Source organism: Poecilia mexicana, unplaced genomic scaffold (assembly GCF_051168715.1).
Source record: "Poecilia mexicana isolate PSO_F unplaced genomic scaffold, ASM5116871v1 scaffold_8, whole genome shotgun sequence".
In the NCBI taxonomy this organism is placed as follows: domain Eukaryota; kingdom Metazoa; phylum Chordata; class Actinopteri; order Cyprinodontiformes; family Poeciliidae; genus Poecilia; species Poecilia mexicana.
In genome coordinates, this window is record NW_028263377.1 from 17,133,058 (window position 1) to 17,195,847 (window position 62,790).

Consider the following 62,790-nt stretch of genomic DNA (forward strand, 5'->3'; position numbering starts at 1 on the left):
CATAACAAAGACATTTTTGGCGAAGTTAATGACAAGTTGTCATAACGAAGACATTTTGAGTAATGTAAACTTTGTATTAAGAGTGTCATTATTTACTAAATGACGCTTTATGACAACAGTCATAAATATTCATGAAGACTTATTGATGTTTATGACAGGTGTTATGTCATGTTTATGACAGTGTCATGACAGTCTTATTCAACCCCCTTCAAATAAAGTGTTACTGATGATTCGCCCACCACCATTATCCTTAAAGTTGAAGTAGGAGTAGTACGAATTGGTGAAAAATAATTTAAAAAATACCTGAAGTATGTGTTTTTCAGGGTGATGTGAATGTGTAATGTTAGTTTTCCTGCACATCGTGTGCTTTGCATGTGGGGCATAAATATTTAATTTTAGTCTTTCCTCATGAGAGCATTTTCCACATCTGTTTCCATGTGTTCCCTACGCAGCCTGTGGTGAACTTCAAACAGGACTTGCTTTTGTCAATGCTCCATACAGGCAGATTTATGGAGTCTATGACTGATAGGTTTCCTGTTAACATTTCCAGAATCTGAGATAGGAATCGCTGCAGCTCCTCCAGAGTCGACTTACGTAAGCCTCTTGGTCTCTTCTCTGTTTAGTACTATTCAAGCTTTGAATGAACAACTCTGCAGTACAATTCTGACCTCTGACCTGTGTGTTGTGCTCCATGATCTTGATGATGCTGTTTCCTAAAAACGTTCTCTAACAAACATCTGAAGGCTTCACAGAACAGCCGTGTCAAACTAACACTAAATCAAACATGCATGGACTGTATTTAATAATATGATGACTTATGAATAGGTATACAGATCTTTACAAGGACTAGAGCAAAGATACTAAATACAGATGCACGCACTATTTTGGAGTTATATTTATTAAAAAGTGTAGTTCACAAGATTTTTTAATGGGCTTAATTGATTATCAAACTTTAATTTTTACAAGTGCATTCATTGGTTTAGTAAATAAGGGGTTTAGAAATAGATTGGTCTGAACATTAGGCTAATGCAGCATCAAACTCGGGTCTCAAAGAAGAACCTTTTTAAACGCAATCTTCGTAATGTTTTACCAATTTATTACTAACAAATGTACTCCTCAAACTAGGTTAAAAAATTCAGTTGCAAAAAAAGAAAAAGCCAAAGAAGTGAGGTAAATTGTGGTTACATGCAAAGATCGCTCATTTGCTCACCATTCCAATTCAAAATGATAATGAGCAACTTCTGGGAAATTTGCACTACTGAACAATAAAGCGATGGGAGTTATTTGCATAAACTGTTTCATTATCATCAGGAAGCTGTGCTTTTCTAAGACATCATCCCTGTCACTAGTTCCTTTGGCATATTTGCTTAAGCTTACAATGTAATGACGCTGCTACTAAGTGTAAGGTAGGACATTAGAATAGCTGTAAATTGTATTATAACTGAAATACAGTCGCTGTCACAAGCTGACAGTGTTCAGTTTAAGTGAAATGAAGTTGTTAAAAGTTAAATATGAGTCTGCTTTCTTTTACTCATGAGCCACAAGAGATTAAACTGCCGAAGTGGATGATCCTCGACCTGGAAACACAAGCCTACACCTGTCAGATCAAAAATGATCAAACAACTATGAGGATACAAGCAAGGAGGAAAAGGTTTTTTTTTTTTTTGGAAAACCCCTACATTACGAAAGTAACAAGGAAAATGTTGGATGAAAGCAAGAGAAAGCTGAAAGAAAATAAGCTGAGCAGGCCAAGCCCCAAGCAGTCCTTTATTAGTGGGAATTTCTTTTACAGGAAAAGAATTACTCTACCATTACTGCAGCAGCATGCCATGTCAAAACCAGGTGATGTGGCATGCTGCTTTTCAAGTGAACAAAAGGTTCATTGATCATAATCACAGTACATAAACGGCAGGATTCCGGCTTCTGAACTCACCCAAAACAGATAAGCAACAACTAAACAAAGCTGAGCATTTGACTCAGGCACTTCCAGTCTAGTGAACAAGAATTCAGTCATGCACATGCATGTGTTTGCAGCTAAACAAACTAATATCAGCACTTGGATGCACAGAAAGAACTGAGAGAGGCAGAGTTGAACTTAAAATTTAAACAAAAAAGCTCAGAACACAAATTTTTCCATGTATAAAGTCAATCACATTTAATTTTCTACTTCTATAAGTGAATTATTGCAATAGATCTCTGTGCCATTTGGTCATCAATAAAGGTTTATTATTATTTTTCTTTTTTTACATAGATTTTATAGATATATTCCAGAATAAATCTCAGGAAAGCACTATAAGAATCAAGGGGCCTTCAAACTCATTTGTCGTTTGGGACATCCCATGAAGGCCTAATGCAGATTTGGACATGTGGACGTCTAATCATCCATTTCCTATAGCTGCTTAAACCATCCAGTACTGCATGGAGACTGGTACCTATCTCCATCAGTCATAGGGTGAGAAAAAAGGGGTAGAAGAATGATCTGAAGAATGAATGGTCCACAATCCTTCTGTTGTACGCTCTAAAGCAGCCTTAGCTCCTCTGCTGTGAGGTAATGCTGTGCCGTGTGTCTGTGTGCAGACAGACTGCAGAACTGGATCAGATGACAGAACGGAGATCAAGGAGAAGCACTTTCATTTTTTATCAGCTCACACACACAAACACACAAACACAACACACACGCACTTCCTCCCTCCATCCCTCTCTTTCTGTGTTTGATGTTGCATGTTTTTTTTTTTTCTTTTTTTACCCTCCCAGACCTTAAAATAGACAATAAAGTCCCATAAAAACCACTTCCTGGATTTTATATCAAACACCTTTTTGTGTTAGTGTGGAAGTGAAATGTCACAGAGAAATAAAAAAAACTAAACATAGATTCATTAAACATGTAGCTGAAGTGCTTTGGAAAAGTATTCAAATCGTACTTTTCTTTTTTTGTACACTCAGCTACTTTGCAATTGCAAACACCAAAGTGTTTTATATGGGTTGCATGTGGGAGACCTTCAAAAAGTAGTTGAAGGAACATTTTTATGTGATTTTCAATTTCTTTTGGCCATTAAAAATTCTGGCCTGGGCCATACTTTCCAGATGGCACCAGGTGTAGCCCATCTTTTTTATATCTGCCTTGAGGTTTTTATTGATTTACCTCAAATTAAAATTCAATCTAATCTAATTGTGCTCAGAAGTCAGAACTCTATGGCTAGTTAATAGAGTCCATTTGTGTCTAATAAATACAGTTGTTCTGTTCTGTAAATGCCCAAGAGGTTTATTATTGAATAAAACTAATAAAACTGAAGACAGTACTAGATAAAAACACACTGGACAAAAACCAGTAAACAAGAATAAATGCTACAGAAAACAAATGCATGAAAAGTTTATTTTTATGTTAAATTACACACAGTCAGAATACTAACTGGGCTCATTTTAAATTTTTATAGCTTTACTTAATATACTGTTGTAAAATGTCACAATGTCACAATATGAAGTAAGACGTAGGCGGAATGGATATCATAATGACGACAACGCTTAAAATGGAAAATGTCTCATTTTTCCTGAGTATGTGGAAAGGAAGAAAAGGTGAAATGAGAGTTCAAGTGGGAGAAAATGTGCTATGTATCAGTCATAAACTATTCTCTATTTCACTATCCACTATTTCAATGCAGTTTTACAGTCACAAAGGCTGATATCAGAATTTTGGCTTACATTTCGTGATTTGACGGAAATGAGAAATAACTAATGCATGACCATTTGTTCTCAGGAAACGTTAGGGAAACTTTCTCCGAACATCGCTTTCAAAACCACACATTTCACAATTTTTATGAAATTTAAATTTATTAATAGGCAAGGATTATATCCCCAACTACAACATTTCTCTATGCAGATATGTAACCAGGAAGAGGGGAGACAAAAGCAAATGGTTAGCGATAGGATTGCGTCTCGGCTTTTTCCAGACGATGTGGCTTCATCAAGTCATGGTCTGCAGCTTTTGCTGGAACAGTTTGCAGCCGACAGTGAAATGGTCAGAAAGAGTCCCTCAAATCCAAGCCACATGATCATGCTCCAAGTGTGAGAGTTTAAGTACATTGTTGGGATCTTGTTGATGAATGAGGGAAAAATAGAGCGGAAGATCAACAGAAGGACTGGTGCAGCGTCTCCAGGGAAGCAGGAACTGTACCGGTCCGTCGTGGGAAAGAGAGGGCCGAGTCAAATAGCTCTCGATTTACTGTCTCATCTATGTTCCTACCCTCATCTATGGTCATGACTTTTGTTTCATTATCGAAAGAACATCAATGAAACAAGCGCCCAAAATTATTATATTTTTTTTTTTCGTAGGGTGCCTGGGGTCTCCCTAAGAGATAGGGTGCAAATCTCAGTCATCTGAGGTGGAGTAAGAGTAGAGTCATGGGAATAAAGAGATAATCCAAAGTAAAATCAAACTTTTCAACACAATTTTAGCTTTGGGATTTTGGTTGGGTCTTCAACAGAAGACAGTTGAGATGCCTTGAGCATCTAGTTTCCACTTGGATGCCTGCCTGGTGACGTGTTCCGGGAATGTCCCGCCAGGAGGAGATCCAGAGGAAAATCCAGGACAATCTGGAAGAACTATGTTTCTTGGCTGGCCTGGGAACACCTTGGGATTCTCCAGCAGGGGCTGCGGAGAGGGAAGTCTGGCGTTCCCCACTTAGGCTTCTACCCCCGCAACCTGAGCCCGGATAAGTGGAAGAAAATGGATGGATAGACGGAATTTCCCTTTAGGATAAATTAAGTTTTTTTAAGTTTATTCTCAGGTTTGAGGCGTTACACGTGTTGAAATTAGCTTAATGTTTGTCTTGTCTGATCAGATTGCAGTTGGCTTTTCCATGTCTGCAGCTTTCAAACAAGCTCAGTCTCCGCTAGTGAAAAACTTCCCACTTTGTGGAAGTTGACACTTTTCTTCCATCAATTTACGATTCATTGCAGTTTTGTGTCCCACTCGATTTGCTGTTATTCCTGAACTTCTTAAGCAGTTTCCTACTGTCAGGTGGTTTGGACTTTGGACACAGTGTTCTAACAGTGTGATACACACAGTAAATTAATTTTGGTCTGGTTAAAGCAGGCTAATGTTAAACATCTGGAAGGGCCTTCCCAAAGCGCTGACTCATTTTAAAAATGTACTATTCTTAAAACCTCCGTCTGTGTCAGGAAATCTTTGCACAATTGTTCCTCCAGAATCGTACCTGAAACATGTTGATGGTTACAAAACCATTTATTGGTACTTTCAAACAACTGCTAGTGGGGTTGTATGTATTTATTTGAGCTTGTTTATATAATTTTGTCTGTGTGGGACTAAAGAAATAATCCAAAGTAAAATTAAACTTCTCAACACAATTTTTCCTTCGGGATTATAGTCCTTCCATTGAATAAGATAAATTGTCAATATTCCTAAAACAAATATGACAGTAATACTGGTGATGAGTGAAGGCAAACCTCTGGTGTATATTTAGATGGTATCATTCCACGAAATGTAAATGAGGAACACGAACAACAACAAAGTAGTTTCTGTAATTCTGGTATTTAAAACCAAACAACAGTAATGAACGTTTCATTAAGGGAGAATTTCATTTTCCTGACAGAAAACCCCGAAGAAGGTCATCTGACATGTATCTAAAGAAGGAGCTGAAAGCTGACATGCAACTTAATGAACAAGAGGAGATGTGAATGCCCAAGAACAGAGATAATTAAAGTTTAACAAAGAGGAGACACTCTGAGCCACAATGAAATAGCGTGACAGGGTCTGAAAAGAGCTTTTAATAAGTAAAAAAATAAAAATAAAAATCTGCTATGTCTTTTTAGTAAAATACCTAAAGACTTAAGAAAGTCAAAAATCCATTACCTTAAAGATAGATGGTGATTCTCAGATTTGAGAATATATTTTTTTTTTATTCAAAGTGGCGTTGTTGCTGCTGGCATGACATGAGTTTGGACACTTATAAGTTTTTTACCTGTGGTGTTTTAGTTACTGATGCGCTATTTTAGAGTGCCTTATAGTTTCTATTATATATATATATATATATATATATATATATATATATATATATATATATATATATATATATATATATATATATATATATATATATATATATATATATATGTATATATAAACTGTTTAAACTTTACCTTTAATAACATAAAGTTACCTAATTTTTAAAGTGAAATCAGGAATACTTTTATAACAAATTTATATCAGTAATGATTTCTTGGTTAATGTCAAGTTGTCATAACAAAGACATTTTGAATAACGTCAACTGTGTATTAAAAGTGTCATAATTTACCGAATGACGCTTTATGACAACAGTGATAAATATTCATGATGAAGGATTATTCATGTTCATGACAGGTGTTATGTCATGTTTATGACAGTGTCATGACAGTCTTATTCAACCCCCTTCAAATAAAGTGTTACCTATATATATATATATATATATATATATATATATATATATATATATTTTTTTTTTTTTTTTTTTTTTTTTTTCTTCAGGCTGTCTTTCATAATGTATAAAATGACAGTGTTTGCTAACTCACAATTCTTCAATTACTTTGTAGTGCTGCAGTTTGAAAATCCATCCATCCATCCATCCATTTTCTTTACACCCTTGTCCCTCAGTGGGGTCGGGAGTGGTGCTGGTGCCTATCTCCAGCCAATGTTCCGGGCGAGGGGCGGGGTCACCCTGGACAGGTCGCCAGTCTGTCGCAGGGCAACACAGAGACAAACAACCATGCATACACACATGACAAGCAAAAAACAAGTTAAAAAGAAAAACAGATAAGATAAGCTGATTTGTTGATAGAAGCTGACTTTACTTTACTTTAAGGGTTATGAGGAAAATGTAAGCCTTAGCATTTCTGAAGTTCGTAGCTTTAAGAATGTCAGTTACTTATATAAAACTAATCAATAATTGTGATATGACTATTGTAACAACATGGAGTCATGGACAAATACTCTGAAAAAGCTTCCATTGACAAATCCCTAACATCTTATGCTGTTTAAGGATTTCCAATTCTGACTGTATGCTAGAAATGGTAGAAATGATCAAATCAGTTGTTTACATTTTTATTTTTTAAGTAGAAGAAACACATACTATTTAAAAAAAGAAAAAACAATTGCTTTTTTGTACTTAAATGATATGGTTAATATTACTTCTTTCAAAACTTCTTCATGCAATCGGTCTTATGCCCTGAGGCTTGGCATATATGTCAGTCATTACTCAAAAACGAATGCAAATCTATTCTATCTGGTATGTGTCAAAAATAGGAATGGCTGCGTTTTCATACAATTAATTCTTTTGAACGTTATTCAAGTGGCAGCTCATTCTCAACGGCATCTCTCTTCAAATCGAGACCAACTTGCTCGTTCCAGATCTCCCTGTGCTTTTCATAACCTGTTTGCAGTTTCTTGTGAATCATCCATGTTCGTTGTGGTGAAATTTAACCTGGAATTTCTTCTGTAACACAACAAGTATGATTGGCTTAACTGTTTCCTCTTTCTCAGTAAAAAGCTCCTCTGGTGTTTCATAGCAATGTGCGTGTTCGCACTCTACAACACCAACAGATGGTGAAGTTGCTAATCATTAACTTTTATCTAATACGACACGGCCTCTGTGGTAATGTGTGCTTAGTGTAATTAGTGAGAAAAATGAAATATGAGTCAGAAGAGGGTGGCTCTGCACTGTGTGAAAATCCTGTGATCATTTAAAACTTTTTAATGGTAATGTCAAAATTTTCTCCTGTAAATTTGAATTGTGGGTGGACTGATTGTGCTCCAATTAGAGCTTTTTCCCCCCCAGTAATCTCTTGTGCTGCTGACAGAGAAAATGTTAATGAAGGTGAGAGTGTGTTAAAGTGCAGGAGTGCACTGGATTTGAGAAGAAAAAGCTGAGAGGAAATGTTGGCTGGATGAGTGGAAAAAAGGCAATAAAAAAAGGAAAAAAATCTGTATTTTCAAGGCACCTGGCTTCAGCATGACTCTCAGTGGAGTTACATTTGTGGCTACCTCATCAAACCCACTCCAAGCTGCAGGATGTTTTCATTGAAATATTGCAAATAGAGTGAGACTGAAGAGAGAAGGCGAGTGTAGCAGAAAGGTCCGGTGTGTGGCGGCAGGGGAGTTGGCAGAGCTCCGTCACTGACCTAATGTTGGTTCTTCCCCATCTTGGCTTGACTTTAGCTTCATCTCTGGAGCGGAAGCAGTATGCTTGGATTTATGACTTTGTTGAACCATGCAGAGATGACCTTACGCACTTCGCTTGACACCACAGGTAAACCAGACTAGAACGCTAAAGGAAGTATGGCGACTGTCCAGCAGCACATCTTGTTCTGGTACAAGTGCCAGTGAATACCTTCTGCACATAGCCTTTGAGACAACGTGACAGTGGTAGATCTGATTTGGAACTCACCACAGACAGGAGTGAATAATTAATGTCAGAGTAGATAGTAATAATGCATCTGTCTTTGTTTGCTCACTCTAGCTGACTTGGAGCAGCTTTACAAGGGAGAAATCTGTCCAGCCTGTCCATAACAAAGGCACCACTGGGTTTCTTTTCGCTCTGCCATGAAATGATGAGATCAAAATCTAATCCAAGTTTCTAAACATAGGAACATCCCAAATTGGCGTCTCACCAATTTGAGACACCAATTTGGGACCAGAGTCGAAGCTTAACTGGTTCATTATTTATTCTGTTTATTAAAATAACAAATAAATCACTAAATCCTAATGTTTCTTTATCAGGACTGGAATCATTTACTATAGCATTAGGAGATAATTAACTATAAAGTGCACCTGTATGTATGCGGTACCCACAAATTTTGAAAAGGTAAAAAAATAAAAATTATATGTATCGCAACACGGCTGCTAACAAAATGCAGTAGCCTACCAGAAAAAGTAATTGATCACTATCTTCATCTTCCTCCTTTGCTCTAAAACCACTAAAATCAAGACGTTGCAAGGCCAGCCAAAAAACATCGTCCCTCCAGTCTCCTTCAGTGTCAGAATTGAACAACCTCACAGCCTCAGTCTCTCTTTCATTCTCACTCTCCTCGTCACTTTTGTCGCTCTTGGACTCCAGCGTCATGTCCTTTTCATGGCGCTGCAGTCCATCCTTTCAAAACCTGTTGGTAGAAAAATCATATATTTGCCACGTTGCAGTTTTTAAAGTGTGTGAGAAAAGTAACAGCTTATTGGTCCAGAAATTACGGTACACAAAGCCACTTATCAGAATACTTTTTTGTTGTTTTGAAACCTACTCTGGTTGTCTTTCTTCGATCATCAACACTGGTTAAAAGTGTGATATGGAAACTGGGATTAGTTTGTATTCTTACACTGAAGTTGTGACTTTAGCTGATGCTAGCTTTAAAACTGAGCCACTACTTTTAATGTTAGCATTTATTTTTGCACCAGTCATGCATAGACACAGATAAATTGAGTAGAATGGTGTGTTTCAATGGAACCCAAGTTTGGTTATGCAGTTAATACATCCCGAAATCCCTTTTAAAATTTGCAGTGTGAATTATGACTCAATAAGTGTATGAAAAGGCTCTACCTGGCCCACATCGTAAGCCTTGATATTCTGATTCTCATCTGCACAAAGACTGGGGAGAGTTTAGAGAACGCTTTCCTTGCACCAACACTTTGGTGCAAGCTGCAATGTGTGAAAGCCTAAAAGTGTGCAAAAGTACAGAGATTTCAGATCAAATACATAAATGGCAAATTTTTTTCTTGACTTGCTTCCAAATGAAAGGGGAAAATGCAAAAAAGTACTTGCCACTATTTGCACAAGGATTTCTGGTAAAACAGCAAGAAGTGTTTGCATAACTTTAAAAGAAAGAGACTTTCTCCCCAGCTGTGGCATGTGACCATGTGTAAGGGAACATAATAGCAGGAAACTATTCCAAAACACATGCCCCGCTGAGCCTTACTGGAAGGGCTGTGCTGTTTGAGTTTCCTCACATGACATGAGAGACGCCACCTCATACCAGCCAGATTAGAGTGATAATTCATTCCTTCACAACATTGTGCTGTATGCATGACTGCATCCAAATATTTTTGATGATTGTTTGTTTCTGTTTTTTTTTTATTTTTATTTTATTTTTTAATCTTCAACTCTTCAGTGGAATCTATTTTTTTAATCAGCTGAGTATGCAAAATGCAAAAAAATAAAAAATAAAATAGTTTATGATTTAGATATTTACCATAAAGGGATCACCTTTTGCAAAGTAATGCAAAGGCTGTTTTTTTTAAAACATCTGCAGCCAGAAAAAACAATGGACCTAGATTGTAAATGGTAAAATGCTGACACCTAGTGGTCACTGAGATTGAACAATTAATAAATTCTGAGGTATAGGCTGGGAAAGGTGGTCTGTTTGGAGACGTTCTGACCTGGTGTATGATTAATGCTCTCCTAGTTACTAGAATCATTGAATCTGATAAAGACAAAGCTGTGCCTTATTCATAACAAGGGAGTCACTCAGGAAACATTCGAGATAATTGTTTTAATATTTCAGTATGAAACTACCACATTCTCTTGGCGAGTCTAAAAGGAAAATCTTTTTTTTTTTAATCCTGTTAATTCTTTTTGAGTCTTTTATTTTTTATTATTATGTTATTATTTTATTTGGGATTCATTATGGATCAGATATAATGCTTAGTGACACAATAAACACATTCAGAAAGATTAGTCCGAATGTGATAGGAAGCTTAGCAAAGACTAACAATGAAATCAGTATAAAGCTTCCATAAAGGACTGGAGAAATTAATGTGTTCAAGCTGTCACATCAACAGAAATGTGTTGTTCAAGTTGGCATGGCTCTTAAACTCTGTAATAATTTAGCCTGTCTCAGCGCATTGTTGCTGTGGTGCTAACACCTGTGAGTTTATTGTTCCAATTCACATTTTCCACCAGTTCTCACTTTTCTACAAACACCTTGTTTTTCAAAGGGTTTTTGTCTCTTTGTTTAAAAAAAGAAAAGACAAAAAAAAAAAAAAAAAAAAAATCCTGCTGTATATATCATTGCATGATCAAGCAGCAAAGAAGCTAATGGTATGCTAGAAAATGTATTCACCAAAATATCGGATTCATGCCTCTGAAAGCAAGTGTGGGGAAAACAAGTGAGCAACCGCAGGACAGAATGTGTCTGGGTGCGAGAGAAACTGCAAAATCAATGACTGTGTAGCTTGTTTTGAATGGATATGTTCTCAGTCAATTGCCTGCCACGAGCATTTACTCTCGCAGGTCACTTCATTAGGTACATATTTCAATTGCTTGTTAACACAAGCAGCCAATCACTTGGCAGCTCTTGTGCATGTAAACATCGAGACGTGGCGAAGACAACACGCTGAAATTCAGATGCGGCGTCAGAACAAAGATTCGTGTGACTTTGAACTTGACATGGTTGTTGCTGGAAAATAGGCTGCTCTGAGAATTTTACAAACTGCTGACCTTACGCAACCGTCTCAGTCTTACAGATAATGGCCCGACAGAGAGAAACTATCCAGTGAGCAGCGGTTGGCTGGAGGAAAATAAATTGCTGATGTCAGAGGAGAATGGGCAGACTGGTGTGAGACGAAAGAAAGGACACAGTTTCTGAAATAACCAGTTGCTTCGACCAGTATATGCGGAATGTTCTTTCTGTATGTTGTCAAAAGTTAAAGATCAACTAAAGCAACAGAAGATCACACTTCTTGTCAAACAAGATCATTAAAATGGGCCAAATACAGATTGGGGGAAAAAAAAAAAAAACATTACCTGGTCTGTTGATCTTCTCAGTTTTGAGAAGATCAACAGACCAGGTAATGTTTTTTTGAGTCTGAGTCATTTAGGCTCAGAATCTGGGCAACCAAATACTAATGTAATAAAGCAAATATTTAATAAAGTGTATATGCAGCATTACTGCAGAGTAATTGCAGTTATGTAGAACTTCTGAGGGTTTTATTTTGTTTTACTGTCGAGTTTAAAGAGGGATTCTTCTACTTTTGGTAAGAATAAATATAGAAGATGAATAGAGTGATTCATCTGAGATTCATCTGAAACGTATCTATAGTTGCAGTGTTTTAATCTCCTGTTGCAATGCGATGCACAAATATTTCCTTATCTACAAAAATATGAAAGAATTAGACAGTCATTTTCAGAACTCTTCTTTTCTTCAGCTGATAAAAGGAATGTATTTAACAAAAATTGTTTTTTTCTTTTGGCTTTGTTTGAACAAATATGTAATATCTGTTTTGTGAATAAAGACGTCTGAAAGGACATTTAAAGTACGATAGCAATAAACTAAAAACTCATCTTTCTAACTTCAAAATGACATTTATTTGTCTGAGAACAAATGTGGGGGAAATAAAAAACCCCTGAAAGAAAATACTTACATCTCAAAGAAAAAGTATCTAACATTTTAAAAAGACCAGCATCTTGCTTATTGATATCTGAATTGACTTTTACAGGTTGTTGTTGCTTTTATCAAAGAAAACGTTTACACTTGAAAGAAATGTGCATATTGTTAAACTCACAACGCTTCATTCTTACTGACATTCCCTGATAAAGGAGCACAAAAACCTTAAATCATTTTTTGTTTTGTTACAGAAAGTTGGTTTTTACCACTATTCTTTTTTTACAGTGTCCTGAATTCATGCATTGGGAAGGACTTGTTGTTATGAAGACCACAAGGGAAAGATGCAAACCATGATATATATATATTTTTTTACATTTTGCCAGCTTTATTTTCACTCCTCCAGAAAGTGCCCTCTGTTAGCAACTCTGGACTGGGGTACATTCAATGTCAAATTAATTGTCTGTGGTCTTGAGCAGCGTAATAATAGTCTTTGAGAAAACCACTAAACAATAATTAATTTTAAATATACTTTAAATGTTTACGTAGCTGTGATGAACAGCGGCATTAATTGCTTTGACAGCATTTTATTCTTGGAGCTGCCAGGAATAATTCCGCCCACCGCAGGCTGTCCAGAATGAAATGATCTTGCTTCGATATCTTTACGTACATGAAGGCAGAAAATTGCAAGAAAGAAAAATAAAAGAGAAAAGATTCAGGTGATGTTAAATCCATTTAGATGTTATGCATGTCATGGTTTATTAGGTTAGCCTGTGCCTGGAAGGAATAACTGCAACCACAGCTGCTGCAGCCACACTGCATGATATTTCCAGCAATCACTAAAAAAAAAGGCTCTTTTTTCTCACACATAATTTACCTCATGCCCTCTACATAATTTGTTGCCTTCGTTTGCCCTTATTAACCTCATGTGGATTGTGTTCACTGGCTGTTCGATCGTATGAAGGAAGGACTGCACCGATAAGATAAGAATATGTTTTACTTCCATAGAAACAATATGTCTTTGTTGACCTGAAGCAGAAAAAAAAAAAAAGTCAGCAAGGCAAGATTTATTACAGCAAATAAAGGATGGGAGAGCTGTGAAGAAAAGAAAAAAAAACCTATTTCTCTCTGCATCTGTGTCCTTTTTCTTATTTCATCCTTATTTAAGGTCAGAATGTGAAAGACTGCTTTCCTCCTTTTTCATGAATAGACATCGTATGTCTTAACGATGAGAAAGTTGGACAAATTGGGTGTTGTTATTCATAATGTTGTATAATAAATCTCTGAATGCAAAGAATAACAGCCTGAATATGGAAATGTAGTCTTCCATATATTCACACTTCCATTCCAATCATTCGCGTATGTTAACAGATATGCTGACAATCATGTCCAGCAAATTAGAAAATGTGTCTGATGATGCTTGCTAATTTGAATAAAAGCACCTTTTAAAATAACAGTAAAACAAGTATTAAATATGCTTTTTACAACGTACATAGAATTTAAAGTTCTTGTCAATAGTCTGATGTAGTATTTTCAATCTTAAATTCTTGGGGGCTTCCATCAGCTGCAAGTAGAAAATAATAAATAACAGGAGTAAAAGCTTGAAAAGATCATTCTGAGTGAAATCAATCTATGCAATGTTTCACTTATAGTGGATTGAGTTAACTTTATTATGCTAATTTACTAATTGGGTATTATATGCTGACAAAACAACTCTTGTATTCAGGTTTTCTCTTTTTAGATTTATTATTCTATATGTATATATATATACATATATATATATATATATATATATGTATATATATATATATATATATATATATATATATATATATATATATATATATATATATATATATATATATATGATACAGCATGACATACAGTATTTTGACTCAAACATATAGTCTCCAGCAGGGGTCCTCAAATCCAGACCTTGAGAGCCAATGTCCTGCAACTTCTATATGTATCCCTGGTCCAACACACCTGAATCAAATGACTGAATTACTTCTTCAGTATGCAGTCTAGTTCTCCAGAGTCCTTTATTTGATTCACTGTCTGATTCAGGTGTGTTGAACCACAGGTGCATCTTAAAGTTACAGGCCCTCAAAAGGACTGGATTGGACAACCGGCAGTCTACAAAAACAACAGTTCTCCATAGACAGCTGCAAAAACAGCAATCAATATTGAAAACATTTACAGCATAATCATAATACACTTATGACTAGTTTTAAGGTATATCCATCAGTGATACAGAACATGCTACCTTTTTGTCATTCTGTTATTTACAGACTAACACAAGTGTAAAATGCTGATGTGAGCTGGGTAATTAGTCAGGCTATCAGCTAAGATAGCCAGCCTGGACTTGAGCGCTCAACAGATATCGTGTCTTGTCAGGTAAAGTTTTGAAACACCATTTCCTCAATGAAAGTGAAGAATGGTACTTTTTAGGTTTCGATGCTCTGATTGCTAGTTATCACTGAACTTCTCTTACTTGAAAACCTTGGAATACTTGCAAGTATTTCGCTGTACTGGTCTTCTTTCAGCCAACTGGCCAGCAGTGCACAGCACTGAGTGAGGGACTGGCCTCACTCAGCTACACAATGCTCCATACAGGTAAAGGGAATTTGAATCACCCCCAGCATTGTCTCAGGCATCTCATTTATATCATAGAAACTCTGATTTACAATTTAAGGGTTGATATATCACTCAATAAAAGATTCAGTGTAACATTTTCATTTCAGACATAATAAAAATTAGCATATTATTACTTGTTATTCCCAGAGTTTGAAGATACAAGATTATTTCTGGCAGTACAAAAGAACACGAGTGACAAAAGAACAGACTGTTAGAGAAAACAATCATTCACAACATAAGTTCATTAATATCACAACAGAGAAGCACTACACCTTTGAAGCTCCTCTGTCTCCCAACCCAATGACAAATAGCTGCACTGATCGACAGCACAAAACATTCACAAGACTCAAACACGCTGCAATGTAAAGCTTGCTTATCTTCTAACAGGCAACTCGTTTTTGGCTGCTTGTGTACGATGACGTCAATGTTTGACGTATTTTTACCTCAGCAGTCCATTTACTGTACAAGAGAAAATGGAGAGGCCAAAGAAACAGGATGTAAAAGGCAAGAATAAAGAAATGTTTTATACAAAAGGATTAAAAGATTAGAAGAATAAAAGTCTAATAAAATCTCACTTGGAAATAAAAAAGTATTTAAAAGACAAATGTTTATTTTTGTCTTCTTTCAGCTTGATGAATGTCCTTGGATAGAAATCCGCCTGCTCTCACTCATTCATTTCAGATCGATGTATTGAAAGACATTGAGGGTGCTGGGAACTCATCCAAACTGTACAGCACCGTATAAAAGTATTCACCTGCTTTTGATGACTGTAGTTCAATACCTCTGATCTAAACCTTAGATCAGAGGTTTATTAAGTATTAAGTGATATATCAACCCTTAAATATGACTCTGCAGATGAGTCATATTTCATCTATTTCGGATGATGGATTGAAGAGTCCACAGTAATGTCTGCGAATGTGATATGGATTATAACCTAACATGCTTTGAACATCTCTTTTTGTTGCCCTTCTTGGTCACCAGTTCATAAACTGATTTAAAAAAAACAGAGACTTTCAGAGAAACGTGTATTATTTGAGTAAATCAAACAGGTGTTGATTCACTTTTCCAGCTCTTTGACTTCTAAAGTTATTTGTTATCACAGATTTTGTTTTGGGTTGTGATATTAAAGGAGACTGAATAGACACTTCACTGTTTGAATTGAAAAAAGAAAAAAAAAAAGAAAAAACACTGTGAATCATTTTAATTTTATTTCAGTTAAGTGCTGTCTTTGTTTGCATTATTTACATAAAATCCCAGCAAAATACAATGAAATTTGTTGTTGTAAGATGGCAAAATTTGAGACGTTTCAAGGGGTAGGAACACTTTTGCGAGGCACTGAGTTACTGATAAATAAGATGGACAAATTCATTACAAATTCATCACAAGATGAGTTCAGCCATTTAACTGCTAATGTACACATTGAGGAAGTATATTATGCCAGACATGATTGCAGGCAATTGGGTCCTAATTATAAGGAAAATAAATAGCAGCCTTGTTAATTCAAGCTTCTGAGTACATTTAGTGAAACATTTAAATATTAACCGAAGGGATCTGTTTGAAAAGACTGTTATTTTTACCCGAGACTCAAGTTTAGATGGGGAAAAAAATGCATTCTTGTAAAGTCCCTAGATCATGTCCAGTGTTAACTTGTTGGTAATTTTCCTCCTGCTTCATAATTTACCCAGAGAAAGTGCATTTGTCATGGAGGGAAATAATGAAAATGAGATTCGGGGCATCTTAGTTTCCTGAGTGATGCAATTACCATTAGTGCTCAAGGATCGAGGCACAAGTCTAATTAACTTTTCAAGTGGTTCCTGGGAAAGAGAAACACAACTCATTCACTTCCCCCAGGGACCAAGTCCCTCCCTGGTTTATGAGACCACTCAATCCTGAGGTCTTCCAGCTCTGCACACTCCGCATTGGCAGCACCGGAACGGAGCACTGTAACATGGAGCAGGTGTCAATTTTTCTCTAAGTCAACCTAGAAGAAGGTTGTTCGAAATAAACAAGGAGACAAACCTGTGTGAAAGCATGATTTAAAAAAAAAAGAGCAGAATATGTAAGTGAAATGTATTTTAGATATTCAGCCCATTTTCTAATGAAATACAATTTAATTTGAGGGTTGAACTATGTAGGGTTATGTCAATATACGGCTGCAGCTCATATTAGAATATAATTGAAACGTTAAATTATTTCTGTCATTACGTTCATGGTGCGAAACTCATATTCTATTCACTAGACTTCTTACACTAAGGGGAATACATTTCAAGAGTTTAGCTCTGTTCACGCTGAAGAATATGGCCTATGGCTGAATTCAGTTTTACTGAAAATTGTAAATTATGAAATCAGCATTGTTAATTCAGAAAACTGTATTAAAATGTTACATGATATAGGACTATAATTTTAAAAGATATGTTATAGCCAACCCACACAGTCATGGGGAAAACTGTCTGACAGTTGTCAATGACAGTGAGTGTAGGCCACAGAAGGCCATTGTTAAAAACATGACTCTTAACATAATGCTGCATGTTGTTAGGAAAGTTTTGTGGAAGAAAAAAAGCGTGGGTAATAAAAGGGCGAACAGGCAGCAGGGACAACTGCAGCATAGAGAAGATTGTAAAGCTCAGCTCATTTCTGGGTTGCAAATTTTGCATTTCAGTTGTTAAGCCAATCCTAAACCAGAGACGTTACCATAGAAGTGTTACAGCAGTTATTGATAAATTAGGCCTGAGCAGGTATTAAATGCATATACTTTCAAACATGTCGATATGAATTTAAAAAGGCTGGCATTTATAAATTAAAAATAATTTTTAATCTCTCTTACGTAGAATTCTAATTATCTGAAAAAACTGATTTTTATGTTTATATCAGTTGAGAAACATAATCAACAACATTAACACAAACCAGTGCTAGATTTACGTCACTCTGTTTATAATCAATGTGGACGATCTATTAGTTTCACCCTTTTGAGTTGAGTTATTTAAATAAATTAAGCTTTCGATAACGAAGCATAACAACTCAGCTTTGTCTGCAGGAAGGTTTCTGTAGCCCATCTCACGGCAGCCTCTTCATAGTGTCTCCTTCCAAATCTTATTCTAATTTGAGAGCTTTGCTCTTTCCACTCGTAACATCTGTCTCAGCGTTGCGTCAATCTATTTTACATTAAGCGAGAGAGGGATTGTTGTCCTTTAGGGCAGCGTTGAGTTCACTTTCGAAAACCCCGGTGCCTTGTTCATTAAGATGATCGACAACAGAGAAAAAGCAACATCTGGTGGCTATGACTTGAGGTGCAGCACGTTCATTTTCTAGAGTACAGGAAATCTATTACATCTATTTGATTCATGTTTAATGGCTCATACGAGCATTTGAAGAACTCTTTTCTTGTCAGGCTGAAGGATTTTTGAGATACAGACTCCAAGAGTTCAATTAACTTTATGAGCTCTCTTACTGAGTGTAAGAATAAGTGATGATATTAGAGAATTTTGGGGTTTTGAACACAACAGCCACTTTACTTTCTTTTGTTGATTACAAGGGCAGCTGAAGGGTTTTGAACGTCACAAGTGAACTGATTTATAAATGCTCTTGTAGACGTTATATTTGACTTTTGTAGATTCTGATCAGGGAAATTGGTTTGAGAGGAACCAAAATAAATTCTTAAAATGAGGCTAGAGGTTGTCTGAGCCAAATTTATTGCGCTCCGTCAAAGAGAGGGGCATACACTGCAGACTGATGGTTCAGTGCCAACTTGTACCCGAGCGGATTGAATTACTGTGTTTCATAAAAGTTTAATGGGATTTCAGCAGGTCTAATTTATAAAGGTGGTCTGTGAGAGTAAGCTGCTATGCTGAGGTCCGTTTTTTATCACCCTCTTCTCTCGGTACAATCTGAGAAGTGATTACCAACCCAGAAGCTGGGCGACACAAACAGCTGAGTGGACACAACGTCTCACACAGTTTGGGCTTTGCTTAACTCACTGAGCTTCATTAATTTGTGCTGCACATCCGACTGAAGCAAAACGAATATTACGATTGCATCGCTTTTCTTTCTGCCATGTCTACTCAGCATATTTGGATTTTGAAAGTGTTGTTTCATTACATATTTGACATACCCCAGAGATTGTTTCACCAATTCAGTCATCTGCGATGGCGATTCCACATTTTGTTCTCACACTCGGCCTTCCATTTGCTCTCCTTCCCAGGTGAAACTCATCTCTTCATTTGTCATACGTGCTCCCTTCCAGGGCTCCATTCATTTGCCAATTAAGTGTTTTGTAATTCCCACTTCCTCCTGTGTGTGTTAACCTCCCCAGTGTCAGTATTCTCTACTGGCTCCTCCACTGAACCCGTTGTTTCCATGTCCTCATCAATGTTAAGCTAGTCTTTCCTCCTGGCTCTGATTGGTTGTTTCTAACCGGAAGCGGGGTATATCTGCAGATGGCAGTAGAACCACAGGGATGAGGTAAAGGAACTCAATTTTTTCCAGATATTATCTGTCTTATACTACACTGTCAGAACATAGTGACAGCTTTAGCAAATATACACAGTAAAAACTGCTGGGTTAAAAATAACCCAATACGTAACCCAGCGCTGGGTCAAATATGGACCGACCCAACGCTGGGTTGTTTTAACCCAACTGGGTTGGGTTGAGGGTTTGACCCAGCACATTGGGTCATGGCAACTAACCAAACGTTGGGTTAAATTGACTTGTTTAAATTGGTTAAACTGACCCAAAATTGGGTTGAAATTCATAACCCAACACAAGGGTTATTATACCACTATAGTTGGATTAAAAAAAAATTATTTTAAATTTCACTATATAAAAACAGGATTAAAAGACATATGAATTTAAAGCTTCTTTTATTTCCACATGATACATATATAGAGCCAGCAATTTCATTTACAAAAGTTACAAAACATAAGTAGTTAAATCACTTCAATTCATTTGGCTACAACTCCAGAAGTATCTGTTACTCCATATTAGAAAACATTTAATGAAAAAAAGTCTGTTTTAAAGCAAACTACAAGTAAACCTTTCAGCCATTAAACAAGGAGCATTTTTAACGACACTTTAGCATTTTGCCTGTCTCCCTGCATGAGGACATACAGGTTGTCACATTTTGTAGATGCACCACCAGGTTTGTCCCAACCTGATGGAGAGAGAAGACAGAAAAAACAGGCCATTAGTGATGAACTTATATAAACAGCAAACAATTTGAGCATAATTCAGAGATGAATGTTGACTTACAGGCTGGATATCAATGAAACCTTCTGAACTTCCAGGTTGATGGGTCTGAAACTCTTCTCCCAAATGAGTAAGTAGGGAGGAGTACTGGCAGCAGCGTCAGGGCTACATCATCTTGTCTGTCTGGCAAACATAAGCTTGTGTTAAAATGTTAAATGTTAACAGTTTATAAACATCTCTTCAGCTTTCAATACCTTAAGGGAGAAAATTCATGTTGTTGAGAAGACGGCCGCTCCTTTCTCTTCTTGGCCATACAAAAGATCTTTGTTGAGAACAAGAGAGAGAAGACACAAAAACAGGCCATTAGTGAATTTAAAGGTAAAGGGATACATTCTCAAAAACTAATTTCTGACTGATTCTAGTTTAACACAAAACCTCACTATTGAATGTAATGCAATTATTTAAACGATCTGAGCATGATTCAGAGATGAAGGTTGACTTACAGGCTGGATATCAATGAAAACATCTGAATTTCCAGGTTGATGGATCTGAAACTTCTCCCAAATTAGTAAGGTGGAGCAGGAAGGGGTACTGGCAGCAGCTGCAGGACTACATCATCTTCTGTATCAAACATAAGTTAGTGTTAAAATGTTGCAGTAACTAGAAAGCATGAAAACATTTTAGAGAACATTTCTTCTGAGCTTCAATACCTTGAGGGAGCAGACTCATGTTCTTGGTCATGCAGAATGTCTTCCTTGAGAACGAGGAGTTTCGCTTAATTCTCCTGAAGATCCTGGATGTAAAATTACAAAATCTATCAGAAAAGAAAATCACAAATCAAACTTTAAGAATGACTGAATTAAATCTTATAGCTGTCTCCACTGCAAATAACTTGTAATTAGCCAGCAATTTCAAATGTTCAGAGTAATTTTATGTTCCTAAAAATAAATATAGCTCTTAATAAAATAAAATGACACATATAATTTAATTTAGAAGTAAAACTTAACACAAACTTAGTGCTGAATAACTTTCAGCACCAACTTTAAATAAATGTATTTGTAATTAATAGTAACAATAATAATAAAATGAGCAAACATTAACATTAGATATTGTCTTAGTTTTGCTTTTAATTCGTTGCCTAAAACCAGCGGGAGTTTGAAAGCAATGTGCCGGGAGACGGTCGTTCTCTTTCGGCTTAACGAGCCGCTCCGCCCGGTCAACTGACTGAGCGGGAGAGACGAGCAGGCGGCTGGAGGGAAGCGATAAGTCCGAACACGTCCGAGCATGTTTGTAATTAAGCTATATGTTAATAAACCGAGCGCATAATTCAGGTTTACACAACTAATTTATCGCCTAATAACTTTGCAAAAGTTATTTTATTTTCAACAAGCATAATATACCCACATTATTAAAGCTCTGCTCGCTCTCCTCCGCCATTACTGCTGGTGTTCGAACACGTAGCCTCAGCCCGCTGACGATGCGCGCGCATATTGCAAAAATCAGGGGACAAACCGTCAACTACCTTTTCTTTTAAAACTAAATCGATTTTTAAAATTTGACTATGTTAAGTTATGAACAAATATGATTGAGGTTATATTAAAAACTGAATTTAATTTACTTGACAAATTGTGCCCTTCCCCTTCATCTATTTTTCCCCAACATCCGTGTTGTAGCAACACCGAAGCTCTTTGTCAGAGCAACCTGCCATAATAAACATTTCAAATAACCATAAAAATAAATATCAAACATGTTTGAAATAAATTCAATTTATGTATAAAATTCTATTAACGTTGAAACTTTATCTTCTTTTTACTTACCATGTCTTATTTCAAAGTAGAGGAGAAGTCCGATATGCAACGTTCACAGTCATGTTGAAAATGGAGGCTTGTGAAGAGGGGCGTGGCTTCTTCCAAGTTTCATCTTTAACCCAACCGTTTGGGTAAATCTACCCACCCAACTCCTGGCCCAACAGAAGTGTGCAAGATGTAGACTTCCGATAAATTTCTGACCCAACTCATGAGTTATGAATTTTGACCCAATATTTGGTCAAACTAACCCAACCTATGACCCAACAGCTTTAACCCAGAAATTGGGTTATGAAAATAACCCAGCATTTTTTACTGTGTATATATATATAAATATATATATAAATATATATATATATATATATATATATATATATATATATATATATATATATATATATATATATATATATATATTATGTATTAATAAAAGTTACCTACTGCAGCTTTAATTTACCTCTTTTTGCATAGAAGAACTTCCAGTTCAATTATAAATCTGTCAACACAGTGTAGAGCAGGGGTGTCAAACTCAATTTCAACGAGGGCCACTTCAGCATATTGGCCTCCCTCAACGGGCTGCATTGACAGTACAGATCAGGAGTGCATCCCTGCTAAAACACCCCAGACAAAAGGTTGACTTCCCTCATTCAGTTCTGTAGAGGCTTATAATGAGTCAATGGTCCAGGTGTGTTAGAGAAGGAATGCATCTAAAGCTGCAGATGGGAGCTCTGGAAAACTAGACTTGGGCACCTCTAGCATAAATGTATAAAAATACTATGTTAAAAATAAATTAAACACCACCTCATATTGTTAAATAACTGATCTTATGTATTGAAGGTTTAAATATTACATTTGAGTTTCCATGGATGTAAAATTACTGCTCAGTTTAAAAAATACAATATTTAAATCAGTGTTTAAAGGTGAGCAAGCAAATAATAAAAATAAGTCACATGGGCAGACATTATAGACTTTACGCAAAGATTTAGTCTCAGAGGCAACTGAAATCAATTAATTAAAAAAAATCCTTTCTGAATATCATCTCATGGTCTCTGAACTAAATGCTTCTTTCTGACCGGGAGCTGACAGCGAGTTGAAGAGTTATGGACCTGGACGCTTTGGAGCGTCTGGTTAGGAAGTGCATTACAAACCTTTGGTTGAAATGTAGTTTGTAGTCAATTTGTGCTCAAAACCTACTTTAAGTCAATCATCAGCCTATAAAATGCTGGGGGGGCACATGTGGCCCACGGGCCTTGAGTTTGACACATGTGCATTACGCCATAGAACTGCCAATTGATAATTGAAGTAAAGTAGCTTCGATTTCAAAGAAGCCGACATTGAAGTCGATTGGCAAATGAACCATCACCAAAGAGGAAGGCTCTTGTTGTCTCACTGCACCCCAAGAGATGCATAACCGACAAAAACCATTTCTGTCTGGTTTTGAACCAGAGACCTATTGCATGCAAAGCAAACGTGATAACCACTACACTACAGGAACTGAACTTCTCTGCTTTGTTTCAGTTTGAGGTTCCTAAGTTGATGATGTGAGATGCAACGCATGAAAATGTCTACTGAGGCTTGCACTCAGATGCCTGGATTCAGAGTACAGACCATGACACCACAGAACCCTTGTTGACCTTTAGTAAACACCTGTGATGACTAGAACATGCAAAATCTGTTTCTGTCTGGTTTTGAACCAGAGATCTTGTGCATGTAAAGCAAACGTGATAACCACTACTCTACAGAAACTCATATCTATGCAGTGTTCCTGGTAGATGATCCACATTTTGTTAGAGACTAATGTCCACGATGGGCATGGAACAATGTCAAATACTTACAGATCCTCTCAGAGAGCACAGTAACTTGGTGAACAAACTGTCAGACTTATAATTGTGCCTAATTTCACATTACAGTCCATAAACTAAGCCTGGGATCAACAAATTGTATTGAAAATGTCATTAGCAGAGACAAATGGTTCTACAGAGACTTGGCTAAATGGCTAGAAAATAAAATCCATACTTACAAATAAAAAATGGTTCAAAAATAAAATTAACACATTAAAATAAAAAATATCTCTGAAATACAATCAACACTTGAAAATTAAAAATGGTTCAAAAATAGAATCAACACTTCAAAATACAAAATCTCTGGAAAATAAAATATTATGTATGTTGTTTTGAAAAACATTAGAATATAAGCACTTTTATCAAATCTTCATTGTGGTAAGATCATGTAAGTTCTTCTTAAATCCATGGAAACTCAACAGTTTGTAAGGTAGGTGAGTTAGCTCAGCAGGTTAGAGCACAGTGCTGGTAATGCTGTGGTCATCGGTTCAAACCCCATCTGGGGCAATTCATGTCTAAGGTCTTTCAGACAATCAACAGTTCAAAATAAATAAGGTTTCAAAAATAAAATCAACACTTCACAATAAAAAAATGGTTCAAAAATAAAATCAACACTTTACAATTAAAAAATGGTTCAAAAATAAAATCAACACTTCAGAAAAAAGATGTTCAAAAATAAAATCAACACTTCAAAATAAAAAATGGTTCAAAAATAAAATCAACACTTTACAATTAAAAACTGGTTCAGAAATAAAATCAACACTTCAAAATAAAAAATGGTTCAAAAATAAAATCAACAGTATATGTACAATGGTAACCTTTTCTGTCTGTTCAGTCCATAAACTAAGCCTGGGATCAAAAAATTTATTGAAGATGTCATTAGTAGGTTCTACAGAGTCTTGGCTAAATGGCTAACAAATAAAATCAATACTTACAAATAAAAAATGGTTAGGAAGCGCATTACAAACCTTTGGTTGAAATGATGCGTTAAATTCAAGTCTCCATTACAGATCAGAGAAAACTAAAGAGTGTTAATCCATTTGAGGAGCCGGTAGTTTATCCTGAGGAAATAAATGACGATGCAAAAGTTAATTAGACTGTAACATGCGCAGTCCGCTGCTGAACCACTGCGGACACGTCGAAGAATTAGAAGCCGCTGGAAGTAACTCATCCAGCGGATTTAACAAATGGAGCTTTCTGGGTTCACGTTACCCAGGAGAGCGGCGCTCTGGAGGAGCTGCAGACGTAACATCTGTCCGTTTTGGAGAAGCGAAACCACGCAAAAAAAAAAAAAAAAAAAAAAAAAAAAAAAATCCTGGTAAAAGCGCACACCGGACCGCACAGGGTAAAACACTCAGAGTTCAGTTGATCTGTTTGGATCAGACAGATCCAACTGTCTGATGAATTAGCGCAGATTTTTCTGCAGATGGGAACCAGGAGAAAGTGCGTTCAGACCCCAGCGGGTGAAGTGATGCTAATTTAATTTAATTTATTAAAAGTTATTGGGGCCTCAGTCAGTGGTTTTTGTCACTACGGAGAAAAATGTAGAAGCATTTATCTGCTTAATTTGTGATGGGATCTGGATTCACGGTGAATATTAACTAAACCGCATAAAATCCGGCTAAATGGCCGATGTTAATATGATTGTAATTTCACGGATAAAAATAGTACATGACCGATTTTTTTTTTTTATGTTGTCGGTCAAGATAACGGATAACAAAAAAAGTCTAGCGCCACCTGCCGCCCTGACACCAACTCACACATCTTCATTCACAGTCTTACTTGTAAATCGATTTTTCTTTACTTGGACGTTTTGATGTTAGCTTGTCGATGTCTCAGTTTTATTCGCTGGGAAAACCAATAAGCAGTTTGAGGTGACTCTGCTGCTCTCTAGTGGCGAGAAGCCGTAATGTTGGCTGGTAACAATCGGAATGCATTGTGGGAGATGTAGTTTGTAGTCAATTCGTGCTCAAAACGTATTTTAAGTCAATCGTCGGCCTATAAAATGCTGGGGGGGGGCACATAAAATGACATGGCGGGGCGCATGTGGCCCGCGGGCCTTGAGTTTGACACATGTGGTGTAGAGCTTATGGGTATTATTGTCATCTTGATAAAAATTTATATATGTCATAATTTATGTGCCTCAGTAAATCAACATATCTGCTCTTCTTTCTAAACAGTTGAGAACTCTTGGAAAAAAATAGTTATATTCTTCAGATGAAATAAACTTTTTTGGTGAAGGATTAACTCATTTGGTTTTGATAATCAGTGACACTGGACAGGACAATATGTGAAAAGGTTAACAGGGTCGGAAAGCTTTTTCAGAGCACCGTTAAATGTAACAAATGCACCTCAGGACATATTTTAAAAAATAATAATTGTGAATGTATACCTGGATTGCTTTGCTTCTGTTTTTGTTTATTCCATTTCCCTCTGTTAATTTCAAGCATTTTTACAGGAACACTATATTTCCGCATGTGACGGCTCTGTGTGCTTATTAAAAGCTTGAATGTTGTTCCAAATTGCATTTTCAATTTTTAATGATCTCAAAATAAAGGGTGGAGAAAATTGTCCCAGTGCAATCATCCAGCTGAAGCACATTTTTAACTTTAACAGCGAGTGACCAACATTAGTACTGCTAGTACTCACAAAATATTAAACTTTTGCATCATCTAATACATTTTTTTTTAATGGGTTTTATTAATAGAGCTTACAGACAAAGAGTGTTGAAAGATACTAATAAGACGTCACCAAATCCTCTCTGGGCTGGCAGCAGCAATTCTTCACACACAACAATATCTTTGCTTCCAGACTCCCAGTGTGCTTCATTTACATTCACAGGCTAACATTCAGATGTTCAATCTATCCAAAACAAAACAGACACATGAGTGTAATCATTGTTGCCTAAGAACAGCTCATTGTAAGCAGAGTACAGAGCAAGCACAAAGTGCATAAATCAGACAATAACAGGCAGCAAAGAGATCATCTTAAAAAGTCACATATGATGGCATTCTTTTGTAGTCAACAGATGGAATGATATTTCAAATTATTTATTTACTGAAACTCACAAAATGGTTGAGATTTATACAAGAGCACAAGACAAATATTACACAGTTCATGCTGAGTGTTGTAAAGCTGAGTGTTACTTGCAAATTTTTATTGCTAGGAGAAATAACATTAACCTACTGGACAACTGAGAGGCATTATAGCACATGCATAAATTTTGCTCCACTAAAAAAAAGCATCTTCATCAGAATACGTGTTGCATCCTCTGCTTTGTTTTCAAATTTATTTCATCTACCGTTTAGCCAAGCCGTACAGATTTATAAAGGCAAGGCGTAACTATGCTTATCGGCTTCAACAGTGAATCCTTTCGACGTAAAAGACGTTTCAAATGTGATGTCCAAGCTTCTGATAGTAGATGAAAAAGCAATGTAGCAGTTGTTCTGTTAGCAAACATCTGAGAGGATATCACTTCACACCCAGTAAGGGTCTCACATTCTAGGTGATGGTTTTACTCCAGCAGAGTCAGCAATGTTTTCACTCCAATAAAATACACTACAGCACCATTGCAGTTCATATATAAGCAGGAAAACATGGTAGAGGAAACGCCACCCCCCACCCCACCTCTTCATGGCTAAAAGCTTGCATACATCAAAATAGAAAAAAAAAGCAAAAAAAAACAAAGCCATTCAGCCAAACTGCTCAGCCTGCTATCATATTGCAGGCCTCAAACTTAAAGAAAGACAGCAGCAATTCATAAAGAGAAAACATATTTACACTGCAGGCAAACAAGTGTAATTCCCTTACATACTTTTCTGTTTCTGCTTTTTGCGCTTAGATGTTTCAGATTGTAAAACAATTTTTTTTATATCAGACAAAAATGACCTGAGGAAATAAAAAATGCTGCCTTCAAATGATGTTTTCATTTGAAGGGGGAAAAAAAGTCATGCCATCCTTGCCCAATTTGAGAAAGTAGTTGTTACATTTGTTAAGTTATTAATTCATTGCTATTTTCCATGCTGGCTTTGTTTATTATTATTATTATTATTATTATTATTATTATTATTATTATTATTATTATTATTATTATTATTGGCAAATAGGCATCTTAAAACTCAAAGCATTTTAAAGGGTTACAAAGTCTTCTCTAAGGCTTCGGGGCTCCATTAAACTGCAGTGAAGCTCATTATCCCCAATGAGAGAAAGATGGAACAGCAATGAGTCTTCCAAAGAGTGGAAGATTTGAACAAACAGAGAAAAATAATGCTACTCTGCAATAATTAGCATGGCTATAGGTTGTCTATTCTATTTTACAAAGCCATTCAGAACATTACTTTAGGCAAAGTCAGTTGACAAAAGGAAAATAAAAGTGGCCAAGAAAAGTAATTTAACTTCTTTGTCCATCTGCTAGAGCCAGCTTGCGCTACCAGCTTGACTCTTGACCTCCTGAAACTTATGTAACTCTTAAGAAAAAAACAACAGCACTCAGTTAAGTGGCAACCAGGCTGAAAGGTACAACATAAATACATTCAAGAACAAATATCCATCAATTCACTTGGTGAACTTCTTCTTGTTTTTTTTTTTGTAAACACAACCACAATGTTAAGCAGAGTCAGTATAGACACAATTTAGTTTTGAAAAGATGAAAGCAGTTCAGTAATGTGATTTAATGTCAGCTTCTGTGTGTGCCTATGAAAGTTACCTTCAGTACATTCTGTGGTTTTTGGCTCTTGATGTTTTGGTCTCTTACAAGCTGGCAAGCTATTAAGAAACAAAACAACTACAGCCAAAAAAAAAAGAAAAAAAGAACTGCCCCTAAAAAATATGAGTATATAGTTTCACTACAACATAGCTATAGCAACACCAGAATCATAATGCCCTTTTATTTGAGTTATTCTGGCAGCTAGCAGCAGCAGCAGACCTGTTGCTACCTCTAGGCTGTAGGAGAGCCATGCCAAGGCAAACGACCAGCCAAAGGAGACTTGCACAAAGACGAGATTTTCAGGGGGAACAATCCGTTGGAACTCCTCCATGGCTTGATTAGAGTATTTGATGTAGGTACTGACCCCTGACAGCGTGAAAATACCTGTTAACATGCGAGACAAAAAAGAAAAAAAGAAAAGCTGCATTAAAAAACAAACAAAAAAAAAGTATCATATCCATTTTTAACACATTGCTTTGTTCCAGGAACAAAAAATTGCATGCACCCCGCTGATGTGGACAAAATTGTCTGGACAGACCACTCTTATGTTTCATCACTGCACACCGCAATCACAGTGATTTATTATATAAAACTGTCCATGCATCAATTTTCTATAGCCAATTTAGATGGAGTGCAGGCGATTCTAGCAGATAGGAGGTGAGAGCACACCGGTCCATCAAACAGCACAACACAGATACAGGAGCTCATGTTCATGCCTACGGCCAATTAATCCCTCTGTGGCTGTGGAAAAACGATTTTTGTTTTTACACAAAGAAAAAAAAAAAATAGAACAAATTGTTTCATCCCAGCTGTCAAGAAATTACAACAGCAAAACAAAAGTAAGTGTTTTTGTATGTCTGTACATGTTCTGATATCATATATCAGAACACATTTTCTGACAAGGTTTTGAAAATAACAACCTTTAAGCAGGTATTAAACCTACCTCTCATTAAACCCACATTTCTAAATATTTTTTTATTTGTTGGTTTTATTAGTTTGATCCAATATTCTCATCTTAAATGTCATGTTTTCATTATGTTAGTTAGCATAAATAAGTCAGTCTTTGTTTCATTAATGTGGGCAACGTCTCAGAGAAATAAACTTCTGAGATAAAAAAAAAATAACAACAAAAAAAAGTTTTTTAGTTTATTTTTTGGATATGGCTGTATATATGTTTTTACTTATTTTTGGGAAAGATGCAAAATGGCTTAGGTAATGTGCAAAAAAAGACAAAGGTTACTAAGTGGCAGACTGCTGGTGGAGGAATGGTTTCAAATGTATTCCTGTCAACTGACCCTTTCTCAAGACCAGCAGGTGGCTTAATTTTCTTATCTTCCAAATACGTTTCAAACTGTGCTAAGACCCTGCACAGATGCTCAAAAATGCAGTTAAAAGAAAAAAATATATAAATATATAGGAGCCTAGGTGTCATGCAGGTATTCACCAAGTAAGACATTTCAAATTGTGTGGATCATAAAAAATACATTAACATTGAAGTTATTTTCTAAAAAAGCGAGTTACATTCTCGCACAGTTTTTTGAGAACAGTATTTTTTTGTGTGTAAAAAAAATCTGTCTGCTTTTGAAATGTCATTCAAAAGCAAAGAAAGACATATTGTCATTTCAAACTACTAAGATGTCTCAGTCTCACATCACAGAAATGAAAAATAAAGGAGACAAGCATGGAGTTCTCTGCCCTCTTCCAGCTTAAACATGCTGTCTATGTGTTTGCTGGTGTGAGCATCTGTGAAGATTTGAAGCATGTTCATCAGAGCACAACCCTCCGCAGCTAAAAGTAACTTTGAGACCTCAGACAGGTGTTAACATGTCTCTGTCTTTTTATGGACAGATGAGGTCAGCGGGCAGGAAAAATTCACAACCACACAGAGTAGGCATAGGTCAGGTCCAACTGTCAATGACTTGCAAAAAATATTCATACCATTAAAGCTTTTACAAATTTTTGTCACATTTCATAACATAATATCTTAGAATATTTTCAAGAGATTTTATATAGTAGCCATCTTCCAGCCATGCCAAAGAAAACCCTTTTCACAGAATGATGAGGAGGGTTCAAGGTGTTATAATGAAACACCACCATGTTAAATTATATATGTTTTTTTTATTTGTTTTTTTTTTTTCAGCCCAATGTGCAGTAAGCAAAACAAAAAAAAACTCAGTCTTGGTCATTGCTGACCAGAGCACAGTCTTCCACATTTACTTTGTGCCCGATGGGGCTTGTGACAAGATGTAAACAAGGCTTCTGATGGCTTTCTTTTAATGCTTGGCTTCTGGCCTTCTTACCATAAAGACCACTTGTGGAGAGAATGACAAATACTAGTCCTTTAACACTAGCTCCCACCTGAGCTGCTGATCTCTGCAGCTCCCCTGCAGTGATTAATGATCCCCTTCTCAGCCTGTTTAGGTGGACAGCTATGTCTGGGTTTGCATTTATAGAAAAGAATAGAAACATTGTATTGTCCCAGAGTCTGGAAGTATATGTTGGATATTATTTTATAAACTAAACCTGCTTTAAATGTTTAAAGTAATGTTACCCTTGCTGTGGTATCTTCCCAAGACAGCTGTATTTTTATTGTATTTTAGGATTATTTAAGAATATGCAATGAACAAAAAGCAAAATCTTTTTGTTTTTAATTTCTTTTTTTTTATTTAAATTTGTATGATAATAAAAAAAAATAGTATATCTCTTCAGAAATGCCTATTTATAACTTTATTTTGTTTGAAGAGACTGAATGAACAGGCTCCCGGTACAAAATGAATTACTGACTGTAAAACAAGAGCAATCCTGTCGGAAAATGAACACCTTAAGAGATGTTCTGCTAGAAATAAAGTACAATTGTAAGACAATGCAGGTTTTTAATTTTCTTGAAAATCAGAAATCCCTTCCCATTATTTTCAAGTTAAATTTTACTTTAGCTTTGTAAAAATTATCCAGCTTTGTCATTTTTTTTTTTCACAATAACCCAAGACGCTCATCTTCTGAAAAATTTGAACTAGCAAAGAAAAAAATGTGAATGGTAGCTATATATAGTGTTTATATTGCCTAAAATTCTGGGTAATTTCAGGTAAAATGTTTTGACAAAGAGTAAACAACACAACACACACACACACACACTCAAGTCTTCATGCTGTGAGGTAACATTGGCCACTGCAATTACAGAACAGCAGAGCGGCTTTTGTGAATTTATTCCCCAGTCATATGCAAATTATCCCAGTGTGCTGCCTCCAAAAATATAATCTGATCATTGACTCCACAGACAGGAGCAGTGCTGTAAAGCTGACCGTTGAATGGCATCTGGATGTTCTATAATGTATCATGAATCATTTGTTTCTTCTTTTCTTTCCTTTCTCTTTTTGTCTGTTCTTTTCTGTGTTCCTTGTGTTTTGCAATGGATGGAGGAATTGTCTCGGTTGACAGTTACCCCAGAGGTGAGCTGGAAAGAAAACCATTATTAAATGTCCTGAGCAGAACATCTAAAGCAGGGGTGTCAAACTCATTTTCACCGAGGGCCACTTCAGCATATTGGCCACACTCAACGGGCCACATTGACGGTACAAATCAGGAGTGCATCCCTGCTAAAACACACCCCAGACAAAAGGTTGACTTCCCTCATTCAGTTCTGTAGAGGCTTATAATGAGTCAATGGTCCAGGTGAGTTAGAGAAAGAATGCATCTAAAGTTGCAGATGGTAACTCTGGAAAATTAGACTTGGGCACCCCTAGCATAAATGTATAAAAATACAATGTTAAAAATAATTTAAACACCTCATATAGTTAAATAACTGATTTAATGTATTGACGTTTTAAATATTACATTTGAGTTTCCATGGATGTAAAATTACTGCTCAGTTTAAAAATTACAATATTTTTAAACTGAGCAGCTTAACATCTGTCCGTTTCGGAGAAGCGAAACCACGCAAATAAATAAATAAATAAAATCCTGGTAAAAGGGCACACCGGACCGCGCAGGGTAAAACACTCACAGAGTTCAGTTGATCTGTTTGGATCAGACAGATCCAACTGACTGATGAATTAGTGCAGATTTTTCTGCAGATGGGAACCAGGAGGAAGTTGTTCAGACCCCAGCGGGTGAAGTGATGCTAATTTAAGTAAATTCGCTGAATTTAATTTATTAAAAGTTACTGGGGCCTCAGTCAGTGGTTTTTGTCACTACGAGAAAAATGTAGATGCATTTATCGGTTTAATTTGTGATGGGATCTGGATTCACGGTGAATATTAACTAAACCGCATAAAATGCGACTAAATAGCCGATGTTAATATGATTGCAATTTCACGGATAAAAATAGTATATGATCGATTTTTTATGTTGTCGGTTAAGATAACGGATAACAAAAAAAGTCTAGCGCGACCTGCTGCCCTGACACCAACTCACACATCTTCATTCACAGTCTTGCTTGTAAATCGATTTTTCTTTTCTTGGAAGTTTTGATGTTAGCTTGTTGATGTCTCAGTTTTATTCGCTGGGAAAATCAATAAGCAGCTTGAGGTGACTCTGCTGCTCTCTAGTGGCGAGAAGCTGTAATGTTGGCTGGTAACAATCGGAATGCATTGTGGGATATGTAGTTTGTAGTCAATTCGTGCTCAAAACCTATTTTAAGTCAATCATCGGCCTATAAAATGCTGAGGCGGGCCACATAAAATGACATGGCGGGCCACATGTGGCCCGCGGGCCTTGAGTTTGACACATGTGATCTAAAGTATTCAGCCATTAAATGAGCGATTCCATCTGACCTTTAGGAGGGCATGCTGGAAGAAAACACTCTGCTTCCACCATATTGAGCTGTGTTTACTCTTGGCAATTACTAATATTTAAATTCACAGCTGCTTGACTTTGTTTTTTTCCCACTCACAGTATAGTAAAATCTACATCCAGTGACAAGAGACACTGACAAGAGATCAAATGAAGAGAATAAGAAACATTTATAATTGAAGCTAAAACAACACGTGTAAAAGGGTACAAAGGGTATATTACAGCTCGACTCTGCACTGATTAAACAATTTATTACACTTGTTTGCACTGTGCAGCACAGGAAAAAAAGGGGAAAAAATGTCTGTTCTTTCACATCTCATGGTCACTGATGCCTCTCTAAAATCTAGAGATATTTCCCAGAGTATGATGGCAGTGCTAAAAGAGGGATCACAAACTGACACAAAACCCCCAAATATCAGATACCAAAATATCAAAACGTGATAATGCACTAAAAAGGACTGATGAGAGAGGCACAAGATCCTAAAACCCATTACCTCACTCTTTGTGTGTGTGTGTGTTTACTCTGGTCTTGAAGGTGGGAGAGCGCAGCATTAGCAGATCTTTTAATGTGGACAGAACATGACTAAGGCTCGGTATTTTAGCAGAGGGTGCAGTCATAATAAAACCTAATAATGTTTTATCCACAATGGGGGTAAAGAATCTTGAGAAATACCTCCTGGTTTGCTCAAGGTCCTTTGATGCTTTCTTCTCTGTCCCTTTCTTTTCAGACAGCGTCTGCTTTTTCACACACACCTGTACTTTACGATTTGGACATGTCTCTGCGCGATGTGCGGTGTCCTGGGTGGACACTTGGACCTTAGACTCAGTCTGTTTATACCCTGATATCATATTTATTCCCACTGTTATTGGTTGTTATATATTATGTTAGATATATTATTGTATATTTATCTGTCCCTGTATGTACATATATATGTGTACAGGGAGAAAGCGAGAGAGAGAGAAAAAGAGAGAATCTAATCAGAAAGGTTAATGGAGCGATGTCATTCTGAACTCTCAAAAACTGGTAGAATAAGTGTCCTTACTGTCTACAAATACATTTCTGTTCAGAGAAATGTTTTAAAGGTGCTTCTGTCATGTTTGGCTTGTGTTGTGAAGGACCCAAATTGAAACAGGGCAGAGGCATCTGCATGATGGTATCTATTGGTGAAAGTGAAGACTCACAGAACATGAGGGGAAATACACACAAACCAGGATTATGTCAAAAGAAGGATCCAGTAGTGAGTAAAAGAAACCAAGGAGCTCAAATACTGTGGAGATGTGATATTTTTTTCATTGGAACTAGTTCAATACAATCAAGAAAATAAGTGGGGAGCAAGTGTAAAGGAGCTGAGGGGATTAGACTAACAAGATCACTGAAAGTGGGGATACTACTAGCAGACTAATAAACACTATGGAAGCAGAGATTAACCTCTTCATCTCTAGGCCTCTTTTTGAGAAATATGGTTGAAAATACATGCCCAAAATGAATTGAATGTATCTCAAGAACTACAGAGTTTATTTTAATTGTTTTGGTATCAAAATAAAGGCAAGACTCTAGAGAATATGTTACAGCTCTAAAACCCACCCTGCCTGTTACTGAGGAAAGTGAATTAATATGATACACAGCAGAAATTAAGCAAAATATCTATTTCCGCCAAAAAAAAACCAGTTCAATATATGAAGATTCCTTTCAAAGCATGTTTACTACATGTTTTGGATGTAGTAAACAACAGTACACAATCTGACCTTTTACTGTGCCAAGTTTCATGGAAAGAAAGTGCATCACATGAGTTTTAGAGAGGTACTACTTGATAAAAATCTAGGCGGACCTTCCAAATTAGCCATTTTGGCACAATTTGTGCCATTTGAACTTTCTCAGTTTTTTTTCTGTAGGTTCTGTTTCAATTATTTATTCTTATAGAATAAATGATTACTTGTCATAGATAAGTAATTACATCTAATAACAATTGTTTTTGGGGGTTCCTTTGAAAAAAAAATTTCCTCCTGGAGTCTCTAGTCTGCGCTCTGCGCTCTGCGCGTAAAACCATGCAGTTCTCAATACAGATATTCAAACTTACGCGGGGCGGTTTCTCGGGATCCCATTGGCCAATTTTGATGATTGACACGTCTTTCGAACCGTCAGAGCCAATAGAATCCGAGGGCGTTGACATTAATACGGAAACTAAAGCCATTCACCAATTAGAGGACGGGAAACGCATGTGACGTGCATTGACGGAGTTCGCCTCTACATTTTTATATGGAAGCCCAGGAGGCGGAAGAGGCTCTGGGCAGAGCCGAAAACAGTATGAGATGGACTTAGGGAAAATGGATTATCGAACCAAGTGGAAATATTTAGTCTAATAAGGATTATGACCACGAAACAGCAAAGGTAGGACTGAATTTATGTTTTTCGCTTCGTGAAATTAGCGATTTCTTTTTTTCTTCTTCAGCTGCTGGTTCAGTGAGTTTTGCACGTAGCGTGGTGATTCTGGTATTGTTGGAAACGGCAGAGCTTCGGCTTTACTCTGATTGATAGTTTGTGGGCTTTGGGAATAGTCGCTCTTTCACTGTTGCATTTTTTACCGCGTATGCCTCGTTAGCCTCGTTAGCATCTAATTACGTTTCGTTTTATCAAGCTACTTCGTGTTCAGGCTGGGTGTTGTTGATGTAGAAAATATTGTTTGTATCATTTAGAAGAGCTTTTTCCCGATCTGTGGATATGCAATATGCCTATATTGATAAATGTATAGCATGTTTTTTCAATCGATCTTGTTGCGGCAAGCGCAGAGGACCCAAATTTGGGTCCTCTCGCGACAAACACAGAAACAACTCAAAATGCAAAGTCCAAAATATAGAACTTAAACAAAAGCAAATCATAAAGTCCACGTGTTCATGACAGCATGACAGCTGAATTTAAACACCGTTTTTATAAGGGGGGATAATAATGTCATGTCAAATATTAAGTAGACATGTTGGGCCCGGGGAGGAGAGTGTGTGTGGATGGGTGTAGGGTCTTTTACTCCACAGCAATCTTTTCTGAGATTTCACACAGCTTCATTGTGAAGTATTACTGTGAAAGTGCTGTCATCAACACAGTCAATTAAGTCGTTATCCATGCTGAGGTGGTCTGGTGGTAATGAGTGTTAAAGTAATTGGTCAACATCAAGAAGGAACATCTTACTATCCTCTTCTGTTATACCCACCTGTTTCTAAAAATAAGACAGAAATGATCCTTATTCTACTTTTGCATTGATTTCAGGAGCAGGGAGGTAATTTCATGACACATTTTCACACACATAAAGACATTTTGAGCCAAGTCCACTAGGTGAGGAAGACACAACCACGTATGTAAGACAAGTTCTGAGGAAGCACACATTCTAGAAATTACTCACCCTAATCTCAGTAGTTCTCTCAACGAGAATATAGACAACTTAACAGTAAGATGTCTGAAGGTATGAGTGAAATAGGAAAAAAAAAGATGGAGTGAGCACTTGTAACAGGTATCATAAATTAATTGTTGGTGAGTTCTGAGATATAAACATCTGTTACTAAATATAACAATAAAATGTTTATTGTTATATGTTTATGTGACACAGTATTTTAAATCAAAAGAAATAGGAAAGACGAAGTTCACGTCAAAGCCATAGCCAATAGGTTATTGGACGGTGGAAGCTGATGAAATGATGATGTGTTGAGTTACAATCCTCTCTGAGCTGCTCACAGAGCACTTTTAAGTCCTTCTGCATGGTGTAGGTTTGTTAAGTCTCCACGCTACTGCACTGAATTGCATGTCTGGTGAGTGTATCATACAAAGTCCACTGCTTCTACGAATGGCTTCAAATGGAATATGGAATTGTGGTGATGGCAGCCCGAAGGCGCATTGGCTTCTTAAAAAGACACTGACCAATTTAAAGACATCAAAATGTGAAGTCAAATTTCTTCTAAATTATATATGTTTGAAAAATGCAGCATTTTTATAACAACTGAAGGTTACATCATTTGATAGACTGTGCTATTAAATGGCGCTATGTGCCGCAGAAATACATAATAACCCTCCTTTTAAAACTGTTCCAGAATGAAGTGGAAGCAATAATAATAATAATAATAATAATATTATGAACTCTAAAACTTGTCATGCTTGTCATAGTCCATACATTTATCTAAGTTGTATAGGTTTTTGAGCTTCAAACTAATTGGAAACAAAGCAATTCATGAACTTTCACTGCAATTTTAGCATCTATATTTCCACATTTACATTGTGGTTTCAACACAGACACACCGCTGACATATTCTTTCCACTTCAGAAATGTAATTGTCGACTAAAACTCAATTACTGTAGGTGCAAATGCAGCAAGATATGTTTCAGTGTTGCAAAATATCCATGTTTCACACGTCTCATGACGCTACATAATCTTAACTTCAAAGTTTAGAGAAAACTGCATATTCGCAAAATCTGTCGCTGGACTCAAGCCAGGGTTTTGTTTTGCTCATTAAATTCTTATTTTCCTTTTAATAATTTATCATCTTCATCACCCACTGAAATAACACTTTGGGCAAAAACAAACATGTCACAATGAGATACGATTTCTTTTTTGTCCAAACGACCCACATGTTTTTTTTTTTTAGAAACATTTGAACTCAAACTACTTTAACACATACCACACTAACACACTAATAAAGCTGGGGGTTTTTTCATGGCAGTCACTCCACTCAAGTGTACTTCCCATCCCACAAAATCTGAAAGTAGTGGTTTTACTAAGAGATGAATCGGATGCTAGAGCAGCTGAAGCTGAATTTTCAAGGTTTCCTCTCACATGTAAACGTACGTCTATGTGTTGTATTGTACATCACAACACAGCACATTTGCATGATTATAACCTTCATGCAAAGCACAGATTCTGAATTCAAGCACAGCAACACATCAAGACATGTGAACGAACTTACTGCAGAGGAGAACATAGGAAGCCGATGCAGCCAGCAGCCTGGGACTGCAGGCCAATGAGCTGACAAGTCCGAAGATCCATCCGAACACCAGCAGTACCAGGCTGAGAGGCAGCAAGATGACCACTACCTTGTGCAAGCCTGCAAACACGCACATTTCCAATACAAAGAAAGGATTGGGGGGGGGGGCGTTGTTAGAGGGTCTGAACTACAGCTGTGTTGTATTTCACTGTAATGCTGTGTGCAATCATGTGGAAAAGCTTCCAAGATTTCCAAATTGATTTTAGCTATCTGGGGAGCCTTTGGGGCTTTTATTTCTACTGTCAGTAGAGGATAATCAACTTGCAGACATGACGAAGGTACCCCTTTTCTCAGCAAGTGATTTAACTCTATTTCTTGCGAGGTTGTAAACAAGGGCTCTTTGAAACCCCCATGGACTCTGATCTAATCTGAGGCCTCTGTGAAGCACTGTTCCTCCACAGAATGTTCAAGTAGGCTTATTGTTAGTCCGGCGAACATGCGGTTCCAGGTTCATCTCAGCAAGTAAGAAAATTATTAAAGCAATATTAATCTAAGCTGAAAAGGAATCATTAAACAGAAAGTAATGCAGTTCTGAGATAAACTTTTAAAAACGGCTCTTATAGCTGATTAAAACCAAAAATTCTGCTTCTTGTAAAGTTGGACTATTAGTAGACTAAGAAGCACAAATGTCATGTGTCCTCAAAAGCATTGGGCAGAATGCTGAATTTTTTTTTGACCAGCAAACAGTCACTGATCAGTCCCAAAAGGGTGCTGCTTTGGAAGCTGCAGGCTCACGGAAGGCCATTAACTAATGGAAAGCTAATTGAAAGGAAAAAAAAGTGTAACGACAAAAAAAGTGTACAAGCAACAGGGTTAACCACATCATTACCTACAACCATATTTTTATTGCACTAAGTTATCAACCATGGAGCATCCTAGGTAGACTAAGGAGAAAAAGTACTGGACTGTGACGGTATGGTCCATTTTATGTGGAAAGGAAGGTCGCTTAGTCTACAGGAAAAAAAATAGAGGCACACAATCCATATTACTGGAGATCCAGGGCGACAACTGCACACTCAGTGAGGACTTTGGGAGGCCAAGTAATCTGCAGGTGCTGTTCCAGTGTGTTTTAGTGAGTCCAAGGTCAGCATGGCCATCTGTCTAGATGTTTTAGAGCCGTTCATGCTTCCTGCTGCCGACAAGCTTTATGGAGAGGTTGAGTTCATTTTCCAGCAGGACTTAGCACCTACTCATACAGTCAAGTTTAATATGAATCACTGTGCTCACCTGAAACAAACCTCTAAGAGAGTCTACCACATACAGTGACCACATATAAGTTATTCATGCACAAAGAAGCACCGAGTGGACATACTTTATATATGTCAATATTTTTGCATTAAAGCTAATTTTTTCTCGCTCTTACATAAAAATTCAAATTTGTTGGAAAAACCTCAATTTGAGGGTCTTCTTTAGCTGTGAGCTACGAGCATCAAAATTAACATGGGTATATGACTGAATAACGTTACCAGAAATTAATTTGCTTTTTGATTATATTGCACCCATGTGTGACAACCACTTGAATTCTATTAAACTCTTTAGTCAGTTGTTAAAAAAAAAAGACACTCACCCAGAAGGTGCCTTTCAGTCTCTGATAGGCTGGACATATTTGCTGTAAAAGAAGGGATGACTGAACTCCTATTTGCACCTGAAAATGTCAGAGGGAAAGGTTACAAATGACAGACATTGCGGACCACCTCACAATACTAAAAAAAAAAAAAAAAAAATCAAAAGCAAGGAATCTGCCTTCCATTTCCTTTTTAAAATGCTCCAGTGTGCATGTTGTGCACTGAGAATTCCTCTCACTGGATGTTCAGCTATTGATCGGATGAAGGCTTCATGTTGTTACATTACTTTACAATTATTGTAAGAACTGTGGGTGCAACCTGCAACTTCAAGCTGTGCGGACTAAGAGCAGAACACATAACAGCACTCACAAGAAATCCTTAACAAGCTCCTTTGTGCACTCAGATTTTTGCGCATAAGAGGTTGTATGGCACTCACATTTTTTCAAATAGATGTCATTTAAATTCAGTCAGTATTTCACATATATCAGTGGATGTTTTAGATCTACTTCGGTCAGATCAAAAAAAAAATAAAACTCACTATGGGGATCTGAGATTCACGTCAGGTTGCTTCAGCACCTGGGTTCTTGCACAACCAGCGGATGAGTGTTTTTAATCGGGAGCTGATGATGATGATGATGATTAGAGCAGTAGTGCAGCATCAGCACACAAATAAACATATTTCATACAAAGAATATTCGATGCGTTCATGTATTTGCATTGTTTTAGAAAAATATGTTCTTGAATAGAAAGGTTGAATCACAAAATAATTAACTGCGCGAGTATTTCCGCCTGGAATTTAAAATTGCAGAACTAAGTTGCAATAACTGATTAGATTTAACATGTTGGATGATACAGAAGCGGATGCATTTATTAGTAAGTGAATATGAAATCCCCAAACCTTCAATGATTCTCCACAATCCAGAGTGTGAACTCAGGTCATTTGGCCCCGTGTGGTTGGGCTTGTTTACATCGATAATGTACCAGTAATCAGTTCCGATGGCCACAGCGAGGAATGTGAAGCTGAGTAAACCAGTAAAGCCAGCCGAGAGCACAACCAGTCCGTACTTCATTGTTCACTCCTCAGAGCAGAGACCGCTTAATTTTTCTGCATCGGAGGAGACGCTCCGAGAAACGCGCCGCGTAAAAGCTCTCCAGCTGGATCCATCCCTGCAAAGTGATGTTTCTCCGCTCTAAAATCCAGTTGCGAATAAAAAGGACATAAAAAAGGAAAGAAAACTAAAAAGAAAGAAACAACAAAAATATTCCACTGGTTATATCCACCTGAGAAATGTTAAACAAAAAGGAAAAAGCGTTTATACAAACAAAATGTGAGCAGCCTTGTTTTTTTTTGTCGTCCCTCATCACTGAGAGGCGGCGACTGCTGTTTGATTTCTGTGGCGCTCCTGGATTAATCCATATTATCAAGTTAAGTGAATACAATGCTAAGCTTCTGGTCCGTAATTTCAAAATAAAACACGTTTTAGGAAATAGTTCTTTTAACAAAATAAAACACACCCGCCTGTCACTGACCGCAGTGGAGTAGTTCCAGTCCAAATTTACCAGGTTGGAGCTGGCTGTGTTTTTTTTTTTTTTTTTTTTTTTCTACATGGGGGCAAACAATAAAATAATGAAACAAAAAGGAAGGGCAATATTTCACCACTTAATACTAAGTGAGCCACAGAGTCAAAGAGCCGACTGCATATCCAGGGCTGCGGATCGTGCAGCAGATGTAAACTGTGACTCTATCTCAATATGGCTGACGCTAAAAGTGTGAGTCCTTCATTTTTAACTAATTGTTAAAGGGAAAGCATAAGGGCAAAAAGTGAAACTAGTCCAATGGCTGATTAGTTATGGTTTCTGTAACATATCACCATAAAGTATTGTATGAGATAAGATTAAAAAAAATGTTAACTAAAAAATAATTTGGTTTGGTTGACATATGCATCCCAAAGAAAGATCAAAACAAATACATCATAAACATTCATCGTAAAGAACTTACAAAGAAAACCAATATGTAATCTGCAAGATTGTATTCACTTTTTCTTCCTGTTGCTGATTCCACAGTGATTTTGTCTATTAGTCCCACAGCGTGTTTTCTTGCATAGCTCTGTGAATTTGTTTTCCAGTGAACGATCCACGATTTGGGAGCAGCAGATGTTGAGGAGCCTCAGTTTCCTGCTCTCCAGCTGTGTCAAGAGGACTTTGAACCACGCTAAGCTGTCATACAGCAACACTCTGAATGGTAGCTAAGTAAAAATGGTCCACAATGAACACACTGGTTCCAAAGGAGCAAACTAAGTAAAGCCTATGTTGTCGTTTGATGGGCAGAAAATTCACATGAGAGAGGGCGCCAGGAGAGGGCGCTATCCACTTATGCTCCTAGATATTTGAATATCTTCAGTACAGGGACCATAACAGGAACCAGGAGCAGTTCTACAGAGGCACCTGTTGGCCCATATTTGGAATTAGCCATGGACTACAGTACAACATCTCAACATCAGGGTAAGTGTAATTGTTACTGAAAAAAAAAAAGAAAAAAAAACTTTGATCTCAAATTCTACATTCTGATTTTTTACTTTTGTGGAAAAATCTGAGTTAAAATTTTGACTTAGGTATCTTTAAGCATGTCTGCCATTGCTCCCTAATAAGAACAGGGCTGTGGACATCTTTAGGAGAGGGATGAATGGGAGGAGGAGAAAATAACAGGCTGTCATGACATAATAATAATCAAAGCTTTAAAGATTTATAATGCTGAGGCAGTGTAATTAGATAACCTCTCGTTTTGGCAGAACAAGTGTTTAATTAGCGATGTTCAGTCTGAAAACTAGGTCACTCTTCTTGGAGTACATTTTTTTATGATGTTAAGAATACAAGATCATGATAAATGATTCTGAAACTTTTATCACCTTTAACGTTTAATATGCACTAAATTGTTAAACAAACATATCTGTTCTTGGTACTTAGCAAAGGATAAAACATTTGGATTAATCTGGATTGATATGTGTTTAAGCATTTTGGCTAATCTCAAGCTTCAGATTCTTGTGTTGATTTGTTCCATCGGACTTATTGAATCAGAATGACTGTAAATAAACTTCAGCTGTCCTTGGCGGATTGTTCTGGACTTTCTTATCTGCAATATCTAACAAACGTCATAGTTTGCAATGGGGTTTCAAAGGATGAACAGGACTTTATTCATTTTGATCATCTTTTATCACAAATATATCAGAGGAAGAACAGAAAACTACTGCATTTACATATAGATATATAACAACCTAACTTTTTCCTCAGTTAAACTACACATTTTATTTAAAAAGGTTGAATCTTTCCTTTTCTGAGATAAACAGTAATTAATAAAAGATTGCACCATAGCATTTGAGCATTTACTTTGAAATGAGTGAATTAATGAGGTGTTGTAATTTCTTCAGCGTTCGGTAGATGAAACTTAATACACAGAAGAGAATAAATGATTGGGAAAACATGTGGGATAATGTAGTTGTTCAAAAAAACTTGACACTTCTCCAAAAATATGTTAAACCAAGACAGAAACTGTTCAGAGATGCTGTCAAGACATTGACAGCAACACTGCAGTGTAAAGCTGCAAAACATTCCAACAACCACTGATCAGATGCCAGTAGTTTCCTATTTTTACTATGTGCCTAAGGAATAGAGTTGCGAGATACAAGCCTGTTCTTCCTAGGAATCATCCAACCCTGCCTAATATCTCCCCAAAACTTGTGTTTTGCACAAGAGAATGAACTATGGTATTGAATTAAAAAAAAGGAAAAATCCTCTTTGATTTCAGAACAAAATCTTCCACAATGAAGCACGCTGGTGGCAGCATCGACTTCAGAGATGACCTCAGATCCAGCTGGGATGATGTCAAGGTTGACGCATTTCCAAACAGTTCCAATTATCTCTCAGTTTTCGGTTGTTATCTAGAAATTTGGAAACGAAGGGAATTCATTTCGAGCTTCACAACATACTTTCAAATCAACAACAGAGTTGGTTAATAGAAGAAAAATTCAAGTTCTTAAATAGACTAGCCTGAACTCATACCTAAATGTGAGAGATTTCCAGAGAATGGTATCCTTATAGTCTGACTGATGTGACTGATGCCTTGAAAGGTAGAGTGGAAAGATATTACCAAGCCAACAACATGTATGCCATAAACACAAATTAAATCATAGCTGGGTATTAATTAGCCAAAGGGTGTGGATGCTAATGTCACTAGGCTATTGCTCCTTAGCCTTGTTGTGACTTTATAGCCACTTTTTTTTTCCATTGCAATTAAGCCTTCCTATTACAAAACAGATCTACAAAAACATATCCCCATGTCAACTTCAACAATCCTCTTCACTTTTTCACACATCAGAGACGTCAATATCTTGGAAGTTGTCTTCAGGTCACCGCAGGTCAGTCAGTCTGGCTCATGTGGAGACATTTACCCCTTTCTCTTGTTTAAAATGGCCTGCTTTGTTGCACAGGGATGGTGAGTGAAAGGCAATTTTCAACCCTGCTACAAATTTTGATTTAGCCTGAGCTTTGGTATACACTCTCCAGGACATTTTGAGTTCATTCTTTTGGCCTTAGAGCTATGGATGTTGCCTTAGTCTCGCAGGAAATAAATCTTTTACTAAGTTCTCCTGCATTCTGAAGAAAACTTTTCTCTCTGTTGTTTCTTTTACTTATTTGCTAGAAACATACATGTATATCTTACAAGGTTCTTTTTTATGTACGTTGTCCTCGAACCGGAGTGTCCTTATACAGGTTTTGTAGGCACAAGGTGACTATTAAGTGAAGTAAATGTCTTAGGAAATAGATGTGAATAACTATGGGACCCACAGGAACCAACAAGAGTCTTTGTTCCCGAGCATGTTTCTATCATTACCAGATTAGGATCATCATTCCTGTATTGTTCCGCTTACGTAGCTGAGTTCTTCATCACTTTACCTCAAGAACTCAGGAGATATGGTCAAATCCATCTGCCAAAATAAATTATTTAGCACGGTTCTGGGGAAGAATTTTAAGTCAGACTGTCTATAATGACAAGTCTGTGTGGAAAATGTATTTGACCTTAAAAGCAAATATTCTTTGGCAGAGGAACGAAAATTGAGGCTTGATGTAATCCCCACCTGTTGTTTGACTGGCATTTTTCATCATTGTTCCCTTGACTCTCTTGACTCTTGGCTACTTAGAAATTTCTCGCCCACTCACACCTTCTTTCGCGAGTTTTACTTAGTGATTTGACTTGACCGTGCTGCGAGGTTTTTTTCCTCTGACTAGTTGTTTTCTGTACTTGCTGTCATGCTTAGGGTGTTTCAACCTACTAAAAAAAGAGAAACACACAAAACAATGCTCAGCTTCACCCATGCCTCATGCCTCATATTATTCTATAACACATTTGTATGATGCAGAACTTAGAGCTGAATCAAAAACCTCTAATCAGATAGAAAAAAAAAATGACCAGAACTTTGAAAACAAGAGTCTTGGATAGTTCAGTTTAGTTTTAAATTGAGTGATTTTACATGCTTGTTTGCTGTCATAGTGACTAAAACAACATGACAGCATATTGTTGCAACTGGATAAAACTGTAAGATTATGCAGAACATATCCAATGCAGGGTAAATTATTCCATTGGCTTTAAAAAAAAATAAAAGTAATTACAAGACTTAGCAAATCCTATGATTAAATATTGGCAAATTTGCCACTCTGTTCTAAATTTGTAGATGGAACCACCTATAGATGATTTCTTTGTAGCTCAGTGATTTATCTTTAACAGGTGCCTTTTCATATCTTTAAATATCCCTTGCCAGGATGAAAAGAATGCTCAGCCTTTTGAATCCCTGAGAAAGCTTTTAGATTTTCTTTTAACAACGTTGTTCAATAGGAAAGAGAACGAGCTAGTTTTTTTTTTTTCTACTGCTTTTTTTTTTAACATTTGCTTAAATCATTTCCATCAGATTTGGACTCTCTGATTCTAATCGGATTGATTGGAGAGCTCGAGAAATCATGATGTTATTATGTTATGTTATCACATAGTCAAAGGGATGTACAAAACAGTTTAGTGACGCATTGAAACAAAATCAACCTGATGTACCCATGTGTGAAAGCGAATACTGCTGGCCTATGTGTGCCTCTCGATTTATTATTACTGACCATGACATGTTATTTCTATCTTTAAAAGGCTTTGTGCTCATCAGGACTGTTGAGCGTGGAGTCTTGTAATAGGGATCTATTTTTTGATACTATTAAGGAATGAATTTAAAATAATAATGATAATAACAATCCCAGTTGTGGCTATCGCACTAGACGACACTGAAATGGTTCTCTCTAATGCAAGCAGGGATCCCGATTATGAAACATTTTTTTTGTTACAAAACCTCTAAAGAAACACACACACAATTTTCTTCTCCTATTCACAGATGCTCAGAAATAATTTGTTTAATGTACAGCACATTATCTGCAATTGTAATATGGGATGTTTTTTGACAGAGACAGATTTTGTAGAACTGATTAATGCTCAGTTCATCTGTTAAAAATCGGGCATGTTTCCAACACCATCTTAGGTGCACCTGCTGCTTTTTATATAGATATGGGAGGTTGTAGTTCAAAAAGAAAATATCTTCCAATCTTTGTGATTTTACTGCACATGTAACCTAAACATGCAGGGTTTTTTAGGTTTATTTTACTGGAATCATGCAAATAGCATCTGAGTTTGAAAGCTGTCATTTGTTTGAAACACTTTGAAGCATAAGGAACAGTACACTTAAATATTTTCTTGTCTAAAGAACATTTTTCTAATCCATTGTTCCAGATTATAACCAAGTCTTGAGGTTCAATCAGATGCAGTTTTGGAATCATACATCCTGGTAATCCTTCCAAACAAGCCATACTTACCAAATATTGTTTTCTGTTTTACTTTTTGACAAAAAATAGAAACCAGACATTGGCTGGAAAACCATCGAAATGGTTGAGCTGATTAGTGTTTGAATTAATTTGTTAAACTCCAAACATGATATTCATATTTCTCTCATGAGACTAATACAAACACCAGCTTGATGTGAAAGCAATGATAAAAATTGTTGGCCTCTCATTTAATTCAAGAGTAACTTAGTAGAAAGAGACTTTAATGATTGATTCAATGACTGTGAGGTCAAAAGAGAAGCACAAGTCATCAACTTTCCACCATCTTGCTTGACTTTTGGTGTGAGAAGTTTGCAATAGTACGCTAGGCTTGGTTTTCAAAAAACATTGATTTGTCCATCATGACAAAACATTCCTCCGTTGGCAAAAGGACTATGTTTAAGTATTTTTATAGTTCATTTAGATACGATGTTTCTTGAGATGTGCTGTGACATTATTTCTGAAAAAATATGATTTCCTCCCAACAACTCATTAAAAAGTTACATACATTCAAAATGTTTTTTTATGATTGCACAAAGCTGACTTTTGATGTCAAAAATAGACATAAGTCTTTTGAAATAGCAGATCTGATCACTTCCAATCAAATAACATACAATTGAAATCACTCATCCTCTCCTAACTCCACACACAAATAGGAGCATTTATTTATTTATTTTTTTTGGTCAAATAACATAAATGCCACCTTGGTTTTAAATCAGTGATAAAATGAGGCTGTTTTTTTTTTTCAGCCAAAGAAAGCATCATATTCAGGGTAGTGTCTGTCAACCCTTTGGAGATTTGCATTGTTTACTTTTCACAATTAATCTTAAAGGTTCACTAACCTTTAATTAAAATCTATTGTCAACACGTTTTAATTAGAAGAAAAAACACAGAGCAATACTTTTAACTTCCACGAAAGGTGAATTCCTTTTCTGTCTTGTGTTGGGAATGTCTGATTGTAATTTACCAGCAATACTTTCAATTTTCATCTTATTGTTATCGTTTTTAAGAAATTTTCTCCTTCCCTTCAGTCTTAATCATGCATCAGCACATACACAACAACTCAGCTCAGAGCAAGTAAAGGAATCTTTCTGTTTGTTTTCCGCAGATCACAGGTTTTGCTGAAGAAGCTTTGTAAAGAGACGTCAATACAACGCTTAACAGAAAGAATCAGCTTTGTAATCAACTGATTTTCAGTCATTTCGGATTAATTTAATGTTGAGCAATCCATATATATATATTCAGAGTAAGGAAGACAGTGAAAAGATGGACGAGCCGTGTGATTCACCAAGAGACTCATGGAAAGGAAAGAAAAGCAGACAACAAAAATTACCTGTTATTTGTTCCTGTTAACAGAAGTACATTTTTCTCCATCTGCTGAGCTTTTGCTACACTGGAAATCAATATGCCTGCCTATTTTCCTTTACCGGCTCTGTCTCAGATTGTCTGGCTGCGTGAGAAGAGATTCTGTTTGCCACTCTAAATTCCCAGCTTTCTATCTTGCCTATTTACTTGCTTTCTTATTCATCGAATCCCAGTGATGCTAAACTTTAACTGTCTCGAGCTAAAACACTGGTTGTAACTTGGATGTTTCTCCTGTTTTTTTTTTTTTGTTTTTCTTTTTTTTTTCTGGGTCTATTGAAAGTGAGGGTATGCTCTAAATCCCTTTACTATTCACTTAAGATTTATTCTTTTGGTCTGTTTAGCTAATCTGTATCTATCTTCTGATCATTTTGGAACTGACTGACCAAAGGAGGGAAGAAAGGCAATCATTATCTGTAATTTGTGTTGGTTTGTTGCATAGCACACAAATAACAAACACAAATGTTTGTGTTTGCAATGGAACAAAACTGAGGTAACTTAGGAGTCATTAACTTGTTTTAGTCTTTCACAAGGCACTGAATCCAGAATGCAACTTTTGTCTTTTGTTTCAATATATTAATTTGAGAAAATAACACTTTTAATGTTATGTTACTTGTCCATACCAGCACTGCCTTTAGGCTGACCCTGTCAGAATGAAAGTACAGCACAATGAGCCGTAAAACAATGGCTCTGACATTTATGGAGTCTCTCACTCTATGCTTCGGTTTACAAAGCCTAATTGAAACGGATCCTTTAGCACAATGTCGGTGTGCATGAGGACCTTTCTTGTGAATTCATAGAATTAATTTTCCTGCAAACGCTCTTCTGTCACTTGGTTTTGTAAAACCCAGAGTAAAGTTTAAAGGTAGCAAATTGTTGAGTGCAAAGTGGATAATAAGTAAGGTGAGGGAACAGGAAATATAACGGCTTAGATTCTCAAAAACAGAAGGAATTGAATATATGTGATAACAGAATATAAAAGCATCAATGAACAAATGGCAGAGTTGTGGGACCGATGATGTAGCTTTTTGTTTGTAATAAAGAAAGCTGAATCTCTGAGATAACAGACTGATACATTTCCACTTTATGAGTCTGGTATCAAAGCAACCTCAGACTCTGCTTATGAGATCCTGCATTTCCTCCTTAAACAAACATAATTATATTCTGTAAATGGCAGCTAAGTCACAAAGTGACTTAAAATGTAAAATATTATAGTTGTTGGGAATTCTCTCGCAGTATACAGATTTAATATTTTGGTATAGTTTCCTTGTCGAAACCATGGTGATCACTAGCAGGACATGAAAGTTTCACAGTTCCTACACTGCAACGCACTAAACCAAGAGAGACGCACGTTTCCACCCAGTGCAATTAACAGAACCCCCCCGCCCTCCATAAAACTCTATAAACTCTGATCATGATTAATACATTCATTATAGAAAACTAAATACATCCCTATTCCTATTGGTGAAGCTCTTTGCAACCATAACCTGATATAGTTATTTGTGTATGAATTTGTCAATCTTTTACAACAATGTGGATGTGGTTTTGTTCACTTCTTTACAATGCTGCTTTACGTCATTGAAAGTTACATAACAAGTATTTATACACAGTTTTCTGTTAATGTTGCACCACGCCATTTCAACTGGGTGGAGGTCTGTCCTTTGTCTAGGGTCAACTTGCTTTTTTGTGCAACAATTCTGCTTCATTTGATGCTGCTCTTGGTAATATTGTTGTTGACAATCGTTTCACCAAAGGTCTGGTTGTCTGACAAATGGTCTCATATTTAACTGAGTGCATAACAAGCCCAAAACACCACCTCTTCACTGCTCTGCTTGAAAATTGGTATGAGGTGCTGGATTTTTATGCTGTTTGGTTTGTGTAATGTGGCAAAGAAAATATTCATCTGTATTTCTTGCAGTTTGAAAATATGGAGCTTTGTAAACTTAAACTAAGTTGCTATATATACACTGCTCAAAAAAATAAAGGGAACACTCAAATAACACATCCTAGATCTGAATGAATGAAATATTCTCATTGAATACTTTGCTCTGTACAAAGTTGAATGTGCTGACAACAAAATCACACAAAAATCATCAATGGAAATCGAATTTATTAACCAATGGAGGCCTGGATTTGGAGCCACACACAAAATTAAAGTGAAATGTTCTCTTTATTTTTTTTTTGAGCAGTATATATTTTTTATATATAAAATTTGTCCTCACTAAGCCATGCATTTTTAATCTGACTCTACTTTCAAATTGTCATGAACTTTAAGATTTAACATGCAAATTGAGGGCTGCAGAGTCAGCAATGAAGCTCTTGGGCTTTCCAGTTTCTCAGAGCGATCTGACATTAGGGCAAATTTGTTGGAGCACTCCGTGGAAGATTGACAAATGTCTGATCTGTTTTCCATTTATATTAATCTTTCCCCACTGTGAATTGATTTACTTTAAATTACTTGGGGATGACTTTACAGTGCCATGCAAAAGTAAGTCTTCTTCAACTCTTTTAGATTTCTGCAGGTAAATACCATAAAGGTTTTTTAGATTTTATTTAGACTTTTTTTTGGAACAAACCAGCACAAAATATTTAATAAAAGTAAAGCAGGGTTTTTCAAAGAGTTCTGGCAAATCCACCATTTGAAATCATCTTATTTTTACAGCACGAAAGGAGATTAATGTCTTGTCAGTAAGTGAATCTTACCAAGCTGGTGATTTAACCAATAACCTTGTTGATCAGCCTTTTCTCTGATAAAGTTTAACAAGTCTCACATTTATTTCCCAAGTTTTATTGTCAACAAGATTTTGAAAAGCATATCATAAAACAAAGACAGTGAACAGCAAGTACCCATGGACATATTAAATGCTTTCTAATATAAGACAAGAAGTTTCCTGTGGAGCTAATACAAGTCGTATGATTAACCAACCAGAGCTTGCTACCATAAACTGTTTATTAATCGCAAATTACACACATAAAACACTGTGAACTCATTACTATTCAGGAGAAAACTGTCAAACATTTTTTGCACGGCTTCAGGTTGAATTCCATTTTGCAACCCTTGCAATGTGTTTAGCACTCAGTATAATGAGCTCAGTTCATTCTAAGTTTGAACACAAGGCCTTTTCTGACATGGGTCAACAGGAAGCTATTTATCATGTTTTCAAAGGGAGTGTTTGTTTGAAGAGCTGCTGAGAAGATAAGAATGATTGATATTATTTGGATGCTCTTGGCTTGGACAGCCCTAAGCTCCATCCACATGGTTTTCAAGCATCTTTAAAGACACATGTAGCAAAGTTTTGAAGCTCATTGTGGTGCCGGGAAAACTGAGAGATATAGGCTTTCAAACTGTCATCTAAAATGTTGTCAAATTTTAAAATTTCATTTTCTTTTGTGATGCTCTTTCCTGAGTGTTTTTGCAGTATTTTCTAAAAATAAAACATCTGCCATCACAGACCATTATTTGTAACTACACTACATAAGATGAGTGTATTGTGGATTAAGGCCGAACACCAGAGAAGCACTTTCTGAGTGCTCAACAGGACAAAAACAAAAACAAAAAAAAAATGCTTTTCTTTGTGGTTTCTTATTTATTCCTGATGTGTCTATGTGATATTTCCTGACCTTTATGTTGTTTCCTCAAACATGCAATATGTTATTTTTGAAACATATTAATGTGTAGATTTATTACACTCAGCTCTGTCGGGGTCCTCTGAGTAATTTCTTTCATCTGTGCTTCATCCACTTTTTACTAGTTTTTTATGTAAGGTATAAATGATCCATCAAGACATATCACAGCACCACTGATGTGTCCCTTTGCTGCTTCTTAGAACAAATAAAACCAGATGAATATACCACCTTAAAGTCTAGCTCTTTTCATAAATAAAAAAAAAATTACATCAGTTTTGGTTAACGCTAATCAGAATTGTTCCCTCTCTGCTTTGGATTTGGTCTTTACTTTCTGATACCCTTTGAAATAAAACATTGTTTTTAGATAGTGGAAGGTAGCAATAATAGAAATAGTGATTTTTGCTTTTTTTTTTTTTTTACAGTCATTTGTCTGCATTCTGAACAGCTTGATGAGAAATTTCGTTAAATTTTCAACCTCACGGGTTGAACAGAAACCCTTTTTATGCCTGTAAAATCATTCAACAAAAAAAAAAAAATGCTCATACTTCTATCTGCAAATGAAATAAATGTGGACAGAAATAAAAATTGGGAAAATCTACTCATCTAAACCTTGGTTATCAAATTACACATTTCAACAAAGCATGTTTCATTTGATGTTGGCATTTGTAGTCCTTTCAGGATCAAAACATTTAAAATTCTCAAGAAAGAAAGACCCACAGAGCTTTTCTAATATATTCACCTCTTTCCAATTACAAAAAAACAACAACATCAAAACATGGGATTGTACCTAGTATAAAAATAGGCAAGTTATGATGTCAGTCCACGTCATTTGACTTGGTAAAAGTGGGTCTTGCACCTGAAACACAGGTCCTTTGTGTGGACCTGTTGTGAATAGATCAGTATTCCCAAAGAGAAGATGCATCAACAGATGCACCGTCACACATGAGCGTGCCTCCCTGGTCCCCTCGAAGGTACTTGCCATTGGAGCCTTTGATGGCAACTCGTCCGTGTTCTGGAAACTCAAGAAAAAAGTCCTCTGCCTTTTCTCCATCTGAACAGACGAGGCCACTGCTTGAGACATACCAGAACTTTCCATTCACGCCTGTGTGAAGAATGACAAATAAATCTGTCACATTATATCATTTACTGTCTTGGCATCTAAACTATAACATAGAGCAGAGGTCCTAAAATTCAGGTCTTGAGATCTGGTGTCCTGCAACTTCTAGATGTTTCCTTGGTACAACACACCTGAATCAAAGGGCTGAATCACCTCCTCAGTGCAGTCATGTTTTCCAAAGTCCTACCAATGACCTCATTATCTGATTTATTTGAAACACAGAAGCAGTAATTCCCAGACAAAAGAGGCAAGAGGTACCCTTACAAAAAAATACATCTTCCTTTTATAGGGCTCAACAGGAACTGTACATAAAGGGCACCTGTAAAACTTCCCCCATAGACCTGGTCATCAGTAACTCTGAACACTATATAGATGCAAAAGGCCTGGCAATGTTCTTGTGGTATGGAGAATTGACATTGGAGCATGATAACTCCAATGGCATGCTCTTGTTCACGATGACTCGCATCATCAAAAAGATGAAAGATTAAGATATCTTTGCTCTCACTCATTCACAGCTTTTAGAATTACAGAAATGAAAAGGGGTTCAAAATTTTTACAATTAGAAGTAGAAGAAGAAAGAGGAGGAGAAGAATGACGTCTAAGTCTGTAAGGCAACTATGTTAAATGTTTGGGGGGGTACAGTCAAGAATATTAAAATTGATGAGTTATTTGGAAGGACTGTCAGAAAGTAATTTTGTTTGCAAAGTGTGGTGCTGGACAAGGTCTAGGACTTTCAGATTGATCTCCATTTGAATACAGCAAATGGGCATAAACATATGCATTCAAACATTGTGGTAGAAGAGTTATTGTTTGATATTGTTTTATTCCTACAGAATCTGGGCAACTTAGTGCATCAACAATTCCTCAACAAAAGGTATCCTAGACTTAAATGTGAGAGAATTTCGCAGACAATTGAAACTGGGTCAAGCAGCAGGAAAAATACCCTAAGCACAGCAACAAAATCTGCAGCAGATGGATTGAAAATGCAAGGGGATTAATGACCCAATCAAAATCCAGACCTCAGCCCAAATGAAAGGCTGTGGTGGGACTTTCAAAATGTTGAGAGGAAAAAAATACAAACAAAGCCCTACAAAATAAAGAAAAATAAAGAACAGTGGAAACAAATACTTAAATAATGTAAGCTTCTGATTAGCTCATAAGAAATATCATAATCAAATGTTAGTTATTCCATGCCATACACTGATATATTGATTGTTTTGCTGGCAAAAATAATCACTAGATACACAGTGACGTTTTTTATTATGTAATTTTGAGACTGTTGTTACTTTTTACCAATGTTGTAAGAGTTTATTAAGAAGAAAACTAGTGTGATATGAAAACACTGACTTTTAATGTGATAGGCGCCATTGTCGAATAGCAACGAGAAGATGTCGTAGACCGATCGATTGGCATCAAGGGTGTTGGAGTTTTTGTGGTGACACACATAGCCGTTCTCTCCGTGAAGGATCAGCATTGGGCGGTTGATGAGTTTCATCAGAAGTAATTCATCATCACCTGTAATGAGTGAAATATTTTGTTCATCTGGCGCGTCTTCGCTGCTTGTGGCAGGTATTTCAGATAAACACAATGTGGAAATTCAAATAAGTAGCCTAAAAGCACTTACCCACTGTGTCGCTGACCGCTGAGAGCTGCCCATTTTTCTTTGTGCACACGTACTTTCCATTACTCGCCTTGAGTGCTACCCTGTGTCCTCGCCACTCAATGTCAAACATTGTGTTGACCTCTCTGGAAGGAAAAAAAAAAAACATGAATATTTTGGTGGAACTGTACAAGTGAGATTGACCAATAAAAGCAGCTAAATTAAAGGCTAAATTAAATTGCATGATAGATAAACCTAAGGAAAAAGTTGAGTACACCAAGAACTTTGTACAAACTGAGTTAGTATGTAGTTGAACTGCAGGGGGTCACTGGTGCAGCACCATTCCCAAGTAGTTAAAAACTTATTAGAAAGCTTCCTTTTCAGTGGTTTAATATCTACTTACACCTCCGTGGCAGTGGACTGGATCTCTCCATGGGTCACCAGAGTCCAGTAGGACCCTCCATTGGTCCTGAACATTGGCTTTTTGCTCTCCTTATCTATCTCCATCTGGAAAGTCTCCATGTCAGTTTCCACATCCTGATTGGCTGAAATACTCACTCCTGGCAACAAAGAAGAAGACACCCATGATAATTTAACTTTTTGTCTAGGATAGGATTTTTAACTACGCCATTATCCTGAATGTCTTTTGCATCTCATCTGAAATTCCAGTAAAGGTAAGTACAGACAGAAACCACATTCAAAATGCGAAGATTGTTTAATTACTTCAGCTTATAAAGATGTATTATTATGCTGACTCAGGGCTCACAGTTTCTGTCTTCATAAACATTTAAGTCGTGGCAGCACAAACTAAATTATGATTACCCAAATTTTAGAATTTCTTTTAATTGGGCTTGCAAGACCTTGCAAACTGCCACATGTACCCCATTATATATCTTCTGTGCCCTAATAAAATTTCAAATCAAATTTCAATAAAATGTTTGAACTTTTTAACAAGAAAGTGCATAAAGTATTGCAAGTATACTAGTTCAAGTGCTTGGAAGGGAAATATGAGTGACAGAATTGTGGCACAGCAGCCAAATGCTTTTGCAAATTAGATTTTCTCGGGAGCCCAATTTTATTTAAAGATATTTTGAGAAGCAATCCAATAATATAAAAACTGCTGCATTCAAAGTTCCTAATGTGGAGATTATGAAGTAGCCAAAAAGGCTATTTGAACAGCATGTTATTGGGATCCTTTTCATGAACAGTGACAGCAATTCAGGTCAGACATGATGTGAAGATATTTTGTTTTGTTATATTTGGATTTTGTTCCCTTATAGGATGTTTGTGAATAACTTTTAGTGAAACTGTCAAATAATTTACAGTGTGTATGGACATGGATAAACCATTTCTAGTTACATCCACTTGTCGAGTCCTTGCATCCTTCTTCTCCACTTTTTACCATCCATGTCTGTCTTTCATCAACAACTGGTAGATCCAGGTTTGTCTAGTTTACATGGGAAGTATCCCTGAATTTCAGCAAAAACGTCAATCCCTTTTTTTAATTATATGTTGACTTTCCATAGTGGTCTGCATTTTCAGTAAGCTATAAATTTTTTTGTGGAGTTTGGTGACATCTAGTGGCTCAAATGACTAAAATTGAGCCACTAGGAGTTCAAATTGCTAAATTTGAGCTTCATTTTGAATATTTGGACATTAGAGGCTCATTCCAGCATGATGTAACTAGCATAATTGTATACAGTGTAACATAGTGCTTAATATTATACAAAAGCATAAAGTGTTGCACACTATAAGTACGAAGCGCTCATGCCTGTGTGATGGAAGAGCTCATAAGTAATAATCTTGTTTGTGTTATAATAGAAAAGATAGATGATGTTAATTTTGGAAAGAGACTTTTTTGTGGCCTTGTTTTGATCTTTGGATGTTTTTACCTTTTGCACACAACCATAGAAACATAATATCATAAGTGTCTGTTTTTAATTTTAAATTGAAGATTCATTAGGAACAAATGACTTGTAACCAATTGTACACCACCTTTGTCATGTTTTCTGAAGTATGGCACATCAGCAAATTTTATGTCATCAACTCATGATCTGTTTTGTGTGCGAAACCAATTATGCAAGAAAGATAAATCAAATTTACTGAGTGGAAAACTCAGTTACTCCCCAATTTTTTTCACACACCAATGCTTCACTTGCAGTCGGCCTACTGTTGCCTACCTAATCTACATGTATAAACTCTGGCTGCTGGGGTGTGTCAGGTCTTGTGAATGCACAGACACATAGCCTGTAATTGAACTGTGTCTGCTGTAGTATAAATTAGGTGCCACAGAAATATCCTTCAACCTTTCTCTTAATCCCGTTAGAACACTAATCCCCTTCAGTCAACCCTCCACCCCTTCCTGGTTTGTCGCATGCTGTAATTCCCTGAGTGGCAAAATGCAAATCTGCACTGTAGGGCCCACTAAGCAGCTTTCAGTGCCTATAGTTCCTTACAAAACACGACACTACCACAAGGCCAAACACTTCAGTTCAAAACTGAGGTTTTTTGTTCTGTTTAATGAAGTTTGCAGAACTGTTTCCTTGTTAGTTTTTTGTTTCTCTTTTCTTTTTTTTTTCTTTTTTTTTTGCGAGCATTTTATTCATATGCATAATAATGCCTGCACAAAAAAGGTTAGTGTATCCTATTCCATTTAGAGCACATGTATTGTTGGGCAACTTTACAAATCCAAACGTGAAGCTGTTTTTAATAACATTCATAGAGGCTGATGCTTTCACTGAATCCCAAAAGGCTCCAGTTAAAGAAAATACAGTTGTTGCTTTAAAAAAAAAAAAAAAAAAACTTAAAATAATGAATAAATAAAATGATGCAGGCTTGAAACCCAAACAATTGACATGGCAAGTATATCTAGTGTGTCTGTCACCACTTTTTTCAAGAAATGTACATTCAGTGACTGCAGACGACATGTGTGAACTGAACTGAACTGATTGCAAAGAAGCAAATGACTACAAGGCTTGGAACCTGTTGCTAGTAACTGACACCCCTGTTGCTTAGATCGGTCTTGGAGTCATTTGCACACCAGCTAATCTTCATGGGACACACAGTGAAAATGACAAAGCCCATTAGCACAGTGACCTCCACAATATGCCTACCAACACTCTGGATCCAACATGTACAAAATGCCATGTTAGCTTTCTGCTAGCAAATGAACCTGCTTTGATGTTTTGATTGCTGCAACTACAAATATCAACTAAGCCATCCATCCATTTTCTTCCGTTTATGCAGGGTCGGGTCGCGGGGGCAGCAGCTTCAGAAGAAGAAGAACTAACCATAAAACTATACTGACTTGAACTTGTTTAATACATGGGTCAACGGACTCTTTAAAATCTAACGTTCAATTAACAGAAACACACTCAGAACAGTTGATGTAATTCCTCTTTTAGCTTTAACCTTTATTTAGAATTTAAGGACTTCAAAACAGAGTTAATGGATTTTTTTTTTTTAATTGCACAAGTGCTGGTATTAGACCGACAGTAGTATGCCATTTTGAAATAATCACCATGATGATGCTTATGATTACTATTAATTAAATTAACTGCTAACTTTTACTCCAATTTTTTTAAGTTGACCTATCCATTGTCAGGGTTAATTTTTCAATATTTTCCAGACTTGCCATCATTTGAACACTTGAAAAGATTAATATTAAGTAGAATTAAAATTCTTGTGCTGCTATTATTACATTAAGCTTAGTTATGATTGGACAAAAGCAACTGCTTTCATCCAATCAAAAGAAGTTGATTACCTTGCTTGACTGAAACAAATCTTTTATTGGCAGCTTGGAAGACTACTTGTGGATGACTCTCCTCCAAATCAAAGAGCTCATCTTTTCCGGGTTTGGAGCATCGGCCAGAGCGCAGGGTTCCTGTGGGGCCCACTGGGGCCAGATATTTCCCATCGCAGTCCTTAAAGGCCAGCTTCCCAGACTTCAGCTCCAGCGTGAAGCTGGTTGTGTTGGAGTTCTCCTTCACTAGCTTGCCATCATTGCTGAGAAAGCGGCTGTCACAGGTCTTCAGACTGTACTTTCCATCCAGGTATACCAAGGTGACCAGCGAGTCCACTCCCCAGGGAATGTTGCTGTCTACTGAGATTTCTCCATCGGAAGCAGACAGGTGGGCATAACGCTTTCGTGCCACACTGAGGAGGCTCGCCTGTGGGTGTAAAGCCAGATGAACAGCCCATAGCTCTTGTTCCCCAATGGCTTGGGCAAAGCAGGACAGATAGTCCGCTGATCCTCCAAAGTAACGCTGATAAGGTTCTGATTGCAGTGCCCAACGACCATCAGACTGGGGCACTATAAGGAAACGACACTCAGGGTCTGGCTTCTCTGCCCCACATATGATCTTCCCAGCTTTATCAGAAGCAAGGTAGCGTCCTAAGTGGCTTCGGAGGAACACGACTTGCCCATCTTGCTCATCCTGTTCTAAAGTCCAGATTTGTTTCTTCTTCAGGCTGATGCCTGAGGCATTCACCTTGAAGCCGAAGGCCTCAGCGGTCAGGTAGCGGTTCTCGTAGTTAATCAGACCAAACTGCAGCTTGAGAGCCTTGTTAATCCCGTTGGTGGGCATGCTTGAACAGGCCACACGTTAAAACTGCAAGCACAGAGGTTTAAAACAAACAAGGGAACTGTCGACAAATGAAAGTAGTCATGAGACTGAAAATCAAAATGTTTGATTTCTTCCTTCTTCGGTTTCTCGGGGTGTGCAGTAACTCCACTTATCTCCTTTTGCCGACTTATTCAGAGTTTCTTTCTTCTCAAATCACTTTCTCTGTTTTCCCCTGAGAGCGTGCCCAGGTACTTGCTCTCAGTTCCTTAATGAGTTAGGATTAAAATCAGCAGGACACGGCACCTCAATCCAACAAGCTGCTGACGTCACATTCCAGTGCACCAACCAAAGACCTCCCGCCTCACTCCCCTTCGCTATGGAAACAGTACAGCTTCCTCTATCCCAACTTGTACATCTTTCTCCCTTTGTCACCTCTTTTGTTTTTCTTTCTACTCCTCCCCCTTCTTTTAGATGTCTGACACACTCATTGTTCAGCTGGTATTCAGCTGAGTCTCACGCATAGTGAGGTCATCATCCTAGCAGCCAGGCTATCCAGAGCAAGGATAATCCTCGCTTTGATCTGCTGGTGCACCACAGTCTTAATAGAGAATGTCTCCTAAATAAAGGTGCTTTTTCTTGGACCCTACATGCTTTTCATCTTTCAAAAGATCTTAACATATATTTATGTTTCTATGAGGGAAATGCTAATGGTACTGATGCAGAACACTTTTAGTTCTGCATCAGTATGCTTTGATCTGTGGCTAAGGGCTGTTTATGAGATAAAAACTGTATCCCTAATGTACCTCTTTCATATAGAACTGAAATTATTTGTACATGGATGACTGATTCAGAGGCATCTAAAAGCTATATTAATGTTCCTGTACCAGGATTTTCCAGGTTACTTGTCCACATAGGAGCGTGACATTTGCTTCAACTTCTTGGACATATTTAAATGAAAGGTGAAGTCTGTGAGCTTAGCCAAAGATTTGAATAGAACAAATTTGAATGTGCATTGATTTGCATTTTCTTCACTTTCATCTTCTTTGGTTCTCACTCTTCTTCTCTCTAAGCTGTCTAAACCTTTGCGTTTTATCCAGTTGGGTAATAAAGAAAGATGCAACTCTAATGCCCCACTATGACCTTTGTCACACCACACGCCATGATCAAGCCTTGTAAGAGCATTACTGTCTTCTTTTACAGCTTCCTAAAGATGGTGAAGCTAAAGCCCAGGAGAACTGTATACTGTAAATACAAGTTAGATAAATGAGGCAGGATCCACCCTGCAAGAATTCTGGATTATCCAAATGCTTGTCTCAGACCCATTGCCGACACTTCAGTGACAGATTGTAGAAAATTATATTATTGTTCAATAATTTATGGAATCCGAATTTATACTGAAAGAGTCAGATAAAATTGAACAACATCCTCATTCTCAATAAAGAAACATAACAATGTTTGACCTATGTTTTGTATTAAAATTCATACATTTAAGGGAGGCACCTGAAGGTTTAGGATCGCAAAATGAAGGTTAGTTCGCTTGTTCACATAGTTATTCTAGCCACTTGGGTAGTTTGCTGAAAGTCCTCCAGCTAATCTAGAGTAACAGAATAAGGTACACAGGCCACATTGCCTGCACACAATGTTTCAACTCGGCCCATCAATTTCCTGTACTGAGATTAGGACTTTCTGATGGCCATTCTAAAACATCGACTCTGCTACACTTGAGCTATTCGTAAATAATATGGGTCTATGCTCTGAGTTATTGTTCATTTGGAAGACACATTTTTGCATCAGCTTTAATTGTCTGGCTGATGTCTGAATGTTGCTTTAATAGTCTCACGTAAGCAGGGTTTCCTCATGACGTCATCTTTGTTGAAGCTGTACCAGTCCCTCCTGTAACAAGATGTCTCCACTCTTGCATTTTACAGTTGGATGGGTGCTCCTAGGCTTGCAAGCTTCCCCTTTTGCTCATGTAAAAGTGAAGATCAATACAACTAAACACTTTTATATTAATGCCATAGGACATCTCTCATAAAATCAAGGTCTTTGTCTCTAAGTGCATTTGCAAGCTGCGTCCTGCCGTTTTATGTTGCTTTTGGAGTAATAGAGATATAACTTTAATCTCTTTACAGGCCTTGTTTTCCTGTGGATAAGAACGCTCTCTTAGTTTCAGCCAGAATCTTCACAAGGTCATTTGTTTTGTCAACGGTAGTTGATACGTTCATTTTTCACTTACAACAGGTTCGCTCTGGGATACAGATGTTCACGACTCTTGTTAAAGTTTACTAATTTTAAAGCAAGAAAAGTGGTTTGATTATCCTGAAAAATTATTAAATAAACAGATAAAAACATTAAATAAAAACACAAAGCACAAAAATAAAAGAAATCGAATGAGCATTATAATGCAAAATAGCTGGCGCAGTGGTGCAGTTGGTATATGTATATATACATATGGTATTGCTACATCCATATGTATATATGTATAATTCCCTTCTCACCCTCCGCAGGTGGTCTCGTTGGTGATCTTGTTCTTGCCATTGAGCTGGCTTCTCAGGACTTGCCTTATTCGTTGGAGGTATTTGGCTGTGGCTCCTTTCCTTGTGACCTCATCGAGGTTGCCATTTGCTTGTGGTATTCCCAGGTACTTGTAACTGTGCTCTATGTCTGCTATTGTTCCTTCTGGGAGTGAGACCCCTTCTGTGCGGACGACCTTCCCTCTCTTTGTAACCATCCGGCCACACTTCTCTAGTCCGAATGACATCCCAATGTCAGTGCTATATATATATCTATATATATGTGTGTGTGTGTGTGTGTGTGTGTGTGTGTGTGTGTGTGTGTGTGTGTGTGTGTACTTTGAGTTGTTTTTAAAATGAAATAAAATATGATAGGTGAATACAGTCTTTCCATCGTTGAGTTTAAAACATCAAAAACCAACAGACCTTGACGGAGAAATCAAAAATCCTACCTTACACATTTCTGATTGTTGGTGTGTCAGGTTTGGGAAGTTATAAAAACTGCTGGACACAGCTGAGTGATTCCACAGCTTTCCAGCTTTGGAAGTACACCGTCTCAGTTGCTACTCAAGCATCAACTGAGCACCTCACTGGAAGTTTACTGACAGCTTTCCTCAGGAGACTTGAAATCCCTCCGTAATTGCTAGGCTCTTCCACCTTGACCAAGAGGCTTTAAGGCATCAAAAAATGGATTAGAAAAACACAACAACAGAACTAAGCTAACAAAACAGTCAACATCACAGCAACATTGGACTCTCTATGTAACCATGTCATAATGTTTTCAGTGAGAAAAAAATCTGTTATTCCGTGAAGTTGTTTTCCTTCGACTTAGATGGTTAAGAAATTGTAGCTTCCAGAAATATTCTGTTGTTTACAGTCTGTCCCCTATCATACATTCTCCTTAAATTAGATTTTTTTTCCTGTAGGTTTTAACTAAGTATTTCAATAAAATATTTTAACAAAAATACTTCATCATCTAAACACACAGCATTCTTTCAGGAAACACGTTTATTTTGATTTGGATTATCGTTACTTCTGTTCATGCAGTTACCCATCAACTGTATAAACAAATAGACTTCTTTGCTGCCTTTCAGCTAAAAAAAAAAAAAAAAATGTGTGAGTTGAAAATTGTCATTTGAAATAAGTGTATGATCTTGATTCTGCTAAACTAAAGCACATTGTCATAATTGTTCAGTAAATAA

General features: G+C 36.8%; 2 protein-coding genes and 1 long non-coding RNA gene across 6 annotated transcripts; all 3 read right to left on the minus strand.

Moving 5' to 3' along the window:
• Positions 1–19,833: 19,833 nt before the first annotated feature.
• LOC148158038 (uncharacterized) lies at positions 19,834–22,312 on the minus strand. Of its 4 annotated transcripts, none has more exons than XR_015764116.1 (6): positions 21,993–22,312; positions 20,886–20,968; positions 20,679–20,796; positions 20,430–20,497; positions 20,239–20,354; positions 19,834–20,140 (listed from the first exon to the last, which is right to left on the minus strand). It is a non-coding gene; the product is annotated as an uncharacterized LOC148158038 (long non-coding RNA). The 4 variants fall into 4 exon arrangements; XR_015764115.1 differs by having other exon boundaries at positions 20,886–20,989; XR_015764113.1 differs by having other exon boundaries at positions 20,886–22,312.
• Positions 22,313–28,388: 6,076 nt separating this feature from the next.
• Positions 28,389–41,942, minus strand: LOC106920075 (transmembrane protein 235). Its single transcript, XM_014990879.2, has 4 exons — positions 40,800–41,942; positions 39,904–39,981; positions 38,259–38,396; positions 28,389–28,910 (listed from the first exon to the last, which is right to left on the minus strand). The coding sequence occupies exons 1-4, from the start codon at positions 40,969–40,971 to the stop codon at positions 28,666–28,668; spliced, it is 633 nt and encodes a 210-aa protein (XP_014846365.2). The 5' UTR covers positions 40,972–41,942; the 3' UTR covers positions 28,389–28,665.
• Positions 41,943–50,938: 8,996 nt separating this feature from the next.
• On the minus strand, positions 50,939–59,515 carry fscn2a (fascin actin-bundling protein 2a, retinal). Its single transcript, XM_014990878.2, has 5 exons — positions 58,274–59,515; positions 54,914–55,070; positions 54,535–54,656; positions 54,258–54,425; positions 50,939–52,895 (listed from the first exon to the last, which is right to left on the minus strand). The coding sequence occupies exons 1-5, from the start codon at positions 59,094–59,096 to the stop codon at positions 52,690–52,692; spliced, it is 1,476 nt and encodes a 491-aa protein (XP_014846364.1). The 5' UTR covers positions 59,097–59,515; the 3' UTR covers positions 50,939–52,689.
• Positions 59,516–62,790: the final 3,275 nt, after the last annotated feature.

Bases quoted from the DNA above. Each gene is read 5' to 3' on its own strand.
- LOC106920075 (XM_014990879.2), bottom strand. From the start codon at position 40,971: ATGAAGTACGGACTGGTTGTGCTCTCGGCTGGCTTTACTGGTTTACTC. The intron at 39,982-40,799 runs GTTTGGGGATTT...TGACATTTTCAG, and splicing joins ATTGTGGAGAATCATTGAAG to GTGCAAATAGGAGTTCAGTC. The intron at 28,911-38,258 runs GTAAGTTCGTTC...GCATGTTAACAG, and splicing joins TTCCTATGTTCTCCTCTGCA to GTATTTTCACGCTGTCAGGG.
- fscn2a (XM_014990878.2), bottom strand. From the start codon at position 59,096: ATGCCCACCAACGGGATTAACAAGGCTCTCAAGCTGCAGTTTGGTCTG. The intron at 55,071-58,273 runs GTAATCAACTTC...CTTTGTTGCCAG, and splicing joins ATTTGTTTCAGTCAAGCAAG to GAGTGAGTATTTCAGCCAAT. The intron at 54,426-54,534 runs GTAAGTGCTTTT...CACTCATTACAG, and splicing joins AGCGGTCAGCGACACAGTGG to GTGATGATGAATTACTTCTG.